The 70,651-nt window shown below is 40.1% G+C and overlaps 7 protein-coding genes across 7 annotated transcripts; 6 read left to right on the forward strand and 1 right to left on the reverse strand.

The window, feature by feature from the left end:
* The first annotated feature begins 3,205 nt into the window (after positions 1-3,205).
* LOC104423260 (UDP-glycosyltransferase 90A2) lies at positions 3,206-4,651 on the forward strand. The gene has a single exon (XM_010035769.3). The coding sequence runs from the start codon at positions 3,206-3,208 to the stop codon at positions 4,649-4,651; it is 1,446 nt and encodes a 481-aa protein (XP_010034071.2).
* A 2,600-nt stretch (positions 4,652-7,251) lies between these two features.
* On the forward strand, positions 7,252-9,846 carry LOC104424207 (UDP-glycosyltransferase 90A1). The gene is made up of 3 exons (XM_039314493.1): positions 7,252-8,606; positions 8,970-9,152; positions 9,696-9,846. Exons 1-3 carry the CDS (start codon positions 7,252-7,254, stop codon positions 9,844-9,846), a joined length of 1,689 nt encoding a protein of 562 aa, XP_039170427.1.
* A 4,501-nt stretch (positions 9,847-14,347) lies between these two features.
* Positions 14,348-15,793, forward strand: LOC104424208 (UDP-glycosyltransferase 90A2). The gene has a single exon (XM_010036575.2). The coding sequence runs from the start codon at positions 14,348-14,350 to the stop codon at positions 15,791-15,793; it is 1,446 nt and encodes a 481-aa protein (XP_010034877.2).
* A 2,564-nt stretch (positions 15,794-18,357) lies between these two features.
* Positions 18,358-20,340, forward strand: LOC104424209 (UDP-glycosyltransferase 90A2). Its single transcript, XM_039314494.1, has 3 exons — positions 18,358-19,340; positions 19,489-19,713; positions 20,019-20,340. The coding sequence occupies exons 1-3, from the start codon at positions 18,358-18,360 to the stop codon at positions 20,338-20,340; spliced, it is 1,530 nt and encodes a 509-aa protein (XP_039170428.1).
* A 3,752-nt stretch (positions 20,341-24,092) lies between these two features.
* Positions 24,093-27,633, forward strand: LOC104423261 (protein MANNAN SYNTHESIS-RELATED 2). Its single transcript, XM_010035770.3, has 6 exons — positions 24,093-24,403; positions 24,958-25,105; positions 25,218-25,288; positions 25,924-26,009; positions 26,319-26,883; positions 27,159-27,633. The coding sequence occupies exons 1-6, from the start codon at positions 24,302-24,304 to the stop codon at positions 27,435-27,437; spliced, it is 1,251 nt and encodes a 416-aa protein (XP_010034072.2). The 5' UTR covers positions 24,093-24,301; the 3' UTR covers positions 27,438-27,633.
* Positions 27,634-27,793: 160 nt separating this feature from the next.
* Positions 27,794-29,658, forward strand: LOC108955796 (LOB domain-containing protein 23). The gene is made up of 2 exons (XM_018864291.2): positions 27,794-28,770; positions 29,317-29,658. The coding sequence occupies exons 1-2, from the start codon at positions 28,615-28,617 to the stop codon at positions 29,611-29,613; spliced, it is 453 nt and encodes a 150-aa protein (XP_018719836.1). The 5' UTR covers positions 27,794-28,614; the 3' UTR covers positions 29,614-29,658.
* Positions 29,659-33,432: 3,774 nt separating this feature from the next.
* LOC104424210 (calcium-transporting ATPase 9, plasma membrane-type) lies at positions 33,433-56,698 on the reverse strand. Its single transcript, XM_039314329.1, has 33 exons — positions 56,225-56,698; positions 51,749-51,865; positions 51,628-51,667; positions 49,105-49,220; positions 48,894-49,025; positions 48,702-48,791; positions 47,860-47,929; positions 47,621-47,691; positions 47,461-47,544; positions 47,303-47,380; positions 47,158-47,229; positions 45,771-45,854; positions 45,590-45,672; positions 45,391-45,499; positions 45,208-45,263; positions 45,032-45,074; positions 44,843-44,926; positions 44,054-44,191; positions 43,039-43,104; positions 42,858-42,956; positions 40,609-40,719; positions 39,894-40,061; positions 38,515-38,574; positions 38,037-38,201; positions 37,853-37,969; positions 37,305-37,403; positions 36,586-36,720; positions 35,597-35,697; positions 34,810-34,855; positions 34,604-34,738; positions 34,330-34,437; positions 34,153-34,244; positions 33,433-33,714 (listed from the first exon to the last, which is right to left on the reverse strand). The coding sequence occupies exons 1-33, from the start codon at positions 56,378-56,380 to the stop codon at positions 33,579-33,581; spliced, it is 3,261 nt and encodes a 1,086-aa protein (XP_039170263.1). The 5' UTR covers positions 56,381-56,698; the 3' UTR covers positions 33,433-33,578.
* Between the last annotated feature and the right edge of the window lie 13,953 nt (positions 56,699-70,651).

Here is a 70,651-nt window from a genome sequence, read left to right on the forward strand (position 1 = left end):
GATAAGCGTGAAAATTACCAAAAAAATCTTAAATTTATTATAATTGTGTCAACTTAATGTTAAATTTATTTATTTTTTTGGGCCAATTGAGTCATAAACCTTTACAATTACGTCGCTTCAATTCATCCGGCCAAAATTAGCAAGCCGCTTTTGACATGGCCACTGGCCAACGCCAGCAAATTTTTTTAATAATATTTTATTTTTTCAATTTATTTGATTAATTTTTATCTTTTTTTCCTCCTCCTCCTCCTCCTTCCTTTGACTCTGGCGACCAGCTAGAGGAGAGGGCTAGCTGGTCACCAGATTGAGGGGACTGGGCGAGTTCTCCCAACTATTGGCGAGGGTCACCTCGCCGGATCTAGCAAGGAGCTCATCTCGCTAGACCCAGTGACGGCGAGGCAAGCTCACCCAACCACCTTAGTCTAGCGACCAGCCAACTCTCCCCTCTAGTTGATCACTAGAGCCAAAGGAAGAAGGAGGGAGGGAGGAGGGAGGAAAAAAAAAAAGAGAAAAAGAAGGAAAAAATATAAAACAATTCGAAAAATATATATTATTAAAAATATTGTCTCCAACGCTAGCTTGCGGCCACGTCAGTGCCATCCGGCCAATTTTGACCAAATGAACTAGACTGACACAATTACAAAAAGTTCAAAACTGAATTAGCTAAAAAAATAAGTTTATGACTGAATTGATATAATTACAATAAGCTTAAAAAAAATTTGGTAATTTTACTGAGGATTAGTAGAATGCTTGCTAATTTTTCCTACAATTCACCTCTCCTTGAAACCTTGATTCAAACCGATGGTTTTGAGGAAAAGTCAAGATCTAATTTTGTAATTGAGAGGAGAGTAAGCAAAAGCGGCTTAAGTTTGTGTTAACAAAGTCAAGACAAAGGTTAGAATAAGCGGCATGCTTGCCGATTTGGCACCAAGCCCTAATTTCGTCCCACCAAGCACCAAGTCGAGGAGGATGACACCAATTATGTGAGAGTGAGAGTGAATAAAGAGACAGGATGCGAGCAATGGAGAAAGAACAACAAACAAGAAAGATAGTCCAGTCAATAAGAAAGAGAATTTGTCTATTTGAGAGAGATTTCAAGTAGAACATTGTTTTAGGTATGAGATGGCCAACTCATCATCCACGTTAGACTTTCTTTTTTTAATTAAAAAAAAGCCATATTTGATTTAAAATTTTATTTATAAAAAGCACGTAGGATTTTTTCAAAGTTTAGCTCACCCATCTTTGATAAAGTGGCGCGTCGGGTTTGCATGCATGGCCAATTTCGTCCGGCCCCAGCCCGGCCCAATACGACCAGATTCGACCCGTTGACCTGAACGAGCGCGGCGTGGCTTCCTCTCATACGCGAAATCCATCTGCTCAACTGGGTTTGCTGTCGGTTAAACAAGACAAGGGAGTACAAATGTAGTGCAATATCAACGGAAGGTGACAGAGCGAGCTAGGTGAGTTTTATAGCATAATTGACAGTAATTTAGTGTTCTCCAGTGACATGGCTCGATAGCAATGGATAGAGTCGGCGTCCATTCTATATATCAAGATAGACTTTTCGATATGAACCTAGAGTCGGGGAGTCGTTTTTCAAAGTTTTTTTTTTCACATGGGCGGCTAACGACAAAAACACTAGCAATTTAAGAGCAATTAATTACCTCCATTATTCGACAGGGCGGCATAACTTACCGTCGAGAGAATCAATTGGTGGGCTTAGCTATCTGCTTGGGCATGCTGAGCGACAAAGATACGTCCCCCCGCATTCAAGTCAATTGAAAAAACAAAAAACTATAAAATAAAATATAAAAAAATGCCACATTTGTGATTGGACTGAGGGGACGGGTCATGACCTGCGTTTCCGATGTCTGATGATGCCTAAGAAGTCCTTGCGCTTCTACTTTATAAAAGTTTGAAGCAGAGCTTGGCAGAAATGTTTCTGTCGTCTGCCCACCTGAAGCAGCTTAGGAAATTTAGGCCTGTTTGTTTAACTGTGTTTTTTTTTTTTTTTTTGTAAAGATAAGAATATATAAATAGCTATTAACTAATGTACACAAGATTGGCATCAAAACTTTCACTCAAAGAGATAATAAGTCTCTCTTTCCTGGAACAAAAATTTCTGTTCTAAACACAAAAAGAACAGAAACACGTTTGTTTACACTTTTATTCCCAGAAACAGATTTAAAACAGAAATAAGAAATATAAAAACTTATTTCTTATTCCGGAAACAATTTCGAGAAACGTTTTTTTCTCCTTTTTCTTCTTGTTTTTTTGGCCAATCGTCGACTCGGCAACCTCGCTGGAGCACGCGCCCCGGCGAGGCCGACCTAGCACCGGCCGGTGACTTGGCCTTGCCTTGGCCGGGCGAGCTCGGCCTCCGGATCCGGGTGAGGCCGCCAGCCTTCGTCAACCGATCGCCGATCATGATCGAAGCTGGCAACCGGCCAAAAAGAAGAAAAAATAAATAAATTAAAAAATTAAAAGAAAAAAAAATTATACAAGTTTACCGAACATGTTTTCTATTCTTTTTCTATTCCATGAACATAAATTATGTGCAGTTACCAAACGTATTATTCTGTTAAAAAATTGTCCCTTGAAACAAAAATAGTATCGGGAATAATTTTTTAACCGAAATGTTACCAAATGCAGCCTTAGATTGTATCCAATTATGACTCGACCATTTTTGAGGTGATTTAGCAAGATCGAAACTCAACCATGAGTTCAATCAGGCACGTAATGGCATTATGGCACCATTCCTTCCACTTGTCTATGGTCACCTCCAAGGGTGATGCGACGTGTAGAGAAGAAGAGTTAGAGACCTGCTTCTCGGGTTGATGGTACTGCTATTGACCACCCATACAGCAGACCACTTCGTTTCATTTGAGTCTCATGTTAAGCACCAGAAGAGTCAATGCTCAAAAAACTATAAAATCCTGTATGATATTAGTAAAATCCTTCTTTTATTGCGTACTTCACGTTAATCTCGAAACAAGAGATTAAATCCTCGACTTCGATGAAGTTGACTAATTCATCGCATCATATGGATCCATATTGAATTATATAGCGCAGCATCCATGTGCTGCCATTTCTGTTACTATCTCTATTTAACGCGAGCTTCTGTTGAAATGCCTACTCACAATTCTCTCCCATCTCTCCCAACTCTAGTATTGTTCATCTTCATCTTGACCGATTTTTGGAAGCCATGACAGGGTTGGTCTCACCATCACCTTGTGCTCATGTGGTGGTGTTCCCTCACATGGCTCATGGACATACGCTTCCATCAATAGACATATGCAATGCCCTCGCAAGCCTTGGTGTCAAAGTCACCATCATCACCACGCCAAAGAATGCCCCACTCATCCTATCAAAGGTATCCAAATTCTTTGCAATCTCCTTACGCACCATACAATTTCCTAGAGTCCCAGAGCTTCCTGAAGGATGCGAGAACACAGCTGATCTACCTTCCTTGGCTTTGTTGGTGCCTTTCTTGAAAGCAACCAAGTCCATGAGACCCGCCTTTGAGTCTATTCTCAAGGAGATGTCTGAAGCGGGTTCTTGCCCGCTCTGCGTGATTTCTGACTTTTTCCTAGGATGGACGCTCGATGTGTGTCAGTCTTTTGGTATTCCTAGGATTGTCTTCCATGGGATGGGGGTTTTGTCTATGGTCATCTCAAAAATTGCCTTTGGGAATGTCCCATCCCTCTTGGCAATGCCCGATTCTGATCCTATTGAATTGCCGAAGTTGAGCATTCCTTTCACAGTCTATAAACGTGACATCTCAGATTTGGAGCGGTGCAAAGACCCCGACGACCCTCTCTTGCCTATAATAGCGGAGATTGGAGAGGCGGATATGAATAGTGCGGGCCTTATCGTCAACAGCTTTGAAGAGCTCGAAGGTGATTATGTTGCTGCCCTGGAAAGATTTTATTGCCAGGGGGCGAAAGCTTGGTGCATGGGGCCAGCTTTGCTTTACGATCATAATCAAATAGAGAGGCCTGCGGGATCAAAACAAGTAGACCCATCTCAGTCCTACATCAAGTGGCTGGACGAGCGTGTTGGAAGCGACGGAGTGATATATGTATCATTCGGAACACAAGCACACTTGAGTGATGTGCAAATGGACAATATAACTTATGGACTAGAGATGGCAAGGCATCCGTTCATATGGGCGGTAAAATCGGCAACATGGGTGTTGCCAAATAATGGATGGGAAGATCGATTGAAAGGGTGGGGCTTGGTGGTGCACGATTGGGTGGACCAGCGGCGCATCTTGTCGCATCCAGCAATAGGCGGTTTCTTAAGTCATTGTGGTTGGAACTCGGTGCTAGAAAGCCTGTCGGAGGAGGTGCCGATGCTGGCGTGGCCAACGGGTGCTGAGCAGCCACTAAACGCTAAGCTTGTGGTGATGGGGCTCGGGGCTGGGGTTATGTTGAGAGAAGGTGGCGTTGGAGAGACAATTGCTAGTGAGGTGATAAGGGATGGAGTTAAGGAATTGATGGGAGGGGAGAGAGGAAGGCAGGCTAGGGACAGGGCAAGAGAGATTGGTAGATTGGCAAGGCAAGCTGTGGAAAAGAAGGGTGGATCATCCTACAAGAATTTGGAAGGCTTGATTAAATTCCTCAAAGAAAAATTTAAAGAGAGAGTTTAGATTGGTTCCTCACTTTTGTTTGTTTCCAAGGCACAAGGAGGCTTAGAATTAGATACTCATAGGTGGTATCTAAGTAAAAATAAAACGTGTAACAGAGCCTCATCAAAATATTGTGTCTTATTTCTCTTTCAATATGTGATTAGGTCACGTCTTAGCTTCTTAATTGTGTCTCCATCGACCTTTAACTTAAGGTTCAAGAACCACTCATCATATCTCTACTGCGTGGATAAAACACATGCCAATAAGCTAGTTTGATGTCTTGCCCTGTGCACATTCACTATGTTGCATAGTATTACTAATCTTGAAAAGATGTAGACGCACAATTAAGGTGGCAAGGGGCCTTGCTGAAAATACGCCATTCCATCCATAAACTCATCTTATAGATTCTTAGGCTTCTTCAGGCCTCTCAGACTTCCTTGTAATCTTTCATCTTAAGAACAAAAAAAAGGGGCAAAATGTAACTCCAGCCTTTGCACTATAATGCTCTATTAAAAACTTGGAACGTGAAATACAGAGTTCACGAGATACCAGAAATGGGACCAAAGGATAGAACAAAATACCCTTCCTTGCTTATGTGAACTTCATTCATTCTACTGCATTCCATGTAAAATAGAAAGCATCTTCCCGCTAGATAAGAGTTTGCATTTAAACTGGCAAGTAGTCAAAAAGGATTTATGATCCAATGTGAAAAGGACACAATCCTCGAAAATTTGAATATTTAATCACACAAGTTTTAGAGAAAGAGGAAACTTCTAGAGATGACGTTCCCATCCATAACCTTGAACAATTATTTTTTCACATATATGATAATGAATTTATCACTAAGTATTTGTCGTTTGGTAGATGGAATATAGTTTCTAATTATTCGTTTCATACTACATCAAATAAACACGAGTTTGCTATTTATCAATTCATAACTAGTGGATAAATATAACTGGCGAATAACGTTGACTGCAATGTTACGGGTGTTGGTAATATTAGAATTAAAAAATTTAAGATATTCATGTGCCGTGCAAATGCCAATTTCGGGTAGTAAAGACACTTAGGAGTTTGGCCGAATTTCATGAGGCGTGCAAGATTAGTCTAGATAATTAAATTAGGCTTAGATCACCCTTGCTTAAGTCAATCCAATTATAATGTAGTTTATGTGGGCTAACAATGCTTCTAATATGCAAATGCAAATTAATAATATTTTTGTTAGAGGTTAGTATCGATCTATAATTTTTTAATGCAACGAATGACTTAATGAGTTGTTAAGATTTAGATATCAATAATAAATTAGTAAAACGATGAAACATGTGTGAAGTGACAATAACATGCGCATGTCTATGTTGTTTTGGAAAGCTTTACGGCACCTAAAATATGTCTGTTTCTTATATCTTAATCACCGATACGATCTGAATAATAATATAATTCAATAAAATCAAATATGCAAATGAGGGGAGGTTTTTCCAAGGGAGAATAGATGGAACGTAGAGTATGATGTTTGAAATACTTCAACAAATCGTTGCCAAGATAGATTAATTAATGTGAACATAGGGTGGACGGTACGCTATCACTTTTTTTTTTGTCTTGGTCTCAATTTAAAATTAAACAGGTCCAAATTAATTGAATACTTACATATAAAATTCCCCAAATTAGTTTCCTATTTATGTAAATAATATAATTGACAAGTCGAAGTCAACGTTTGCCTGCTAAAAAAATGACATACGCACGTGCACGTTCAAGTTAACCAAAGAAAGTCAAATCAATCGCATCTGGATCGGTACGCTATATTTGACCGGATACCTCCCAATGTAGACCTGCCATATTTGTCATTTAACTGAGGGAACTGGTCATGACTGATGTGTTTGATGTGGCGCAAAAAAATGCCCCAAGTCTTCAAGCGTAAACGAAGCTCGGTTTATTCCACAAAAGCCACAACTAACGAAAATCCGTGATGAGCTAGATGCAAAGTGATTATTTAAATGATGGATCCAACAATGTCAGACATGATTCGTCAGGGCATACCGACGTAGCTGTGTAGGAGAAAGCCACTTGTAATGGAAGGCGAGAAACGTGGGTTGTTGCGACCGTAGAATAGTGGAACGAGGGACTTCGAAAGTAGCCAGTAATGCTGCGCAGAGAATAACCGTCGAGTGGTGGGCATGTACGAGTGTTGATCAACCGTCAAGTTGCTGACATCTGTTCACACAATTTGTTATCATTAAAAATGCTGATTTTTGGTTAAGAGAATATGTCTCATCGTCAAAAGAAGATTTAACTATAAGTTATAAAAAAAGAGGTAACTCTTGGTTATAAAAGGAGGTAAGGCAAAGGTTTAAATTTTGAATTTTTCAGAAAATTAGGCCTTATTTTTATTGCGTGATCCACATTTATTTAGAAAAAAGTAACAAATCTCGGATTTGATGAACATGACTAATTCATCAAATTATGTGTACTTATATGGAATTATGCAGCAGAGCATTTATATGCTGCCTTTTCTGTCAATGTCTCTCTATTTAATGCCAGCTTCTGTTGAAATGGCAAATTGCAATTCTCTTCTAACTCTCCTTCTCCAATACATTGTCCATCTTGATCTCAAGTGAATTTTAGAAGCCATGACAGGGTTGGTCTTGCCATCCCCTAGTGCTCATGTGGTGGTGTTCCCTCACATGGCTCAGGGACATGCACTCCCTCTACTAGACATATGCAAGGCCCTCACAAGTCTCGGTGTCAAAGTCACCATCATCGCCACCCCAAAGAATGCCCCACTCATTCTATCAAAGGTTTTGAACTACTCCGAAATCTCCTTGCGCACCATTCAGTTTCCTAGAGTCCCAGAGCTTCCTGAAGGATGCGAGAACACTGCCGATCTTCCTTCCATGGCTCTGTTGGTGCCTTTCTTGAAAGCCACCGAGTCCATGAGACCCGCCTTTGAATGTGTTCTCAAGGAGATGTTGGAAGCCCGGTCTCGCCCACTCTGCGTAATTTCTGATTTCTTCCTGGGATGGACGCTCGATGTGTGTCGGTCTTTCGGAATTCCTAGGATTGTCTTCCATGGGATGGGGATTTTGTCTATGGTCATAACGAAAGGTGTCAATGAGAATGTCCCATCCATCTTGGCAATGCCTGATTCCGATCCTATCGAATTGCCGAAGTTGAGTATTCCTTTCACTGTTAATAAGTGCGACATCACCATTTTAGAGAGGTGCGAAGACCCAAATGACTCTTTCTTGTCTATACTAGCAGCAATTGGAGAGGCGGATGCGAATAGTGAGGGGGTTATCGTCAACAGCTTCGAAGAGCTTGAAGGTGATTATATTGTTGCCCTGGAAAAATTTTACTGCCAGGGGGCAAGAGCTTGGTGCATTGGGCCGGCTTTGCTCTATGACCAGAATCAAATAGAGAGGCCTGTGGGATCCAAACAAGCAGACCCATCTCAGTCCTACATCGAGTGGTTGGACGAGCGTGTTGCAAGCGGCAGAGTGATGTATGTATCATTCGGAACACAAGCACACTTGAGTGACATGCAGATGGACAATATAGCTCACGGACTGCAGATGGCAGGGCATCTGTTCATATGGGCAGTGAAATCGGCAACGTGGGTGTCGTCGGACAATGGATGGGAGGATCGATTGAAAGGGAGGGGCTTGATCTTGCATAACTGGGTGGACCAGCGGCGCATCTTGTCACACCCGGCAGTAGGCGGGTTCTTAAGTCATTGCGGTTGGAACTCCGTGTTGGAAAGCTTGGCCATGGGGGTGCCAATACTGGCATGGCCGATGGGTGCTGAGCAGCCATTTAATGCTAAGCTTGTGGTGACGGGGCTCAAGGCCGGGGTGATGGTGAGAGAAAGTGGTGTCGGAGGGACAGTTGCTAGTGAGGTGATAAGGGATGGAGTTAAGGAGTTGATGGGAGGGGAGAGAGGAAGGCAGGCTAGGGACAGGGCAAGAGAGATTGGTAGATTGGCAAGGCAAGCTGTGGAAAAGAAGGGTGGATCATCCTACAAGAATTTGGGAGGATTGATTAAATTCCTAAAAGAAAGAGTAAAAGAGAGAGAGTAGATAGGTTCTTTCTTTTTATTTGTCTCCGGAAATACTTGTAGGCGGTATCTAAGTAGAAATAAAACATGTAATGAAGTCCCATCATACCTTATTTCTCATTCATGTGTGAATAGTTTTGGCAAAGTAAATCTTGCTGCCCGGTTGTAGACCTAAAAGCATAAGTTACATGCTTCCTCAAATTCATGCTAATTCATGACACTTGAAACAGGAGGATAGCACACACTGATAGATCTTGCCATTGTTGTGATCATTGTAGTCATACTGGTCTCTAGGCATAAGGCGCTTCCATCCCAGCATCGTTTCGGCGAGGGCAAAAGTGTGATCATCATCATGAAGTATCCTAGCAGCGCATTCAGGGGTGGAGTAATTAGCTGCACAGTGAGGGTGCAGTTAGAGATCACTCTCCTTAAGGTAGTAGCAGAAACCACTTACTACCAAGCGGGCGGGTCGGCAGAGTTTGTGTAAATTTCTGAGGATGAGTGACCGATGTGAGTGATGAGGATTTGGGAGCTCTCGGGGCAATTAGGCACACTTCTTGGGCAAAAAAAAGCTGCAGTCCCAGCGTAAAAAATAGATCTAGCATCCCATGTTCTTCTGGCATATGATTTTTATCATGTTAGTTAGCATATGCCAAATGATTGATAGATAGTTATTTATTCACACAAACTCCGAACGTGGCACAATTGATGAGCTCCTGCTATCCCTGTCGCCACAAACACTGCATTAAAGTGGGAGACAAAATGGAAAGCCAACGATTCCCTGGTGGCGAAATATGTGGCTAATCCCTAGTAAGCTGATGTGGAGCAACTGATTATTATTTATCAAATCTTACATTTGCCTGTGACTATTCTTGCCAATAGCTATGCTTAACTTGTCAAAATATTACTATCCCGTGACATGTTCTCTCTCCCAACGCTATCAGGTGCCGCCTTCCCTAGGTGCTCAATAGCGGGCTGATGTGAAATCCAAGGGACAAATATCCAATCTGTACCTTGCAGAATAGATGAGAAGCTTGCAATTCTATGCAAACAAGAGGAGACATTGAAAGCAAGACTAGAGGAATTTGTGCCCGAAATAAAGCCACTCAAAGATGAGCGTGCTCAATATCTTGCATCTCGTCTAGAAGCTCTTGCTCATTCAGAAGGTTGAGGCAGGAGAGATTTAAATTTTGGTCGTGAGTATAGGAGCAGTAATTGCTTGCTTTGCTTCAATGTTCATTATGCGACTTTTCTAGCAGAAGGATATATTTGCGACCGAATAAGGCCCCACTCTGAAGAAATGCATGCATGTAGCGTGTCTTGTCTCTCATGGACGAGCACAGAGGGCTAGAATATTGGTGGTGATTGCTGCTTCATGCATTCATGCTTCTTTCATGTAGCTCATGCACCTCTCCTAGTGGGATGTCAAAAGGTCGAGCCTTAATTCAAAATGGCAGAAACAAGGAACAAGAGCCACTTTGAACGGCATTTCATATTGTTTGAGAAGCTAGTGCTGCGTAACTTCCTATATAAGGGTATCATAGAAAATTGGTTGCTCAAGTTTTCAGTGAACACAGCAACATCACCTTCGCTTGAGCATGTGGCCATAGTTCTATGGCATATTGGGAAGGCTCGCGACAATTTCGCCCGGAACCAAGAAGCTTGTTAGAGGAAGTACAAGTTAGGCGAAGCAATATTAGCAAATGGAACTCGAATTCAAAATCTGCTGAGTGGAGAAATTGAAACTCACCTCAGATCTAGATTCCACCAGAGAGGGTTTTTGGAAAATCAACGTAGGTTCATTCGAGGAAGGCTCTTTGGACGGAGCGATCTCATGCATCTGCCAAGACCATACAGGAAGTATCATGGACTGATTCGCTAGATCAATCGAGGTTGCCTTCGCAAATCTCGCTAAAACCTAGCTCTAACTTAAGTTTGGGAAAAATAATTCTAGAAGTATCTTAACTTTTATACGGTGCTCACTTTAATGTCAAAACTATTCATAAGATCATTCAAGTGTCACTTAAAAAAAAAAAAGATTACTTAAGTGCCAATTTTAATTTGAAACGTCGTAAATCCAACATAGCAATTATTAACATTTTTTTTCTAATCTACGTGGCTTACCGGAAAGCTCATGTGGAAAAATTCAACAAAAAAGCTCTTAAAACAAGGTATTATGCATGAAAAGCTTCAAATTCCCTCTTTTTTTTAAACCCTAACAAAATGCTTGTCAATTTGGACCAAAATTAAGATCTGAATCTTGCATTAAAGAGTAAAATAAGCAAAAAGCGCTCAAGTTCATGTTAGCAAAGCCAAGACAAAGTTGAGGATAAGTGGAAAAATTACTAAAAAAATCATAAACCTATTGTAATTGTGTCAACTCAATACAATTGATTTTTTTGGCCAATTGAATCATAAACATTTTGCAATTATGGTACATCCAACCAAAATTAGCCGGCCAATGCTGACGTGGCCACCAATTGACACCGGCAACAATTTTTTAATAATATTTTAGTTTTTCAAATTATTTTATAAATTTTTATCTTTTTTTTTTGTACTCCTCCCTCCTCCTCCCTCCTTCTTCCTTTGGCTTTGGCAACCATCCAGAGGGGAGGGCTAGCTGGTCACTGGATTGAGGCAACCGGACGAGCTCGCCTACCCACTGGCGAGGCTCACCTTGCCGGATATGGCGAGGGGCTCATCTCGCCAAACCTGGCGACGGCGAGGCAAGCTCACCCAACTACCTTAGTTCAGTGACCAACCAGCCCTCCCCTTTGGCTAATCACTAGAGCTAAAGGATGAAGGAGGGAGGAGGAGAGAATAGAAGGGAGGATAAGGGAAGAGAAAAAAATATAAAATATAAAGCAATTAAAAAAATAAAATATTATTAAAAATATTGTCGCTAACGCCGGCCTGCAACCACGTCAATGTCGGCTGGCCAATTTTGATTGGATGATCTGAACTAGTACAATTACAAAAAGTTCAAAATTGAATTGGTTAGAAAAATAAGTTTATGACTGAATTGATATAGTTGTAATAAGTTTATGACTTTTTTGGTATTTTTACTGAGGATAAGTAGAATACTTGCTAATTTGTTCTACAACTCACCTCTCCTTTAAACCCTAATTCAAACCGATGATTTTGAGGAAAAGTCAAGATCTAAATCTTTTAATGGAGAGGAGAGTAAGTAGAAGCGGCTTAAGTTTGTGTTGACAAAGTCAAGACGAAGGTTAGAATAAGCGGCATGCTTGCCGATTTGGCACCAAGTTGAGGAGGATGACACCAATTAAGTGAGTAACTGAGTGAGAGAGTGAGAAAGAGACAGGATGCGAGCAAGGGAGCAATGGAGAAAGAACAACAAATAAGAAAGATAGTCCAGTCAACAGGAAAGAGAAATTTGTCTATTTGAGAGAGATTTCAAGTAGAACATTATTTGGGTATGAGATGGTCAACTCGTCGTCCACGTTAGACTTTCTTTTTTAATAATAATAATAATAAAAAATCCAACTTTGATTTAAAATTTTATTAAAAAAAGCACTTAGGATTTTTTTCAAAGTTTAGTTCGCCCATCTTTGATAAAGTGGCGCGTCGGGTTTGCATACATCGCCAATTTCGTCCGGCCCAGCCCGACCCAATACGACCAGATTCGACCCGTGAACCTGAACGAGCGCGGCGTGGCTTCCTTTCATACGCGAAATCCATCTGCTCAACTGGGTTTGCTGTCGGTTCAACAAGACAAGGGAGTGCAAATGTAGTGCAATATCAATGGAAGGTGACAGAGCGAGCAAGGGGAGTTTTATAGCATAATTGACGGTAATTTAGTGTTCTCCAGTGGCACGGCTCGATATCAATGGATAGAGTCGGCGTCCATTCTATATATCAAGATAAGACTTTTCGATATGAACCTAGAGTCGGGGAGTCGTTTTTCAAAGATTTTTTGCACATGGGCTGCTGACGACAAAAACACTAGCAATTTAAGAGCAATTAATTACCTCCATTATTCAACAGGGCGGCATAACTTACCGTCGAGAAAATCAATTGGTGGGCTTAGCTATCTGCTTCGGCATGCTGAGCGACAAAGATACATGCCGGCACATTCAAGTCATTTGAAAAAACAAAACACTGCAAAATAAATTAATAATAAAAAACTGCCACATTTGTGATTGGACTGAGGGGGCCGGTCATGACCGGCGTTTCCGATGTTTGATGATGCGGGAAAATTACCAAAAAAGTCTTAGACATATTGTAATTATATCAATTCAATTCTAAATTTAATTTTCATAAACCTTTTATAATTATTCCCGATCGGTCCATCCAAATAAAATTGGCCGGCCAAATCTTGAAGCTTTCTTTTAATATTTTTATTTTTTGAAATTTTTTATTAATTTTTTTATCTTTTTTTTTTTTAAAAAGTTCTTCTTTTTTTTCCCTCCTCCCTCCTCCCTCCTCCTCCCTTTGGCTCCGGTAAATCGCCAGCCTAGCCGGTTGTCAAATTGAGGCAATCCAAAGGTGAGCCCCACCGAATCGGGCAAGGGCTCGCCTCGCGGTCGCTAGGCGGAGCGAGCCCTCGCCAAACGCGACAGCAAGCCCCCTTGCCGAATGTGGCAAGGGCTTGCCTCGTAGTCATCGGGCTAGGTGAGCCCTTGCTAGATCCAAAGTGAGGAGGGTCTCGCCAAACGCGACAAAGAAGCCCTCCTCGCTAGATCTGACGAGGGCTTGCCCCGCTGTCATTGGGTGAGGCAAGCCCGCCGAGCCAAAGGAAGGAGGAGGGAGGAGGGAGGAATAAAAAAAAAAATATTAAAAAATTGATAAAATATTTCAGAAAATAAAATATTATTAAAAAATGTTCGCCAAGCTAGCAATGCAATTTTAGCCGAATGGACTGATCGGGAATAATTATAAAAGATTTAGAACTCAATTGGTCAAAAAAATAAGTTTATGATTGAATTTGTACAATTATAATTGGTTTAAGACTTTTTTGATAATTTTCCCCCGATAATGCCTAAGAAGTCCTTGGACTTCTATTGTATAAATGACGATGCCTAAGAAGTCCTTGCGCTTCTACTGTATAAAAGTTTGACGCAGAGCTTGGCAGAAATTTTTCTGTCGTCTGCCCACCTGAAGGAGCTTAGGAAATTTAGATTGTGTCAATTCTGACTCGACCATTTTAGAGGTGATTCAATAAGATCGAAACTCAACCATGGGTTCAATCAGACACGTAAGGGCACTAGTCCTTCCACTTGTTTGGTCACCTCCAAGGGTGATGCCACGTGTAGAGAAGAAGAGTTAGAGACCTGCTTCTCGGTTTGATGGTACTGCTATTGACCACCCATACAGCAGACCACTTCGTTTCATTTGAGTTTCATTTTAAGCACCAGAAGAGTCGATGCTCAGAAAACTATAAAATCCTGTATGATATTAGCAAACTCCTTTTATTGCGTACTTCACGTCAATCTCGACACGAGATAAAATCCTCGACTTCGATGAAGTTGACCAATTCATCGCATCATATGGGTCCATATTGAACTATATAGCGCAGCATCCATGTGCTGTCATTTCTGTTAATGTCTCTATTTAATGCGAGCTTATGTTGAAATGCCTACTCGCAATTCTCTCCCATCTCTCCCAACTCAAGTATTGTTCATCTTCATCTTGACCGATTTTTGGAAGCCATGACAGGGTTGGTCTCGCCATCACCTTGTGCTCATGTGGTGGTGTTCCCTCACATGGCTCATGGACATACGCTTCCATCAATAGACATATGCAATGCCCTCACAAGCCTTGGTGTCAAAGTCACCATCATCACCACCCCAAAAAATGCTCCACTCATCCTATCAAAGGTATCCAAATTCTCTGCAATCTCCTTGCGCACCATACAGTTTCCTAGAGTCCCAGAGCTTCCTGAAGGATGCGAGAACACAGCTGATCTACCTTCCTTGGTTTTGTTGGTGCCTTTCTTGAAAGCAACCAAGTCCATGAGACCTGCCTTTGAGTCTATTCTCAAGGAGATGTCTGAAGCGGGTTCTTGCCTGCTCCGCGTGATTTCTGACTTTTTCCTAGGATGGACGCTCGATGTGTGTCAGTCTTTTGGTATTCCTAGGATTGTCTTCCATGGGATGGGGGTTTTGTCTATGGTCATCTCAAAAATTGCCTTCGAGAATGTCTCATCCCTCTTGGCAATGCCCGATTCCGATCCTATTGAATTGTCGAAGTTGAGCATTCCTTTCACAGTCTATAAATGTGACATCTCCGATTTGGAGCGGTGCAAAGACCTGAATGACCCTCTCTTGCCTATAATAGCGGAGATTGGAGAGGCAAATATGAATAGCGCGGGCCTTATTGTCAGCAGCTTGGAAGAGCTCGAAGGTGATTATGTTGCTGCCCTGGAAAGATTTTACTGCCAGGGGGCGAAAGCTTGGTGCATGGGGCCAGCTTTGCTTTACGAACATAATCAAATAGAGAGGCCTGCGGGATCAAAACAAGTAGACCCATCTCAGTCCTACATCAAGTGGCTGGATGAGCATGTTGGAAGCGGCGGAGTGATATATGTATCATTCGGAACACAAGCACACTTGAGTGATGTGCAAATGGACAATATAGCTTATGGACTAGAGATGGCAAGGCATCCGTTCATATGGGCGGTAAAACTAGCAACATGGGTGTTGCCAAATAATGGATGGGAAGATCGATTGAAAGGGTGGGGCTTGGTGGTGCATGATTGGGTGGACCAACGGCGCATCTTGTCGCATCCAGCGATAGGCGGTTTCTCAAGTCATTGTGGTTGGAACTCGGTGCTAGAAAGCCTATCGGAGGAGGTGCCGATGCTGGCGTGGCCGATGGGTGCTGAGCAGCCACTGAATGCTAAGCTTGTGGTGATGGGGCTCGGGGCTGGGGTTATGGTGAGAGAAGGTCGTGTTGGAGAGACAATTGCTAGCGAGGTGATAAGGGATGGAGTTAAGGAATTGATGGGAGGGGAGAAAGGAAGGCAGGCTAGGGAGAGGGCAAGAGAGATTGGTAGATTGGCGAGGCAAGCTGTGGAAAAGAAGGGTGGATCTTCCTACAAGAATTTGGAAGTCTTGATTAAATTCCTCAAAGAAAAAGTTAAAGAGAGAGTTTAGATTGGTTCCTCACTTTTGTTTGTTTCCAGGCACAATGAGGCTTAGAATTAGATATTCATAGGTGGTATCTAAGTAAAAATAAAACATGTAATAGAGCCTCATTGAAATATTGTGTCTTTTTTTTTCTTTCAATATGTGACTAGGTTACATCTTAGCTCCTCAACTGTGTCTCCCTCGACCTTTAGCTTAAGGTTCAAGAAACCACCCACCATATCTCTATTGCGTGGATAAAACGCATGCCAATAAGCCAGTTTGATGTCTTGCATTGTGCACATTCACTATGTTGCATAGTATTACTAATCTTGAAAAGATGCGGACTCACAATTAAGGTGGCAAGGGGCCTTGGTGAAAAAACGCCATTCCATCCATAAACTCATCTTATAGATTCTTAGGCTTTTTCAGGTCTCTCAGACTTCCCTGTAATCTTTCATATTAAGAACAAATTTAGAGGGGCAAAATGTAACTCCAGCCTTCGCATAATAATGCTCTATTAAAAACTTGGAACGTGAGATATAGAGTTCACGATCAAAGGACAGAACAAAATACCCTTCCTTGCTTCTGTGAACTTCATCCATTCTACTCCATTCCATATAAAACATAAAGCATCTTCCCGCTAGATAAGAGTTTGCATTTAAACCATCAAGTAGTCAAAAAGGATTTATGATCCAATGCGAAAAGGACACGTTCCTCGAAAATTTAAATTTTTAATCACACAAGTTTTAGAGAAAGAGGAAACTTCTAGGGATGACTATCTCATCCATAACCTTGAACAATTATTTTTTTCACATATAATTTTGATAATGTATTGTCTATCATTGAGTATTTGTCGTTTGTCAAATGGATTATATGTTCTAATTATTTGTTTCATACTACATCAAATAAACACGGGTTTGCTATCTATCAATTCATAACTAATGGTTAAATATAATTGGCGAATAACGTTGAGTGCAATGTTATGGGTGTTGGTAATGTTAGAATTAGAAAATTTAAAATATTCACATGCCGTGCAAATGCCAATTTGGGTGGTAAAGAGACTTAGGACTTTGGCTGAATTTCATGAGGCGTGCAAGATTAGTCTAGATAATTAAATTAGGCTCAAATCACCCTTGCTTGAGTCAATCCAATTATAATACACTTTATGTACAATGCTTCTAATATGCAAATGCAAATTAATAATATTTTTGTTAGAGGTTGGTATCGATCCATAATTTTGTAATACAACGAATGACTTAATGAATTGTTAAGATTTAGATGTCAATAATAAATTGGTAAAATGATGAAACATGTGCGAACTGACAGTAACATGTGCAAGTCTATGTTGTTTTGGAAAGCTTTACGGCACCTGAAATATGTTTATTTCTTATATCTTAATCACCAATATGATCTGAATGATGATATAATTCAATAAAATCAAAGATGTAAATGAGGGGAGGTTTTTCCAGGGGAGAATAGATGGAACGTAGAGTGGATGTTTGAAATACTTCAACAAATCGTTGCTAAGATAGATTAATTAATGTGAACATAGGGTGGACAGTACGCTATCACTTTTTTGTCTTAGTCCCAATTTAAAATTAGAAGAGTCCAAATTAATTGAATACTTACATATAAAATTCCCCAAATTAGTTTTCTATTTATGTAAATAATATGATTGACAATTTGAAGTTAACGTTTGCCTGCTAAAAATGACATACGCACGCGCACATTCAAGTTAACTGAAGAAAGTCAAATCAATCGCATCTGGAATCGGTACGCCATATCTGACCGGATACCTCCCAATATAGACCTGCCATATTTGTCATTTAACTGAGGGAACTGGTCATGACTGATGTGTTTGATGTGGCGCCAAAAAATGCCCCAAGTCTTCAAGCGTGAACGAAGCTCGGTTCAGTCCACAAAAGCCCAAAACTAACGAAATCTGTGATGAGCTAGATGAAAAGTGATTATTTAAATGATGGATCCAACAATGTCAGACATGATTCGTCAGGGCATATCGACGTAGCTGTGTAGGGGAAAGCCGTCGAATAGTGGACCGAGGGACTTCGAAAGTAGCCAGTGATGCTGCGCAGAGAATAACCGTCGAGTAGGGAGCATGTCTGAGCGTCGATCAACCGTCAAGTTACTGACATCTGTTCACATAATTTGTTGTCATACAAATAAAAGAAAAGTTGATTTTTGGTTAAGAGAATATGTCTCGTGGTTAAAAGAAGATTTAATTATAAGTTATAAAAAAAATTTAAAAAAAAAAGAGGTAACTCTTGGTTATAAAAGGAGGTAAGGCAAAGTTTTAAATTTTGAATTTTTTAGAAAATTAGGCATTATTTTTATTGTGTGATCCACATTTATTTAGAAAAAAGTAACAAATCTTGGATTTGATGAACGTGACTAATTCATCAAATTACATGTACTTATATGGAATTATGTAGCAGAGCATTTATATGTTGCCTTTTCTGTCAATGTCTCTCTATTTAATGCCAACTTCTGTTGAAATGGCAAATCGCAATTCTCTCCTAACTCTCCTTCTCCAATACATTGTCCATCTTGATCTCGAGTGAATTCTAGAAGCCATGACAGGGTTGGTCTTGCCATCCCCTAGTGCTCATGTGGTGGTGTTCCCTCACATGGCTCAAGGACATGCACTCCCTTTACTAGACATATGCAAGGCCCTCACAAGTCTCGGTGTCAAAGTCACCATCATCACCACCCCAAAGAATGCCCCACTCATTCTATCAAAGGTTTTGAACTACTCTGAAATCTCCTTGCGCACCATTCAGTTTCCTAGAGTCCCAGAGCTTCTTGAAGGATGTGAGAACACTGCCGATCTTCCTTCCATGGCTCTATTGGTGCCTTTCTTGAAAGCCACCGAGTCCATGAGACCCGCCTTTGAATGTGTTCTCAGGGAGATGTTGGAAGCCAAGTCTCGCCCGCTCTGCGTAATTTCTGATTTCTTCCTGGGATGGACGCTCAATGTGTGTCGGTCTTTCGGAATTCCTAGGATTGTCTTCCATGGGATGGGGGTTTTGTCTATGGTCATCATGAAAGTTGTCAATGAGAATGTCCCATCCATCTTGGCAATGCCCGATTCCGATCCTATTAAATTGCCGAAGTTGAGTATTCCTTTCACAGTTAATAAATGCGACATCACCATTTTAGAGAGGTGCAAAGACCCAAATGACCCTTTCTTGTCTATACTAGCAGCAATTCGAGAGGCAGATGCAAATAGTGAGGGGGTTATCGTCAATAGCTTCGAAGAGCTCGAAGGTGATTATATTGCTGCCCTGGAAAAATTTTACTACCAAGGGGCAAGAGCTTGGTGCATTGGGCCGGCTTTGCTCTATGACCAGAATCAAATAGAGAGGCCTGTGAGATCCAAACAAGCAGACCCATCTCAGTCCTACATCGAGTGGTTGGACGAGCGTGTTGGAAGCGGCGGGGTGATGTATGTATCATTCGGAACACAAGCACACTTGAGTGACATGCAGATGGACAATATAGCTCACGGACTGCAGATGGCAGGGCATCTGTTCATATGGGCAGTGAAATCGACAACGTGGGTGTCGTCGCACAATGGATGGGAGGATCGATTGAAAGGGAGGGGCTTGATCTTGCATAACCGGGTGGACCAAATGGCGCATCTTGTCACACCCGGCAGTAGGCGGGTTCTTAAGTCATTGCGGTTGGAACTCCGTGTTGGAAAGCTTGTCCATGGGGGTGCCAATACTGGCGTGGGCGATGGGTGCTGAACAGCCATTTAATGCTAAGCTTGTGGTGACGAGGTTCAAGGCTGGGGTGATGGTGAGAGAAAGTGGTGTCGGAGGGACAATTGCTAGTGAGGTGATAAGGGATGGAGTTAAGGAGTTGATGGGAGGGGAGAGAGGAAGGCAGGCTAGGGACAGGGCAAGAGAGATTGGTAGATTGGCAAGGCAAGCTGTGGAGAAGAAGGGTGGATCATCCTACAAGAATTTGGGAGGCTTGATTAAATTCCTAAAAGAAAGAGTAAAATAGAGAGCTTAGATAGATAGGTTCTTTCTTTTTATTTGTTTCCAGAAATATTTGGAGGTGGTATCTAAGTAGAAATAAAACATGTAATGAAGTCCCATTGCGCCTTATTTCTCATTCATATGTGAATAGTTTTGGCAAAGTAAATCTTGCCACCCGATGTAGACCTAAAAGCATAACTTACATGTTTCCTCAAATTCATGCTAATTCATGACGCTTGAAACACTAGGATGGCACACACTAATAGATCTCGCATCGCCATCATCACTGTAGTCATGCTAGTCTCGAGGCATAAGGCGCTTTCGTCCCAGCATCGTTTCGGCGAGGGCAAAAGTGTGATCATCATCATGAAGTATCCTAGCAGCACATTCAGGGGTGGAGTAATTAGCTGCACAGTGAGGGTGCAGTTAAAGATCACACTCCTTACAGTAGTAGCAGAAACCGCATACTACCAAGTGGCCGGGTCGGCAGAGTTTGTGTTGATTTCTGAGGACGAGCGGGCGACGTGGGTGATGCGGGTTTGGGAGTTCTCGGGGCAAATTAAGATCTAAAACTTGTGTTGGAAAGGAGAATAAGCGGAGGCGGCTCAAGTTTGTGCCGCAAAGCCAAGACGAAAAATGGAATAAGCAGAATGCTTGCTGATTTGGCACCGAGCCTTAATCTTTTTCCCACCAACTGCCAAGCACTAATTTTTCCCTCAAACCATCGAGCTGAGCCCAAATTTTTCTTTGAGCCCATTGAGTGAATAAATGAGAGAGTGAGCGAGAGTGAGAGAGAAAGGCCGTGAGAAGTGAGTAATAGAGCACGAAACAACTAATGAGAGAGATTGTCCCATCAACAGGTTGAGAGATTTGTCTATTTAAGAGAGATTTTCGGGTAAAAAGTCATTTAGGTATGGAATGGCCGGCCCATCGTCCATGTTGGACTCGCTTTTCGAATAAGAAAGCCATTTTGACTTAAAATTTTATTAAAAAGGGCATTAGGAATTTTTGTCGGAACTTATTGCCAAATATACTAAGTGATTGTTTTTTCTCCGATTTAACAATTAAGTGATAAATTTTTGTACTAAAATGAATATCGCATGAAAATTATGACACTTCTAGCCTTTTCCCCTTAAGTTCGGATTTGAGAGAAGACACGAAGTATTTCTTTTAGAGATTAACTATGTGGATCTAATACAAACTTTGGAGAGCACACATCAAATTCAATGGGAGATGTGCTCACTTACCAGAGAATGCTATGATTTGATTACCCATGGCTCCAGTATTCAGATGGGTTTGTGTTTCAGAGAGACTAACAAAGTTGCTAATTCGATCGCTACGACTCAAAGATAATTTGTCTCCCACGAAATTGGCTCTCTAGCCCACCAGAAGCTTTATGGGTGTTGCACTGTTCTGTAATGAAGCTTCTTCAATGGGTGTTGCTTAGCATTCGAATAAAGTTTTACTCCGACCAAAAGAAACAAACAGATGCGAATATCAATCCTTAAACATGGGATGGAACTCCATTTCTGATGGATTTCATATGGCCAGAGAGGGTAAGGCCAATTTGAAACGGATTGACGAATTCCAGACTCTTCACGTCCTCAGACATCATCAGTATTAACTGATATGATCAGGTGGGTCACATTTCCTGGCTCGGCTCCTGTTCAGAACATCCCCGGTTCGGCCCAAGACCCAGGACTCGCTGCAACAGTAAATCGGACTCAATCGATCCCCCACCACGACAGACTTGGCTTGAAAAAGAAGCGACAAGAGCTAGGCCCAGAAAAGAGGGAGAGAGGACCAACTTGGAGCTGCAAAATCCACAGATGCGCTCCTCAAATCATGCCGGGCCTCTTCCCATCTTCCTCTCGCCAAAAAATAAATGGGAAATTGAGAAACTCTACTTTATGGGGGTATCGTCAGATCTTTCTCATGAGCGCATGTGATTGTTCATCCGAGTCCACTTATTATAAATTCTGTCTCTGTCCCCGTTTCTCTTGTCTACACCTGCCCCAATATCTAAATAAACAAGAGAGCACATGTGTTGAAAATATATAAAATTCGAGAAACCCTCTCGTCTGCCACAATAATAACGGGGCCTCAAAAATATAAAAAGTATGAAAAGAAGGATCGAAAACAGGAGATCACGTGATGGACCCGGAATTCATATGACCATCTGGTCCAGGCCTTTGATGGATGTATTGATTGATTAGTAATCTCTGCTGAGGTCTTCTTGATCCATCATGGGTTTCCTTCTTCCCCCTTCATCAATTAAATTGACGAAGAAGGTTGAGCAGTCTCGGTCCTCTAACTCCCACTGACAGCAGCAATGATGAAGCCGCTTGCTTTGCACAAAATTGAGAGGCTTTTTCTCAGTCGGTCTCGACACTCCATGGAAACTGCTAGATATCGAGAGTACATCTAGATTCGAGCGTGCATTGAAAATTATTGCATATTCTATTCTACCGTCATTTAAGTTGGGGCGTTTCAATCACTCATTATTATTATTATTATTATCATGGTTTCGTTTGGTTTTGATTAGTCTGATGGGCCTGACAAACATGAAATTGATTAGTACAAGTTTGCACATTCTTTACCGTGCCGGACGTATAGTGTGCTAATTGGTCAGATCCAGTCGCCGGAAGAATAAATTATTGACTATTATATCGTATGGTCCTCCCAAATTGATAAAGTTTTAATGTATCTTGACTTGGGATCCATTGTCTGAGGCGGATTGGCAGGTGAGCTTGCCCGCTGATTTTTGACAGTTTCGACATTTCTTTCTTCGCTTTCCTTGATTTACGCTCCCTTCCTTTGGTATTTTCTTCCTGATTAGAGGAGGTTGGTTTTTCCTTCTTTTGGCTGTTTTCTTGTTTACTCCGTGGGAGACGCTCCTTTGGCTCAATATGCGGAAATTTGAATTTCCAAATTATGTTCTTCGCTGAGTTGATACTAGTTGAAAGATAAGCAATAAATTCACAAAATTCACTTGCTTATAACGTTGTCCAGTTAAAATGATCGGAAATACTAGTTCTTTAGACTTTAATACAAATGAGATTAACGTGACTATTAGACAAAACGGTAGTTATAAATTCTAGAAAAGTATGAACTATATAGATTCAAATTTAGTTAAATAGGAAATAGTACATAATTAAACAAGAGGATGGATCTTTGGTCACGAGTGCATAAAGCAATTATGAAAATTGAGATGTGCACACTTGTCAAAAGATCTATCTAAGTAGTGTCTATGATTTTATGTATAAATTTCATATATGTGTGTGTGTGTGTGTGTGTGTGTGTGTGTGTGTGTATTGGTGGGGACATTATTGTCACGGGATATTCCCTGGTATATAAGCGTTGCTCCCATCCCCCCATCGTTTGGACTTGCATCGACCTGCAAGGATCTTGGATTTACGTGGCTTACCAATGCAATTAGTAGGTAATGTCTTTGTGGTCAAATGGAATCAATCTCTAACAGACACAACCCCTTTTGTTTCTCCGGGGAGGACCCTCTTTCCCAAGGCCAATGAAGATGGAAATTCACCATCTGGCTCTCTTGTCCAACATCGATTACGCGCCCTTGACACGACAAGTATCACATGACAATCATTACCTTTTACGTGTTGCTCCTCACTCATGATGGAGTAATTATCACCCAATTGTCTGCAACACTCAAACTTCTTTTTCCTTGTGACTTACCAGGTTCTTCTGCTAATCCTTATTCTGTCTCTAGCTCCTAGCACTAATCAATTCAGCAATTCGACCAAAAAGCAAAAAAAAAAATAATAATAATAAAGTCAGCAAGAATCCTTGGTCATCTGGTCTGTCTGAACATGTGATAATTGGGAAGTATAGGTCCACCATTAATGCTTGCTTAGTAGGCTGGGGGCTAAAAAGGGGAGATGGTTTTTTACTGTTTTGGAAATGACCTCAATTTTGGAAATTACCTCTAATCACTATCTCTCCCCAGTAGGAGCAGGTACACCATACAACTACATATGTTTATCCATCTTCCAATCTGTACCCTTGTCTTTTTGGCAAGGAATTTACCCAGTTTCTTACAAGGAAAGAAGAGAGGAGATATTACCTTGATATTGCATTGTATTATCTGTTTTATAGGTGTCCCCACACTAAATCAAACTTTGGAAAAAGAGGAAAGAGAAAGTAATTTGGTGGGGTTGGTTTTTCTTCTTCTTTTTTCCTTTTTTTTTTTTTTTATCAAGAGATTAGCAAGAAACAAAATTGGAGCAGGAAATTTAGGCAGCCCATCATTTTCCGGGAAACTGTCGGTGGTGTTATAAGCTCCTAAGCAAGAAATAAAGAAGAGAGAGAGAGAGAGAGAGAGAGAGAGAGAGAAACAGAGCAGACTCTGGTTGCTCTTCCATTGTCGTTGAACTTTGCACTCAGAGCCTCTCATTCTCTCTCAAGCTGAAGCTCTCACCACGTTTGCCTCTCCCTTCATCTCCCTAGACTGAGAGAGCCCCGAGAGAAGTGGAGAGAGACAGGATCTAGAGAGAGAGAGAGCGCAATGGGTGTGGATTTGAGGCAAGTGGTGGCTGGAATTCTGACGATAACCATGTTCGTAATGCTGGGTCAGATGATCAAAAGAGACCATTTTGATTCTGTCGAAGTAAGTAGGAATTCTACATTTGATTCTCTGGCTTTCGCTTCTGTATCTGTTCCAATTATCCTCGAATGGCTCCTTTTTGCGCTAGATATGCACGGGCGTTTTGTCCCGAGATTTACGTTTTTCCTCTCTTTAGGCTCTCTTCTCGGATACCCACCAAGTAATTATCAGTACTACGCCCATATATCACTTTTTCTTTTCAATTGGCATTGCTTGGGTGATCAGCTTATGGGCGAATTAGTTGGTAAAAGTTCAGTCTTTGAGCTACGTTGCACGCATCGTACTGTTTACATCTGGGTACTGGAGAGATGGTGAGAATTGCCGAAGAGATTTCGAAAGTATTCTTTTTTTTTCTTTTTTTCTTTTTTTCCCGAGAATGATTGTGTCGATGCAACAAAGGAAGACAAACGATACATCTTGAACTGTGGGTTCCCAGCGATAACACGAGATGTGCATATACCTATATGCAAACTCTGGATCTTGGTTGCAAACATGGACATATTGGCTGCTTCTATGTTTGCAGATGAATTGATGTTGTTTGTTATGTTCTGTTAAAGGAAAAACTTCCGGGACTGTCGGATGATGCCCGTTTTGACGATAGCAAGTTAGAAGGGAAGTCGCTGGTTTCACTGTCTAAAAGGAATAAGGGTCCTTGGAAAGAAGAAAGCCAAGAGCTGAAACAATGCTGGAGCAGACCTACTTCCGGTACTTTTAGTTGCATTTGGTCCTAGTGATTCACTGTATTCCTGCCATTGCGGGGATGCTGACTGAAAGTGCTTGTGTCTCTGCCTGTTTTTGCCTCAATTTTGGTTTACAGACTTAGTAGAGGACTCAAAGGGCTTTGTCACTTTCTCATTGACCAATGGTCCCGAATACCATGTTTCCCAGGTAAATCATGCATCTAGTGGATTTAATTATCATGCCGGTTTACATTTCCATAACTATTAGTTTCTCAGTCAACTGTATTCTTCATGATGTGGAACTATCTTCACATGCAGTGCTTCCTTTGCTGGACATCTGCAATTCCTAATTTCACCACCCAAATAGTTTCGGCTAGATATTTCTCAAAGCATTTTCAATGATGCCTTTTCTTACATTTTCATCTCTTAGTGATGTTCAATCTTTGTGGTCTTTAGCTCAACTCATACATATAAACTGTCCATGTGCTGATGCACTCCAATGTTTACTGGAAAGGACTTTTTTAGCATAAGTTCTTGCCAGTTCTTAAAAGTTAAACATTGCTTTTGCATTTTCAAAGTATCCTCATCTTGTGTCCATTTCTTAGCAGAGTTTCTGCTGCATTTTCAAACTGAAGTTCATGCAATGTTAGCAACAAAGATAGTATGATAGCTGTTTTGATATTGAGGAAGCATTTTCCAAGATTAATGAGATAAATGAGATTGAGGCAATTCCTCTTAGACGATGCTGATTTTGGACTACATAGAATAATGTACTGGTTAATAGGAAATAACACCATGCTCTCTCTCTCTCTCAAAAGGCCTTATTTTGTATAAATTCTTCAGATTGCAGCTGCAGTGGTAGTAGCAAAATATTTAGGAGCAACTCTAGTACTCCCTGACATCAGAGGAAGCAAACCAGGGGATCGGAGGTTTGTAGCACTGTGCATTTGTGTTCTCTGATTTTTCCGTGGATACCCAATTTCCAAAAATTATTGTCGAGGAAAATACCAGTCTCTAGAAAAGCAAAATCCTCTGACTAAAATAAAGTTAATCATTCTATAGTACACTTACCACATCTCATAGATATGTCCAACAAAACTAAGGTCTCAATTGGATTCTAGGATCCATGACAAGGCCTATCTTAAGTATCATAAATAAAAATAGAACATATGAGCTTGCCAGATAATAGTAGAGAGCCTGTTCTCTGTGTTTGTGCCTGATATGCATGCATTCTTCAGGAGCTTTGGAGAGATATATGATGTTGATAAGTTTGTAAGAAGCCTGGATGGAATTGTCAGAGTAGCAAAAGAAACACCTTCTGGTATATCAGCACGGAATCTTGCGGTTGTCAAGGTCCCAAATACAGTGACAGAAGAGTACATTGTGGATCATGTTGAACCTAAATTTAAGTCCAAGGGTAACATTAGACTGGCAACTTACTTCTCCTCAGTAAACATGAAAAAGCCTAGTCAAAAGAGTGAACTTGATTCTACATCATGTTTGGCTATGTTTGGAACTTTGGAGTTGCAGCCAGAGGTAAATGAAGTCGTTGACTCCATGGTTGAGCGTCTGAGAACATTGAGTCGGAAATCTGATGGTCATTTCTTAGCAGTGGACCTAAGGGTAGACATGTTGGAAAACAAGAATTGCCAAGGGACAAAAAGTTGTTTTGGCACGCAAGAGGTTTTGGAGTTTCTGCAGAAGATTGGTATTGACAAGGATACCACAATCTATTTAACTCAATCAAGGTGGGATAGCAGCCTTAATGCTCTGAAGAAGTTTTTTCCCAAAACTTACACCAAGGTGAGATACTTCTTTGTTGTTTTCCTTTCAGTGAGCATTCAAATCTGTTCACCATGGCAGCATTCTACAAACTACTGGTCTAAGAATTTATGTTAACCTGCTTTCTTGAAAGAGTTTTGTCTTGGTCAATGAAATAGTACCTTAATCTTTTGGTTGACACTCAATTTACTAATAATGTTTTTTCTAAGCATCCTTCTCAGGTAATATATCTTAGGTTCTAGAAAGACTGACATTGTTCTGATGGATCCTTTTTGGCCTGTAAAATCTTTGAGCAGGAAGGGATAATGCCAGTAGACAAGAAGTCCAAGTTCCTTGATTCAGAAGGTTCAGAATATGAGAAAGTCATTGACTACTACATATGTTCTCAAAGTGACATTTTTGTACCAGCGATCTCAGGCTTGTTTTACGCCAATGTAGCCGGTAACAGGATTGCATCTGGAAAGACTCAGATACTTGTTCCAGCCAACATTGAGGGTTCATCTGCATCAGCCGCCAATTATATCTCCACCTACGTTTCGAAGAAGAACCATTTGGCTTATTCATGTTTTTGCTAGGTCTCTGTAAAAAAGAAGCCACAAGACAGAAGGAAGCCCTACAGACATGGTCTTTTTGTGCGTGTGCCTCATCATTTTTTCTATAAGCAGACAGAATGATTGGTTATACTGTATGGTCCCCTGCAATTGTACCAAGAAACCCTTCTGAAGTCTTTGTTAAGGTGATTTATCAATATGATCTTCAAATATTTAGTGATTCCCAATGACAGTGTGCTCCAACTCTATACGATGTGCCAGGGCCTCTTCCGTGGTTATCTCTGGCACCAACCATTATGTAATTTGAAATAGAAAGGGGACTTACAAGATGCCATTTCCTTGATTACTTGGGAGTTGAGACATTACCAAGGATTGTGCCATTTCAGAAGAAATAGCTGGAGCGTAGGGCCTTGCAATCTGACCGGATTAAACCATCCTCGAGCTTTTTGAATACTTCATCTCTCAAAAGTCAAGCTTAGCCCTACTCTTACTACAAATCTTCTTACCTTAAGATTGTGAGGGCATCTTTGCTCATCCGGAAAGGCCGGTGATATTTTGATTCCCTCACGCATCGATATGTACGTTGTAGCTTATGTTCATCCACTGGTTTGAGTCATGTATATGCTTTACTTTTCGAAGCAAGTCGAGGTCCGTATAGCTAGAATGAAATAACTATTTCACGTGACTAGCAAGTAGCGACTCGAAGTAGCTTTTATTTTGTACATATTAGTAAAGAAATAGCACTCCCGTTGTAGGTTAAGGCAATCTCTTGATTCAACCTTTTTTCTGGCCATGGCTAAAAACTCACATCATGAACTGACATGCCCCCAAATCAATGTCCTTTTCTTGCTCGAGGGAATGCACTCGTCTTGGTTTTACCGTTATATCTCTCTAAGTATACAATGCACCTGCCTTGGTATGATTGGCTTATCAACTTTCATCATTTGGAGGAATTTGTGTCAAATTGCTTCCATTTCCTCACCACTTTCCATACATCTACTGAGGATCTTTCGAAAAAGTAGCCGTTTTCACCTTCCATATTTGCATCAGAATTCTAAAATGACCAAATCATGAGATGGATCCGACAATGTCCAGTCTTAGCATTATATACATTTGAAGGTCTACGTGGTCCCATCAGAATCAGAATTCGGGTGTGATTTTCTGGAGACTTTTGGTGTGCAAAATCTTTTGAGAATCTCAAATGTCGAGCTTTAGTAGATGTGCCGCGTGCAAATATCTGAGAAGAAAATGCCCTCAAGATTGCATATTGGCTCCTTATTTCCCTTCCTCGAATCCACAAAGATTTGCTTGTGTCCATAAGATCTTTGGTGCCAGCAACGTCACTAAAATGCTTCAGGTCAGTTCATATGCTTTTTGAGTATTAATCCCCAAAAAACAAAATGTTCGAATCTCTCTTTCATACAAGGCAATGTCTCAATGGTTTGTTGACAACTTCTTCAATGCAGCTTTTCCATATTATGTTTCACTTGTGCATATATTTCATAGATAGTTTAGAAATGTCGGCATCCGTGTCTCTAGTGATAATTATGCCGTGCAACCAAGTTTTCTGGCTAAAGAAAAATGAAATCAAGTCGCACGTATTGAACATGCAAAAGAGTGGTAGTATATTTGCTGCTTTTAGTGTACTAAATGAATATGGTACTTAAACAGAAGCTCGCGGAAGTTAATGATTGTCCGTTGTTTCTCTAATGATATCGTTCATGCTCGAAATTCCGGTCATGTACTTCAAATTAACTAGCCCTGTTTGCCGTGGGAGAGGATAAAGGAATCTATAATAGCACGAAGGTGGGGGATCCTTTCTGCATCTCTTTGAATAACAATTTGTCCATTTGTTTCATGATTTTTGGTGATTAATTGTAATTCCATGGCAATGATGGAGCAGCAAGTCCCGGGGCATTTACGGGCGGAAGCAGCAGAGTGCATTTCATATGAAGCAACAGCCAGGGTTCAAGACCCCGTCTATGGATGCGTTGGAATCATCACTCAACTGCAACAACAAATCACGCAGATTCACAGTGAGATAATGAAGATTAAGGGTGAAATGGTTGCCCATCGATCTGCACACCCACAACACCTCCCATCACCACAGCCACAAGGTGAACCTTCCTGGTTCAGTTCCACTCATCGGCAGGAGCAGGACAACTTTCAATCGGACAAGCATCTATCTGGAAACTTCTAAGCTAGTCAAATCGATGCGTTCTGTAGTTTCTCTCTATGCATCTTCAAACCGTAATCAATTTTGCATATCTGGTAGCAGAGACCCGGTTTCCTAACTGCATCATCGTATGGAAGAATAATTCCTGCATATGTCAACTTCATCTCGAAATCCCATCTACCCTCGGATTCTGAGAAAACTGATCCCCCAACTTTCGCTGTCTACAATACATCATCAGCTTGCACACAAGTATTCAGGTATCATCTCATACAAATTTGACTAGAAATTGTACAGAGAACCCTCAGCACAGACTAAACATGCATCTCGCTCCCACTTGTTAAGATGCCAACACACATCTTTTTCAGGTTGTATTTGTATAGCTTCATAAAAGATACTCCATTAAAGAAACATTCCGCAGTCACGGAGCACCTCCATCCCTTGCAACTGCAAAAAAATCAAGTCGGGTAAGCAATGTGGTAGATTCACCTAGGCAAGCTCCACACTTTGCACTTATAAGCTTCTTATTTACACGTAGTGGATGGTACTACTGTGACACCCTCGATTTTTGACCCGATAATTATAAATGGACCGGTATGGGCTTAGAATGTTGAAAGTGGACCATATGACAAGCCCGCTGGGCCGTAAGGAAGACATGAACTTAAAAATTTAATGGTCCGTGCGAAGACAACGAGCGTGGGCTTGACGGGGCAAATGATGGGCTATAAGTTGGGCTAGGCATGGGAATGGCCGAGATTGAACTCGATAGAGATGGTTTAGGGCTGGTGGACCATGAAATGAGCCCAGTGAAATCAATAGTGCGTATGTGAGGCTCGAATCGAGCGGAAAGAACTCTACTTTTATGACTAGGATTTTAAATTAATCATGTACGAATTTGATTTAGGATCCTATTAAAAATTTACGCGTGACTATAATCCTTTGAACACTAATCTCAATATTTTCTTGTGATTCTTTCTTTGTTTTTTATTATAGGTTAATGTTGAGATATTAGCGTGTTAATTAGGCTCATATGGGCTAATAGACCCTCGTAATTTTGAGGGGACCAAAATTTGTGGGGTTCGGGACAAACCAAATGGAAAACATTAAAAACAAATGATTTGATCATGACAAAGATTAGTACTTAACCCCAACCCTTCCCATGAAAACCAAGTATAGTGCATGAAGGAAATTTTATGCAAAAAGTAGTCTACCCCATATTCTTAAGGTCTCTTTAGTACTGAAAATCTTCATGGGAATCACCACACCATCATTGCCTTCTATCATCATTGTTGTTCATCAGCATTCATAACTAAATCTACAAACATTCTTATAAAAATTTCCCCTCTGCCCACACACCCCCTCCCACCCACATTCTCTCTCTCTCTCCATTCTCCTTCTTCTTCCTTTTCTCCCCCTCGGCTCAAGCTGAACAGCCGCTCCTCGTCCCCAACGTCTTCCTCCTCGGTTTTGAGTTGTGAGGGCTGTTCCTTGGAGAGCAAACAGTGAGCAAGCAAACCCGAACCACCACATAAGCAAACGGTGAGGTGCGGATCGAGCAGGTCAAGAGCGATTCTTGTTCTGATGATTTTGTTTTTGGCTCGTTTGGGCTGGTCGCGGGGCTGAATGGGTACTCAGTGACTTGCATGTGAGGATCATGGACGGTTTGGTATAGATCAGGGCCAGAGGGAAGCTGTGGTTCGTCGTTGCTAGGTAGGACAGTCAGATGAGTTGCGAAATAGGTTTGCATGTTGGCTTGGGGAGGCCGTGGGTTCAGTCGTGGCTTTGGATGAGATTTTCGAGTTGTTCATGAGGAATAACTAGCATTTTGGTGTTGTGCATGTGTGGTCAAGGCTCAAAATGTGGTTTGTAAGAGAGCTAAATAAGTAGGAGTGGCCAAATGTAGACTTTGGAGTCCACGGGTGGTCTATTCGGGAAGGAAAGCTCGTAGACGTTGCTGGTTTGTGGATTTTCTGTCATCAAATGTGCTAGTATTTGGACGAACTTGTCTCCTTAAAGTTGTTCTAAGAATCCTAAGCTACAACATGCCATTTTTGTGGAATTTTCTTGTAAGAGTTGACTAGTGTAGGAGCGAAAACTGGTAGAACGAGTTTGCTGTCATAGGTTTCGCGTCCAAGGCTTAGTGTGTTCTGTGATCTATTTAGAAATTTCAGGACACTTCAGGTCTTACTCATTTCATGAAAGTTGTAAGGCACGTTATTGGGGATAACATATTCTGACCTAGTCCGAATTCTTGTATACGTATAGTCCTCTTGTTTAAACTTTTGGCGACCCTTTGGAAGTCTTGTAACCTCTCATACATTGCTAGTTGGTGTGTGTATATGTCTCTCTTCCTTACTTGAAATGAGATGACCATGAGTTGTTGTTAGTCGAATCTCATGTGTGAGGCGAGTGAATTATACAATGAGATTGCATGTACAAGTATTGGGTTTTGGTTTAGAGTGGTTTTGTGCATTGAGATGAGGCGAGTGAATTATACAATGAGATTGCATGTACAAGTATTGGGTTTTGGTTTAGAGTGGTTTTGTGCATTGAGTGGATAAGTACGCTGCTATGATGTTATAATTTTAATGTGTGATGCATGAAATGTGTAAAATAAACTCAATGTAAGATATTTCCATCAATTTTGTAATACCAGTGATGCCCCAAGGAGTGGGATGCCCATGCCGTGTGATCTTGAATGTCTCAGTTGAGTGAAAAATCGAGATGTCTCAAAGTGAGGTGCCACTACTATGTGATCATAGATGCCTCAGTTGCGTGATACTAAGATGTCTCAGATGCCCATGGTAGGGAGTCCATGGAAGTCCGGATAAGAGATTCTAAACGTGATTTGATCGGATTGACTTGTGATCTCATGGGAAACCAATTCAAGGGTGGATATTGAAATACATGATGAATTAACTTCACTCGGCATGTGCTTTTATGTGTGGCTTGCATCATATCCTAGTTTTGGTTAGTTGCATGAAACTTTTGTGCTGATATTGATGTGCTTTGTATGTGGTGAATAGGAATATGAATCAGGGTGACAATGAAGTGGTCTATGTGATAATTTTGCTCTAGTCTATCTATAATGTTATGGGTCACATCTTGCATTTCCTTAGCGACTAATAAATTATTTAGTTTAGGACCTATTGCTTTTTTAGTGGGCATTACTCATTCCTTTATCTTTTTCATATCGTTAGAATAGATGTTTCCCCAGTGGCTCGTTATTTAGTTTAGGACCTATTGCTTTTTTAGTGGGCATTACTCATTCCTTTATCTTTTTCATATCGTTAGAATAGATGTTTCCCCAGTGGCTCGTTATTTAGTTTAGGACCTATTGCTTTTTTAGTGGGCATTACTCATTCCTTTATCTTTTTCATATCGTTAGAATAGATGTTTCCCCAGTGGCACGGTACGAGGCCATGACTTACATAGACGTATTTTTCCATGACATGTATGACCCTACCATCAAGATGACCTACACCTAATACGAAGCCACACTTTGGGTGAACGATGGATGCGTCGATTGGATATCGATAGGTTTGAAGCCCGGTTCATAAACCACGAAGGGGAATAGTTTGGTCCTCTTCGGTTTGGCAATAGCAGACCTGGAGTAGGGACGGTGGTGCTCAGAGCACTGAGTTCGTGTGGCAGCTGAAGACTTTTTTTTTTCGAAGACGTGGATTAGTGTAGAAAATAGCGAAGCTAGGCTACCTTTTGACTTCCTTTCCCAGGCTAGATGCATGCACCTTTCGGCGATGTCATGTAAATATTTCTTATGTATGTGCTGTACATATAAGCTTCCAGGTCGATATAAGTAAGAAGCCAGTGATGACTCACAGGAAATGAAACGATGCACTTTCATGACCTTTCGTGTATGTTATAGTCAAATGGTTGATAAGGTAAAGACAGGATAGGACAATCATGCCTTAGAAGAGTTCAGGACAATGTAATATTCATATTATACATGCCAACCAATTAGGTCAAACCAATTAGGTCATAACCTCAACCTGAATATTGATTACGACAGCCCCTAAATAGAAACCAGTAAATAGCCAAACAAAGTAGTACTTCGCTCGATGAGTATCAGGAACCGGAATGAATTTCCCGACTACAGCGAGTGGCCAGCTGTTCGTTGACAATAAGATATTCAGTGAAATGAACAGATATATAGTTAATTTTACTGAGAAAGCAAAGATGATGAACTGGAATTCAATTATCTAACACGAGAAGGACAAGTGAAATTTCCCAGGTCCCTAATGTTCAAACTCAGGACAAAAATTTTAAGTTACTCAAAATTGGCCTGTCTCAAATATTTATTAACTTCTCTGAAACATGTCCGAAATAGTAAGAAGATGTTCAATCTCCATCTTAATGGTATACAATCACCGAGCTTTTGATAAAGCCTATGAAGAGAATAACATCCCAAGCTAATCCGTGCAAGATTTTGACAAATAATGCATTTAAGATTTCGACACCTATACTTCGAATACCTTCCACTCTGTGAACTTTATTGCTCAGACACATACACGGACTCTTATCGACAGATTAAGGAATGGAACTTACCTGAGAAAGCCGATCCCTACGCACAGCAGCCACTGCTTCCAATCCAATTTCACTGATGTAGTGAATTTACCAAGGAACTCGATAAAGATTATCTAGAAAACAATCAAAACCGCACTATCAGTTCACAGTATTATCTGTATAAATATAGTGAAAAAATGACACAAAAATGCCACCCACTTGAAGTATTAAGGTCATTCCTACAATTCCCATGAACAGGTGGTTTTTAGTTACTCCACTGAACACATTGATTTCATCAGGCTTCCGAGCATTAAACTCATTAAAGATCTGCAATCAATAACAACCCACCAATTTGAGCCTTATGGCTAGAGATATAATATATAACAGAAAATCAAGATAACAAATGCCATCCCAATTATTTTCCCAAGTTAAATGGTAAGTATAAACCAAAGGAGTTAAGAGCATGGAAGTATCAAACTGTCGGCATACTTACTTGACAAAGGACAAATGCATTAAATATCACAGAATTCTTCACCATAGTAGCGTGTTGCGTACTTTCATCATTTGACTTAAGTGTACTTTTCCCCAAGAAATTCAGCACGAGAAGTACGCAAACTTGATAAAATACCTGCCAAAATAAAAGTTAACTTCAATGTAGAAAATCAATATTATCAAAAGACAAGTGGAGAGAAAATATACCTGTATGATTATATTTCTCCACATTATGTTGGTTATGAGGTGTTCCCTGAAAGAAAAAAAAAGTGGACATCAATGAATAATCTGTCAAAGTAAAAGTCAACCCAAAAAATATATCCCTAAGTTTTTCCCGCTAAGCATGTTGTTCTCCCTCTTTGTGCACCCATTTGCACATTTGACACCCCCAAGCATCTCTGTGTGTAGAACATATCTTGCAAAACCAAAACGACATGAATTTCTTTTTTCTTAATAATCCAAAGACACAAGTGTAGTGACCCCGGCTACCTAGAGACTCATGAAACGTCCTGCAAGTCCCATGAAACAGTTACATCTAGGCCTTTAGCATGGTGAATCACCTCATTGCCAAATGTGTGTACGCTTATAGAAATGACTGACAGGTGCCACGACAAACATAAAGCACTCAGCACAAAAATTCAGTATCCCAGGATAATAAGAATGATAATTCAAAATCAGCAAGAATAAAAGGTTCAACCATGGCAAAGTCCAAAAGCGCTGACTAGTGCTTTGATATTGCCGCTAGGACAAAGAAAAAGGTATGTCACAACAAATTGCCAAGAGCAATTGTCTTATCAAAATTCTCAAAGGACCTCTCTTTTACCCAAGTATGGTACCGCATTGAGTAAAATAATATTTTTCAACAGTTCATATGTGGTTCAGACTAAGCAAGAGTACCAGAAGGCATATTACATGAAACACAGAAACTGCCAGATTTTGCATTTCCCTGTTTATTCGTATATAACAGCATATTGGAATTGGCCAGAGAGAAAACCTTCGATCAACTGGAGTTCTATGCATAAGATGATCTGTTGGAGGTTCTGTAGCCAAGGCAAGTGCTCCAAGAGTATCCATTATCAGGTTAACCCACAGAAGCTGCATTGAGAAGAAAGGCATAATAAGCACCATAGGTCAATAAACTGCATTTCCAGTCAAAGGAATTAGTCAATGGCCATAAAATAGAAGTTATAGGAAATAGTGACACTTTGTCAAGTTGCCTCTTATAGTTGTCCAACAAATTCCATATTTATTTGCAATAATATAATCAAATACCCAAAAGACAAGGTCTCCTGGTATGCAGAAGAAACAACGTCGATTTTCACTAATCCCACAGTTCTAAAAAGAGAATAAGCATCCTCTTCCTTCTGTCCATTCTACACACAAAAATTTCAAGGCACAAGTGTGACAGCCCAAGCGACGGTGCGCGGGGAGGAGGGATGGCGGTGCGTCTGCGCCTCGGTCCTCAGACGTGCGCAGGGAAGGGGAAGGGGTCCTCTCTAGTCCCACATCGCTTAGGGGAGGAGTCCTGGGCTAGTTTATAAAGGCTTAGGTCTGTCTAATCTGTGTAACACGTTTTAAAGCCGTGAGGACTCAGTGTCCAAAGTGGACAATATCACACAGTGGGGCGCGGGACGCTAGCTATGTCAGTCAAATAAAAATAGCAAAAACCTCAATGCAGCCTGTGATTCTGCTTTAAGGCTCATAGTGGAGCCTGTGATTCTGCTTTAAGGCTCATAGTGGTATGTCGACTAAAACAAAAGGGTTTAAGATGGATGAGTAGGCATAATGCTGAGGGCCTTGACTGCCTGTCAGCCTCAAATTTGACAGCTTCTTTCTTGTCTATCCTTCCCCTATTTCATACCCCAATTCCAACATCCAAAATTTCCGAAAGAAGCAACTTTAAGGGCAAAAAAATTACGCAGTTCTGACAAATGTTACTGGTATGGACATAGTTCATGGTAAATAAACAGCAGAGCTACAGACCTGCACTGCATTTAAAGGAACATCACCAGATGGCGATGCCACAGCATTGATAACCATTGCTGCACAATTGACTGTCAGTTGAAACTGGATAAATTTCTGAATATTTGCATATACAGAACGGCCCCATCGCACAACCTGCCCAGAGAAAATGGACGTGATATTATAAATTTGGTGTCCGCCTAGGTTGAAAAGACTTGAAATTAACTCAACCATAAAAGTCAATCTAGGGCCAAGAACAACTATAGAAGTTAATCTTTTGAAATTCTAGACACAGTCCTCCTCCATCATATTCCTCAGCCTATTTACACAAAAGATGTCAAAATTACAATATTAAAAAGTTATCTGTTGATGTAATAATTAAATCAGTACAATATTAAAAAGTTATCTGTTGATGTAATAATTAAATCAGCAAAAGTTCAAAAATCCCAATAAGCATTACTAGATGTAAATATACAGCGATCAGCACTCATTCATATATAGTTGAAAGTACAGGTGCTGAAAACCAATAGGTATAGCAGTCAAAAGAAACCAGTAGTACAGGGACCCCATTTCTGTAGCTGAAGATTGTCTCAAAAGCACATGTAGAGGAAGTTGCTCTTACCTTGCCATTTCAGATCTATGATGACTCAAAGGCCACATTTAGAGATGAGAAGACTGTTATATTTACTGCGGATAACCTATGCTAGTATCCTCAGGCCAAGAGTGAACATTTTGCTAACCTTAACGACAGAAGCGAAATCATCATCCAAAATTATGATGTCTGCATTCTCTTTCGCAACTTCTGTCCCTTGAATGCCCATGGCAAGACCAATATCTGCCTAAACAACAATATAGTAAAAATGCAATCACTAAGATAATAAATTACTGAATAAACTAAAACAGAACATTTCAAACTCAATAAGAAAGTCCCACACAATAATGCACCGAGATAGCAAGAGAGGCAAGATTAGGATTAGATCAGATGACCATATTCATATGTATATATTCTTCCACAGAGAAAAAAGACCATTTCACACCAATCAGTTGTCCATTTATCCTAATTACTGATATGGAACATACTTTTGTTTTATAGAACAGGTATTCACCCACGTGACTTAAAATTTAACATGTTTTAGACCTCGTCCAACTGTTATCATCTCCCAAACTAAGAGCTAATAAGAAGCAACACACTGGCCCATAAATGACATGTTTTATCTGAATATTAGTACATGATTATGTATGCAAGCATGCACGCAAGCTGTTTACATCAAGTTGCCGTGTGTCAGACCTCATGGAGAGCAGGAGCATCATTGGTTCCATCTCCTGTTACAGCAACAACATCACCTCCTTTGCGTAATGCTTGCACGAGTAACAGCTTGTCACTAGGAGAAGACCGCCCCATCACCTAAACACGAATATGGAGTTAAAATGCCCTTACAACCTTACTAGTGAATCTATGAAGTTATCCATACCGTTATTTTTTTCGCACATTGTTGTTGGTCCTTCTCAGACAATGCACGAAATACACATCCTTCAATAACATTAGGTTCAGAGAAATCATCGCTAGGACCAAGTATTCCACACTCCAAAGCTATCGCTTTCGCTGTTTGGATATTGTCTCCTGTGACCATGCGCACCTATTAAACCACATGCATATGGTTACATTAGGTCTCACCACAATTAGGTAGCTGGCACTTATCTTCATTAATTAAGGATCTCATTCTTCATGCATACAGAGTATATAGATATCCTATGCCATGATATATCACTATCCTTGTGGATCAGGAAGGTGGACCACCGCTAGGCCAAATCTTGTTTCTTGAGTGATTAGTCACAGAAATACGCAGGGTTAAAGAGTTCTCTTCTGATCAATTAGATAGGGATTCCAAGAATCCAGATAATATATGACACTCCTAATTTTAATAAAGCGGCCATATATGTAAGACTTGCCTTGATTCCAGCCTCTACGCAAACTTTCACAGCATCTTTGACCCCTGGACGAAAAGGATCCTGCAAGTGACATCATAGTAAAAAAAAGTATTGAAATTAGGGGTGAGCGGTTCCAGGTTCCATGGTTCCAGGTTCCATATAGGTTCCACCTGGAACTTGAAACCTTCCCAAGGGAACAGATTCCTCATTTTTTAAAACCCGAAACCTACCCTGCATACACTGGAACCTGGAATTTACCCTATCATAGGTTTCAGGGTCGGTTCTAAGGTCTACCTAGGTTCTACGTATATTATTAATTGAACGATGCAATGAATTATCACATTTAATAACTATCACTTACTGCTACAATTCACTTATGAAACATTATCAAAATAAAAGTCTTGGTCATAAAATGAAAGCTCGAACTAGTGGTTCCAAATTATACACTCATTATCGGACATAAAAAAATACCATAGGATCGCGTAATGATATAGACCAAGAAAAACATAGAAACTTATTCCAAGTTCTAAGTTCCAAGTTCCACTAATTTGGAACCTGGAATCTACCCGTCGAAACAAATTCTCCAATTTTTGGAACCTAGAACCTACCCTACATATCTTTAAACCTAGCCTACAAATTATGTACTCATCATCGGACATCACAAAATATCACAAGATCGCGTGAAAATATAGATCAAGAAAAACATAAAAACTTGTTATAGGTTATAAATTCTAGGTTCCAGGTTCCACCAATTTAGAACCTATAATCTACCCGTTAAAATAGGTTCTCAAATTTTTAGAACCTGGAACCCACCCTACATACCTTTGAACTTGGAACCGAACAGGTTTCCACAAGTCTGGTTCTCAAGTTCCTGGTTCTATCTTGGAACCGTGCTCACCCTAATTGAAATGCAATTATATGCATCAAAGTTGAAAGCTATATAAAAGTTCAATCTATTAAATGGCATGCAGATGTGCATAAATATATAACTACCTAATCCACACAGGATGGAAAATCTAGAATGGAAAAGGCAAACTGATAAGCCAATGATATGATTATATATGCTATGATATGCCTGCTTGGTCCGGTTCCCACCAAAATAAAAATAAAAATGATGTAACAATACAAAAACAAAGCAATGGATCGCCAAAAGCTAAGCACGTATTATTGGAACTTTCTCTATATCTCTGTGTCACAGACTAAGAAGTATGTAGCAGCTTCTTATGTGAGCACCAGAAGTTGGTTCAAGTAACTCACTTATTACAGTATTTCTACCTCAAGGTACTCATCCCAAACTGCCAATGTCCGCTCACATGGTGGTACATACTCCAACACATATATTCAGAAAACAATGCAAAGGGAAGATCCCTGTATGTAGAAAGATAACTGTTTGTGCATACCTTTATACCAACAATTGCCAGCAAGACAAGGTCATCTTCAGGGAGCACCCATTTGTCAAGACTCTCCTTATCTGCTGGGACGCTGTCAAGATCATGTTGCCTACAAGCAATGGCAACACAACGCAAGCTTCTTGCCGCCATGTCATCAATAGCTTGCTTGAAGAAATCCTGCAACAATGGAATTAAAAAGCAAAAGTAACCAATGAAAACTCCGTGTACATTTCATTGCTTTAAACATCAAAGAATAATATATGGATAAAGCATCACTATTAATCCTCCATTCTTAAGCAATAGAATGATGGAACGGCTATTTGTCCATCCAACCTTGTGAAATGCCTTCATAGATCACAAAGGCGAAAGCCTCAACATTGTTACTAAAGCATCACATTAGACATCGAACAAACTACTAGTCTGAAGCTAACCAAATAAATTTTCTCGTCACTCCATGACATGCACAGACAGGCTCAAAAGTAGCTCAATTTATGCTGAAACAAGCTAGAAAATATTGTTACATGCACTAATCCACTGCTAGTCATTTACACAATTAGACAGTATATACAAAGAAGTGACTTAGTAACTGATGTAAAAGAAAATGATGAGGTAGAACAGCAAATGTAGGTAGATCACAACCAGAAGATTAACCAAAACTTGTCTTCCCCATACTGTAGTAACTTAATGTATCAACTTGACTGAGGCAAAAGGACACTGTTTCAACCTTTTCTTTATCAATGGGTTGGAATTGACCATTCGAGTCAACATATCTCGTACATGAATCTAAGACCAGTTCTGCTGCTCCCTTCCAATGTATAAAAACTTCAGAGTTATTCTGCAAAAAGACAGGATGATGGAAATAGAATCTCAATAGGTGAGTCACAAAAGAAAAACCTACACTTCCATAGATTTCAAAACAGCATCTGGTTTCTAACAGACAACATCTTGAACAACAAATTTCACAAGCAAGTTTTTATTTAAAAAAGCAGGAGAACAGACTCATGGTTTCTTTTAATCTCTAGATCTAGATACAGTGAGTTCCCGATTGATGCAATCTCAAACATGCCTAAACTCAAATGCACAAGTCAAAAGCACAAAACAACATGATTTACACCCCACTAGCTCCAAAAAGCCACTATAACCATTTTGCAGGAAAACAAGTCTCTTTGGTCAAAGAATTGTTCTACCATTTTGGCTCAGCAAAATGTCATGTCTTTTGTTTCACAAAGGATCATGTTCATGTTGTTAGATTTATTGATCAAAATGTGACAACATTTTAACAAAACTTGCAAAAAGTTACAGTATCTAAACTCAAATTCACCTGGTTGATTAATCAACATTAGATAATTACTAAATCAAGTGTTTGTACTAACATCAACATCACCAAGGATCATGTTTATGTTGTTAGACTTATTAATCAAAATGTGACAACATTCTAACAAAACTTGCAAGAAGTCACATTATCTAAACTCGAATTCAGCTGGTTGATTGATCAACTTTAGCTATTTACTAAATCAAGCGTTTATAGTAACATCAACACAATCCAAAAAAATATAACTTAATCGATGAGTTTCGGTTACATCAAGTGTTAACCACACGATCAAATGCAATAGACTTGAAATCCTAATTCTCCCAAATTACAGAATATAGCAATTTTATGAATATAAACTCGTGAACTTGAAACAATAATTCTGATTTAGAAGAGTCTAAAAACACCATTGTACACTTCATCAATAAGTTTTAGAATTGCTAATGACATTAGGATGGAAATAGTAATGTTATTGTTGGAATAATTAAATATTAAACCACGCCTTCATCTAATGGCTTAAGCCTTTAGAACAGTAGGCAGTAATCCCAAAAATCTCACATGGTATCATAGTCAGAAGTCCTGAGTTCAAATCTTTCTAGACCCCATTTACCTCTCCAATTAAATATGTTCATGTTTAATACTAAGCAAAAAGACTAGACTAAGCATGGGAGGGAGTGTTGGAATAATTAAATATTAAACCACGCCTTCATCTAACAACTTAAGCTTTTAGAACAATTGTAATGGTCTCACAGAATCTCATAGCACATAAGCCAAGAATCTAATTCATTCCACCAAAAAGAAAGAGAGACCAGACCAAATGCCCTTCCACAAACGAATAAGAAACATGGAGAACTCTACTATGCTGGCTAGTATAACATGTTTCAAAGTTTAGTATCCATAACAAATGTAATCATACAGCAGCTGATGGAAAAAAAAAAACCAAACATTCACATGCGTTAGATGAATGAGATAACTACAAAAAGAAAAATCAATTTTTACACTCTTTCTCTCTCTCGCAATTTTCCCCTCCTCTTTCTTTTTGGCCAAAGATATATGCATTCTACTTTTAACAATGAGTATCCAACATTATCTCCGTTCTCACAAAGCATGAAGCTAGAGTGAAAAGATCCTACTGGCCGTGTACTATTCACCAACAACAGCCAAAATCTCTACCGTTGGGGAGGATTTGCTTCGTGAATTATTCTTCCCATGCCTGTCAAATACCATGTTATTTGGGAAATTACAATCTATGTGTAAACTCTATCTAACATAAGGTCTAAATTGTGATCATTTCACTGCTTTTCATTTGGCTTGTTGAAAGGCATTTTTGGGAACTAACCATGTCCATTATTTCTTAGAGAGCTCTACTTTATATACAATGGGTTGAGGCTTCAAAGTCATGCTAATGAGTGCAATAGTTGCAGAAATGCCTCCTCAAATGACAATAACTCCACAACTAAAAGAATTTCTACATAACCCCCCTCTGCTCAATAGTCATATCTGAAAAGCACCTCATGCCACAAGACCTGACATAATTCCAAGGAAAGATATTTCGATGCTTTAGCCATCTAACATTCCTGGATCTATAATATTTGAGAAAAAATAAGGAGCAGGAACCACACACAGATTACCAAGAACAAAGGGTAACATTGATTAAGGAATACCCTTAAGATGGCAACACCTCCGCGTTTCTTGTGTGAGTTGAATGGGACAACATGGAGAACTGTAGACTCTGATCTGCTTACATCAAACTTCATCCCCAACTGCACCATAAATACAGACACCCTCAACAAACTCCCAAGTCAAGCATAGCAGAGACAAAAACTAAAATGCTAAACATCATACCTTAACTGCCCACAAAAGAATGGCTTTTTCTGTGGGTGATCCAGAAATCTCAACATCCTCTCCACCCTACAAGCAATGAGCTTGAATATATCAAGTTTGCTGATGCAAAGTTACACACGGGATGCTATTTCCTTTCTAGACTGTTCCTCTCTCTGGTTATTTTTTAATTTCAACTCAAAGTAACTTTGGCAAAAGGTCCCTCTCATTTACAATACAGCATGAGGAAAGCTTCATTTTTCTAGCACTATAATACTGGGCCCTCTCCGTCAATCTACATCCAGACAACACAAAAGCTGTAGCATTTTCAAGAAATCCAGACCCAGAACGAAACATTAATCAGCTGTCAATGCTTCAGTTCAAAAAAAAAAAAAAAACCGTTAATTTTGGCTAAAGAAAATGGAAGCAGAAGGATGTTACTGCAAAGTAAAATGGAAAGCCATTGTCTCATAAGCACTTCGAGAAGCAAGCATAAGTCTTTTTCCTTCACAAGTAATGAAAATCTAGCTCATGCCCATATCACGGTTGTAGGACTTTCTTCACTTACATGAACAATATTGCTTCTCCAAGTCTCATGCATAAAAACAGGTTTTTCATCAGTTATTTCAATTCCAGCTTCTTTAAGATTTAACAAATGTAAGCATGTGTTTGTCCGTCGACACTTCCTATCATGTCATTAGAGTAAAACCAGACATGATAAGCTAAAGGAAAGCTCCACAAAAGACATTAATGGAACAAGGAAATGGGACAAATTAAAAGACGATATTGCGAGGTTCTCACAATTCCCTCTGAACCAGAAAATATAGCTAACACCAGAAAAACAAGAACAAAGAAGAATAGTCATAAATGATTGGCCCTATGTGAATAATTATTAAGTGAAAATGACAAATAGAACATGTCAAAAAAGTTAAACAGCCTGATAAAATATACAAGCAATGATTTTGTGGAATTAAACTATCTTCAATAAGGGGGAACATCTCATTGTATATTACAACTGGTTCCAGATAAATAGCCATACCTTTGGTACAAATACATTGCCTTGAGTATTTTGTGCAACACCCTCGTGTAATAGAGATGTAACCACTTCATGCAATTTTGAGGAGTCATTTGGCGGATCCAATTTCTTTCGACCAGCATAAGCTTCAACCGCCGTCATCTACAATAACCAAACTGCATATTAATACTCACATCATACATGATAAGGAAGCCGAAGGTTACTTGAAAATGTTCTGATCATCAGAGAACAAAAGTGTGAGTTTTTGTGGCAATAACCGAACTGCATATTAATACTCATATTATACATGATAATGAAACTGAAGATTACTCAAAAATGTTTTGATCATCAGAGAATATAAGTGTGAGATTCTATGGGATCACAACCGACCACTCTTAACGCTTAAGTTGTTTGATTTAATATTTGATTATTCTAACACTCCCCTTACGCTTAATCTGGTCTATTTTGCCTAGTACTAAGCATGAAAATTTTAATTATGGAGGCAAATGAGACCTGAAAAGATTCAAACTTATGACCTCCGGCTCTAATACCATGTGAGATTTTGTAGGAACATAGCCGACCGTTCTAAAATGTTAAGCTATTAGATGAAAGCGTAATTTAATACTTAATTATTCTAACAAAATGAAAGGAAGAGGAAGGCAAAGAACCCCCGCTCCCAAAAAAATAATGAATAAATAAAGAAGCAAGTAAAAACACACACGTACACAAATAAAAAATGCACCCTAAAGGTAAAGGAGGACAAAATTTGAGGAAATAAGCAGATGGCGTCAAAAGAAGGATTCCAAAGCCAACCTGATTCAGCGTCAATGTCCCAGTCTTGTCGCTGCAAATGGTTGTAGCTGATCCCATAGTTTCACAGGCTGAGAGTCTACGAACCTATACATATAATACTGTTTATAACTGTACTATTGAAGCAACACTCCCATCTATAATCATTAAGAAAAGGAAAAATCACTAGTGTCCCAAGGAAATTGGACTTGCCAGGGCTTTGTCAGCCATCATTTTCCGCATCGAATACGCCAATCTGATATACAGTATCAATTGTGCGATAAACCATAGTGAGAATTTAAAATACTACAAATAAAAGGGGAAAAACAGGAGCGACAATCCCTTCTTGCTGATAAGTTTCTATATGTCTAATAGCAATTCATACTTACGTCAAGGTTACAGCCAAGGGAAGTCCTTCAGGCACGGCGACCACCGTAATAGTGACCTGAATACAGTTTGTCGGTGAAGTAACTAGACAGAAGTAATATATGTACATATATAGATGTAGAGACAACTTGTGTATAAATATGAGTGTATTGATGAACAAAAGAAGAACGAGGCATTGTACTTACAGCAATAGTAACAATCTTAATGATGTCATCCACAACATGACTGATGCTGGTGCGTCCCTTAATAAATTGGACATTTCCATTAGCATCTTTTGTATGTCCGGTAAAGTACCTGAAAACTCATATCATATTGAAACCAGAAAGTTTACAAAAACTTGACGTTTCCCAACTAAATTAAGAAACTTGACAAACTATAACTGACCTCACCACAAGGGTTACAAGCACAGAAAGAGCTAGTGTAAGACCAACAATGCCTATAAATGTTGCAACGCCATTCAAGCGCACCTAGTGAAGGACATTTAAAAAACACATTAGGATGGGATGCAAGTATATTAAAATAGAGGGATTTCTAATTTGCTAAGTTAGGATAAATGCTAGAAAACCTGTAATGGAGTCTCTTCACCAGTATCCTCTGAGATACTTGCCATTAACAATCCCCATTCAGTATTGATTCCAACAGCAGTTACCTGAAGACAAGTTAAAGGTCAGAAATGAAAAAAAGTAAGACCTGAAAGAATATCTAGTGAACTTATCCTAGAAACATGAATGAGATGATAGTGCAAACAGAACCTACAAAAACCACATGCCAGTAGCACAATAGGAAGGCAGTTATATTACCCAATTCTAAGATAAAATAATTGTCATTGCAAGATCAAAACGGTTCAACAACAATAAAACCAGCAAAATTGTTTCTGCCCAAGCTGGCCCATATATTTCAGTTAAATCAGCAAATAGATCTGTTTCAATTCATTATTTTGACTGAAAAACAATCTTTATGGAATCTTGTGTAATAATATGACTCCATCTATCATTCTATGGCACAGGAATTGCTCACGCACACAAATCTCACTCGCATGCACACGCGCACTAATGCACGGCACACATACAGAGTAATGATCAAAGTGAATGCTAATGATGAAAGGGTGAGAAAAAAGGCACTTGGTCTGGCTTATAAACACTACCAGAACCAGTAGATGGAAATGCAAGTAACAATAAGCAACAGCAAACTCGTAGTTATAAGTAGTGGTATGTGCTATTTTGAGCATATTGTTAAGAAGGGGATGATATCTGACCATTAAACAGACTAAAAAGAATTTATAGGGCAAAGGACCCATAGTTAAATCAATAGTCACCAGACAAAGGAGACTGAAATTCATTGCAGACCACCTTGGCTAGTAGAATGACTAAGATTGGCAAAACAGATGGTACTTGCAACAACTTCCCCCAAATGAAATCATTAATTAAAAAAAAAAAATTGTACATATGTCATTAGGTTGAATAGATCTCCAGTTAATTCAATAGCTAGTAACTTTAAAGCCAAGACAACATTGAGAATCTGGTGTCAATCCTATTCTTGACTAAAATTTTCGAACTTCTACTTGTAACAGATCAAGAGGAAGCCCAAGAGTTCGGAGCTCCAGAATATAGTAAAGAAAAATCTGCAAAACTAGTGCAACGCCCAGTTCATACTGATAATGTGAGATTCAAAAAAGCTTTACCCACTCTGAAGAAACTCTCGTACAATTTCACCAATGAAGCTAAATGAGAAAGAGCCAGACAAACATGAATGTAATCAGCAATTTCTATGCAGCAACATAATCATTCAATAGAAAATCTTCATTCTCGTATTTGACAAGCGTGTCAACCAGTCCGCTTTGGATTTCCAGATAAACATTCTAGAGATAAATTTCTCATTGTATTCCCAATATTCCTATCCATCAACCACTTCACGACCGCAAAAAAGCATCACTGCAAAGAGGAAATTGTTACCAGCATAGTGCCAACACCATCAGCTACTTTGCAACCGGACATCATGAAAGGTGCTTTCTGATCCTTGTGAACCTGCCAAAACAACACATTTAGAAAAATACACTACAAAAGTTCCTAAGAAAATGCCAAGATATGCATAGCTCACATTTTTGCTTTCACCAGTCATGCTAGATTCGTCAATTGCAAGAGAGTGACCACTGACTAAGATTCCATCAGCAGGAACCTGGAAAGTCCAGAGACAAATTGAGTGGAAATTAAAGACTCATAGCTGAAGGATGTCATAGATACACCTAAGGCGCTCACCTGATCACCTATGTTCAGAGGGACGATGTCACCAACAACAAGGTCATGTATAGAAACCTTGATCATCCTACCACCTCTCATTATCTGTGAAATTCTCAAAGTGTATATCAACCATCATCGAGAATAGGAAAAAAAAGCATAAAATGAAAGATGTATGTACCTCTAGTTGGATATTTCGTTTCTCCTCATTTACATTTTGAAACTGTAGAGATTGTCGATAGTCATTGACAGCTTATTTAGAAAACATGGAAATGACCATTAGACTATAAGTGTACTGCTTTCATGGTAAAATATGCTGTGAAAGCCAAAAACACTCATCTTGGGTAATTAACAAACTGCAATACCATAATCAAGCATACTGACGCCCTGAAACTCTAGTCCAAAGAAGAGTTTCCACACCTTTTACAACAATTACAAGAAAAAGGGCAAAGGCAATGCTTCCTCCATCATACCAGACTTCCTTTATACCCTGTCAAGAGATCATAAGAAGGAGCGCATATATGAGCGTAACTGCAAGTGCAGGAAAAATGAAAAAGAACACATATTCCATACATACGGGGGAAAAAACTCTTACTAGGACCCCAATGGATAGGAGCAAAAGAGATCAATTTTTTAAACGGTTTAGACACTTACTTAACTTCTGTAGTAGGATAAACTGATAACACCACGAAGTCATGGTGGAAACATCTAGCATAAAGCAATACATAAGAACCAAGAGAAATCAAAACTCCCTATGCAGTGTCATTCCATATTAGCAATAGACTGCTTTTTCTTGACATGCATCAATTGTTGCCCCTATATTATGCCACAAGATAGAAAGTTCCCAAAAGCAACGCAAAACCTTGAAAGACAGTTCTCTCTAATAAAATATGACAATCCATTTAATGATAAACAATGAAAGGATCATATTAAGTTCACCTCTCATCTTCCAATACTAGACTACAGACCATATTGATGTAAAATATCTCCAAGAGAAAAATAATTCATCTTTTGCAGAGTCCCATTTAGTGTACTCTCATATCAATTACCCAAAGCTATGAGCATTGTCAAGTGTATGTATTGGCATGCGAAAAATCAACAAGAACACAAGAAACCTGCAAATAAATAACATGTAATAGAATATGGTTCATATGGTCACCATAATAAGAAAAAGGTTTATTGTATAAAGATTACCAAGCTCCTAAAAATAGAAAATATTGCCGTAACATCTATTCTAGGAAAAGCAAAAAGACCAAGTTTACCTCTGTCTTTATTCCAAGCGCCAACGATGCTGCAGCCGCTACTGTCAGAATGATGAGAGCCAAGTCTTGCCAGGCTTCCCAAAGGAATCTCTAGAGAAGAAAACAAATGTTATGACACTCTAAGAGGCGAAATCCACTCCTCGTAGAAGTCCTCAGGAAAATGTAAAGGATAAGAACTATAAGCAAAAGTACCAGGAAACTCGGTCCCTTCTTTTGAGGATATGTATTGGAACCAAATGCATTCCTCCGCTTCGATATATCAGTCTGATCCCCAGAAATTCCTCTCTCTAAATTTGTCTTCAACATATTGGATAAACCCTCAACCTGATGAAGTGGCAATTGACACATCAGCAAACTGAAAATATTGGCTTCAGAAAGTAAGAATTATGCAAGATGAACTTGCCCCCCCATATTGCTGCAGAGCTAAAAATTTGTGGTCACGAGTCATGGATGCAAGCTCCTCAAGTCCAATTCCATAATCACCAATTGCAATAGGAGATGTCCCATTTGGACCTACCCCTGTATTGCAGTAGATGAATGAGAGGATTTCAGCTATCACAAGGTGTAAGGAAGAAAAGCCATGTATAACTGTCTAGATTTTAGGATCACAAAAGAGAGGGAGCGAGAAATCACAAATGACTATGTCTTTGCTTAATTGACTTAATGCAAGACTAGATAGAAGCTCTTGTTATAGAGCACAGAGGGACAGATTTGATACACCAAATCCTAACTACGTTAATTAACATTGAGGTACAAATTGATGGCTCACAGAACTAAATAAATTTTTGATAAAGAAAGTTTTCAGTCTTGGTCCTCTGACCACTTTTGGGCAGGAGAGGAGGAGAGAAGCAGAAAGCCTTTCAGGGGCATACAGCTTGATGCATCTTGTCCTAGAACAGCTGGCCGTCCACAGAACAGCTGACTGTCCACACCATTTGCAGCTCTGACACACTAAAGATGCGTTTGGTAACGTTTATATTCAAAAATTGTTTTAGAGAACAGAAATAGAAAAATTATTTTTGTTCCGGAGAACAATTTTTAAATAGAATAATGGGTTTGGTAAATCTGTTCTGGAATAGAAAAAAACAAAAACATGTTTGGTAAACTTGTATAATTTTTTTTATTTCTTTTAATTTTTTAATTTTTTCTTTTTCTTTTTTCTTCCTTTTGGCCGGTTGCCGGCCTTGGCCATGGCCGGCAACGGCGGCCAACGAGGGCCGGCGGCCTCGCCTAGCCATGGCGAGGCTTGCTGGCCCCTAGCAAGGCCAAGCCTCACCGTGGCTGGGCGAGCTCGAGCTTGCCGGCCGGCGATGCTTCGGTGAGGTCGTCGGCCAAAGAAAAAATAAGAAAAAAAGAAAAAAAAATAGAAGAGAGAAAAATTGTTTCTCGGAAGTGTTCCAGGAACAAGAAGCAAGTTTTTTTTTGTTTATTGTTTTTGTTCCAAATTTGTTCCCGAGAACAAAAAATAGATTTGGAACAAAAACGCAAAGAAATGCGTTTATGTTATTTTTTGTTCCCCAGAACAAAAAACAGGAATTATGTTCATGAACAAAACAAATGAACACAAACAAACGCACCCTAAGTAGCTTTTTTTTTTTTTTTTTGGCGACCCGCCTAAGTAGCTTTTTATAACTGAAGGAACTATTTTCTCACTAAAAGATCGTCCTGAGGTAGATGATTATCGCAAAATGCTAGGTGCCTCATACAACAGCAGTAATATATGTGGAAAGCCCATACTAAAGTTGACACACTACTTCATATACATAGCCATTATCTTTCACTGAGAATGGCTCAAAAGACATAATTCTTATTTAAAACAAGTTTGACCAGTGACTGCCAAAATGTCGTCTTCTCAATTACCAGCAAATTGGGAGAATTACCAAAAAGTCCTAAACCTATTGCAAATGTGACAATTCAGTCCTTCCGGCCAAAATTGGCCAGCCGGAGCCGACGTGGATGCCGAGCGGAGACAGGCGGCCGGCGAACAATTTTTTAATAAATTTTTAAAAAAAAATTCAATTTTTTAATTTTTTTATTTTTTACCTCCTTCTTCCTCGGCGGCGAGGCTCGGCCCCGCCGGCCAGCGGCGAAGGCGAGCCTCGCCCGGCCATGGCGGGCGAGCCTCGCCCGGATCTGTTACGGCCTCGCTAGTGGCCGGCGAGGCCGCCGTCGCCGGATGGCGAGGCTCGCCTCGCCATGGGCTGGGCGAGGCTCGCCTCGCCATGGCTGGCGAGGCTCGCCTCGCCATGGCTGGGCGAGGCCGAGCCTTGCCTTGGCCGGGCGACGGCGGCCTCGCCGTCGGCCGGCGAGGTTCGCCCTCGCTTGCCACCGGCGAAGGCGAGCCTTGCCCGGTGACGGCGAGGCCGTCGCCAGATCCGGCGAGGCTCGACCTCGCCATGGCTGGGCGACGGCGGCCTCACCATCGGCGGGCGAGGCTTGCCCCGCCCGCCACCAGCGAAGCGAGCCTCGCCCGACAACGAGGCCGCCGTCGCCGAGATCGGCGAGGCTCGCCTTCGCCAATGGCCGGCGGGGGCGAGCCTCGCCCGGTGGCGGCGAGGTCAGCCTTGCCGGCCAGAGGAAGAAGAAGGAGGTAAAAAATAAAAAATAAAAAATCGAAAAAAAAAATTCGAAAAAAATTAAAAAATTTAAAAAATTATTAAAAAATTGTTCGCCGGCCGGCGTCCACGTCAGCTCCGGCCGGCCAATTTTGGCCGGAAGGACTGAATTGGCACAATTATAAAAGGTTTAGGACTAAATTGGCCAAAAAAAAAAGTTTAGGACTGAATTGGCACAATTGCAATAGGTTTAGGACTTTTTTGGTAATTCTCCCCAAGCAAATTCCAGTTGAACCACATGCAAAGTCAAACTCGTTAACATAAAACCTTCAGAAATAGATGTGGGAATAAGCAAAGAGAGACTTATTTACCAATCTGTCGCTCCCCTGCCAATCTGAAAAGCACAGCTGCCTAATGCAATTTGTAGTGGATGGTTAGAACCAAAATCCATCACACACACCAAAGGAAACGTTTGTACCAAATTAATCTTACTCTTGTTACTTGTGCATTGACTCTAATCATCCTTCGTCGTTGCTCTTTGTCTTCTTCCTTTCTCAAGTCTAATGTATATCGAAACCGCCGGGATGCATTCAACACTAGAGATGATCGCTGCAAAGTTGAAGGACCTTCAGTTCAAATCCGTTCATCTCAAATCATCTCATGTAACTTGTTTATGGATCATATAATGACGCATGTTGTCTCCCTTCAGCTAACGGCCTACGCTTTTTTATTGGATTTTCTAACAAAGCCATTAGATGGAGGCGTTAAATGCGCGTTGTTACTGCTATCAACTACTTTTGGTTTAATCACTCTTAGGAAAATTGATATTTTTCAAAATAGAAGAGCTATTTGAATTGAATAAAAGAACAAACTTTGCTCTCATTTATTTGGAGATGCCAAAACATGCGACCAGAAGGGTTGGTCATTATGGGTGTGCAATACGAACCCCCTAAACCAGGAATTGCCCAGACCAAACCGAACCAACCAATTTGGTGCGATTTTTCTAGGAGTGTCAGTTCGATTCCCGGTTACTAAAAGTAGAACTAGTGTCTAGGCGGTCTAGTCCCTAGTTCCAATGGGAACCAGACCAGACCAACTAAATATACTTTTTTATTTTATTATTTCTTCAAAAAAATAAGTAAAATATGAACCAAATACTATTTTGGTCCAGCTCCAAGTAGTGGAAAAAAATAAGTGATCGGTTCTATTGGACTGGTCTGGTCCCCGGTTCCCAATTCCACCTTGGAACTAGATTGGACTAGAAACCGATCACCCTATCGGTCATGGCCTAGAAGTGAACAAGTAAATTAAGGTCATGGGGTCAAGATGATGAGGCCACAAAAATCAAGAGAAATATTTTGACTAATATTTGAGATTGAAAATATAGCAAATTTTTGCATCGAAGATTCGTTGATTTACTAGTCGGTGGCCCCCACCAACACTACCTTGGGTGTGCCTCTAGCGGCCATACTAACTTATAGAAGGCAATCGTTCGATGTTGCTACGCCTCTTAGATTTTTCAAACAAAATATCATGTAACTTCAAGAAATTATGCCAAAAAAAAAAAAAATATAAATGACTCTACTTATCACTATTTGTATTTTAAGGATTTTGGTTTTTTGAAGTTAATACAAGTCAAACTTTAGACAATACAAGAAAAGGAAAAAAAGAAAAGAAAAGAGCAAGAGATAGAACGCAAAAGTGTCGCCACACACAACCTTAATCCCCGACGTGAAGACAACTAACAATGCTTGTAGTCTAGCTACTATTTTTTTTTTTTTTTTTGGTAAGGAGTCTAGCTACTATTGTGTGGTACTATGCATGTTAAAACTAAAATCAACTTCTTGCATTCTATTATCCTTCTCCCCAGTGGCAAAATTCTACTTACAAACAATATGGTCTAACTCTCAACTGTGGAGGATGTATGCAAGTTGGTAGTAACACCCTTTGATTATGGTTTTAGCTAACCAAGGACAAAGAACCTAATGTGCACATCAATCCACAGCTATGGCAAAAGAGCTATTTTCTCACTTAGTTAGGTCAAGTACTTGGATCTAATTATGCCATTGCAGTTGGTCCTCCATCCAAGTGCTCGACCATCTTTCCTTAGAGTATCCATCCACGTATTTTTCCACTTTCTTCAAACATCTCCATCATGACATCACATCATCCTACCAGGCCCTCCATTGTTTCACATGTCCCAATCTATCTTATTCGGATGAGTTTTTATCCTCAATTGAAGCCATGCCAACTTTTCCTTAGATGCAATCATTCCAAATTGTATGCCTTTTTGGTGTATGCAAATCCAATGGAGCATTTCTATTTCTACTAACTCATTTCGTGCACAAATTGATACTTGACAACTCAAAGCTCCAGAATGTACAGCATTGTCAACCTTATTACTTTGGGATAAGTGTATTTGAAGTTTTAAAATTTGTCATGAAAATGCAATTTAGTCATAAAATTTTCAAAAAGTACAATTAAGTTCTAAAACTTGTCACAGTGCAATTTAAGTCCTAAAACTTTCAAAATGTGCAATCAAATCCTAAAACATGTCAAATTGATCCAATCTAGGTACTTTCATTGATTGCACATTCTAAAAATTTTAAAACTCGATTATACTTTCGAGACAAGTTTTAGGACTTGACTGAACCTTTTGAAAGTTGTAGGACTTGATTGAACTTTCATGACAACTTTTAGGACTTAATTGCAATTTTTTAAAGTTTTAAGACTCCACTACATTTTCATGACAAGTTTTAGGACTTCTAATGCACTTATCCCTATTATTATTGAATTGATAAATTTTTCTTCGTGTGTAATTGAATTGATTGAATTCAATTCACTACTTAATGAATCGAATCTCTTGAGATAACTAAATATTAAACCGCACATTTATTTAATAGTCTAAACTTTTAAAACAGTTGGCTATGGTCCCACCAAATTCTCACATAATAACAAAGTTAGAAATCCTGAGTTCAAATCTTTCCAAGCCTGATTTACCACCCCAATTAAATATGTCCACACTTAATAGTAGGTAAAAAGACCAGACTAAGTGTGAGGGAGAGTATTGAAATAATTAAATATTAAACCATGCGTTCATCTAATAGCTTAAGTTTTTACAACAGTTGATAGTGATCCCATCAAATTCTTACAAGATTGAACAACATCTTGAGTTGGTGGAAAACCAATATGTTTCATTCAATCACTTTGAAGTTCTTGCATAATCTCCGGTACCTCTAACAAGTCCATTTGGACAATGGCAACTGCAACAATCAAATGAATTCGTTCCTAATATTTTTCTATGTTGTTATGCTCCAGAGCTCTTGTTTGGAGTTTGCATGGACACTTCAAGGATCTCTGGCAACCCAACTCTTTTTCCACTTGAGTCAATCTCATAATGTTGCAATTTCTTGTTGTGCAGCAAAAAATCTGTCATCTTACATGTCCAAACCCCCTAGAAGATGTCCTATATCTTAAACACATAAAGTGACACGCCAACTTTCAGATAGAGTCACTTACTGATCAAATCTTGCATATTTCCCAAAACATACTCATTTTGGCTATGAGTATGGTAACATGCATGGGGAAAGAGAAATAAAGGAGGCACAAAGATGGTCCCGTATATTAACACAAAATCAACTAGAAGTCTAGTCAACTGTGTAACATTGATCATACACTCCTTTAGATTAATACCTAAGCATTAAGTTTCATAGAGTCTATGAGACTTATAAGTAAGATTCATAGTTCCTAGATTTGTTTTGCCCAATGCTTATGTGCAAATACTTAAGGATTTACGAGCTAATCCAACTCAGCCCTCATCAGTTCCCTTAGCAACCAAAATGTGTCTTCATCTAATTCTTGCACATGGAAACGTTTGCATTTCTTATACAAACATGGAGAACTCGAAGCTAAGGAAAAAAATTCTATATAGACGCTCTTCAGAATAATCACATGTCAAATTGCGAAATAACCCTATACAGTCATGTTTTCCTATTTCTCCACCGAATGGATCGGGTCCCCTGAAATAGCAACTACAGCAACATGTCAACAGGTTCTTCAATACTCAGGCCGATGACCCCACAAGTACCTAAACATTTATCCATTTCGCAATCAACTACTTGAACTCAGTTTTTGTTCAATCATGAAATTTGACTCAATCTGAGGCCTTTTTAAAGTAAGCCATGTCATGTGATTTTGCTGAGGTGGCTCGCTTTACAAAGGTTAAGCCCCACTGCTAACATGGCTCACCTACCGAGCGAATATTATTTTATCTACATATACATGTTGGGTGATGAGGAGATAGAAAGAGAGAGAGATAGTGCTGACTTGGACGATCTTCGCTGTCCAATATGTCCCTAATGACATGGCATCGTTCGAAGAGACCACGTCAGACATGGTACATACAGTCAATGGTGGCATTCCTTCCGTGGTTTTAATAGGAGTTTCCATATTGATCCACATTTGAAAAGTTGAGGTACTCGATTAAATTAAAGAAAGTTTGGGTGCGCTATTGTAAGATGGGCAAAAGTTCAAGTACCTGTGGTGTCATTAACCCCTTAGCATTCAAGCAAACAACGAGTGTTATATCATAATTCGCACTTACTACACTCCCATTGCGTTGTGAGACATTGCAATTGAATGAAGATGGTATTGCATTAGCCTGAAATAGCAGTAACCTACATGCAGTGTACTGAGCATGAGGTGCACAAGTAGCGATTCATACAAAATGTAAGCAAGTGAATGAGTTATGACCACTTGCCGAGTCAGGTAGATTGGCTATATAATCGTAAGTTTCGCATTGATCGGACTGCAACCATTGGAATGGATTTCTCATGGTACTTTCCAGCACAATAGCAGACACGTTATCATCGGGACAACGGCATATAGAAAAAAACACGTACACATGATGTACATCGACAACCACCACGAATAAAAGAGGAGCAGCAAAATAAGAAATAGAGGGGTTACCCTCCATCTTTTGAGAGTCTCTATGGAGGCATTCTTGGTATGCGTGATGTCGAAAGGACCATCTTCCTTGGTGGAGCACCGGCCCGCCTCCACATCATGCTTCAGGCCGGAGACTGGCAAGCCGGGCAAGGGCCCGTTCGACGACGGGGTACTCATAATGATAACGAATCCGAAAGCTAAACACTGTCGCAAGGAGAGATTGCACGCCCCAGTAAGAAACACTAGGGGCTCATCCAGGGCCACCACCTCGTGACGAAAGAAGCACGAATTAGGATCAAACGCAGACAAAAGATAGAGAAAAGAGACTAGTACAACTACAGACAGCAGGAGCAGAAGAAGCAACGAGGCCCACGGAACGAGCACGGCAAATGCGCAACGGCGCAGATGTCTGATGATAGCAAACGAAGGTGATAGCGGTGCAATCGGGCCAACATTTGGTGGCAGCGACCAGCACGAGGAGGCCCCCGCCAGTTTTTTTTTAGGGTTCGAAGCGAAAATAGGAGCAAACAGACTCTCGAACAAACGCACGCACGCACGCACAGGAACAGCAGATAAAAACGTAGCTGAGCTGCCGCGAGGGGGTGACAAAACCACCGCCGACCAGTATAACGGAGGACGAGGAGGTGGAGATTACCGGAAACGGAGGAGAATTCCAGGTCTCCGGATCGAAGGAATGGCTGGCCAAAAGAGGAGACGATCCACCTGTTCTGGGATTTATCTCCGAACGCGCTTGAACCAAGAAAAAAGAGACAGCATTTTCCTTAGCTTTTGCAGGTAGGCAGAGAAGAGGGAAGTTCGGGGAAGCTTCGCGCCAAATTATCGTGCGTCTGTTGCATTGTCTTACTTTTTCTATTTTTAAATCATCTGTATCTCGGATTGGAATTGCAACGTTTTAATCAATAAAATATGTGTAGTATAAAATATGTTTAAAACGTCGACATTCTTGGTCCTTTTCTTTTAAATGTGTTTTAGAACTTAATTAATATGGGGTTCGTTGTCAAGGGTGGGTCAAATGAGAGACCTTAATGTAAAATCCATGCAAGAAGAATTACGTCGACCTCCCCCAGTGGGAAACAGTAAGTACTAAATTGTCCCCGCAACCTGCGGTGTTGAAGAGCCCGGGCCCCCTTTTGTCCCTAAACCCGGCCGTGTTTATAGAGGCCGACCTCAGATTTTCCGCGCGATAATAAAATACTTCTTAAGACACGATTGACAATAAGACCTGTTGAACGGATGGATCAAGTCAAGCTCGGGTTTGGTCGAAAATGACCTCATTGAAATGGACCTATTTTAATCCGTTTTGACAAGTAACTCTTACTCAATACATACCACATCCGACCCATATAGTTAAAATATATATAACTTAATCAAGACACTTAGACCTGAAATATTGGAAGCATCGGTTACTCTCACCTCATCCCCATCTTCCTCAACTCTTTCAGATTTTCGTGTGTCAAATACTTCTAAGATTGACTATTTTTATGAAATCTTTTTTAGTGATGAAACCAAAATCTTTGAAACTCAACTTCCCCTTATGAACCCTTATTCTGCTTTTGCTAAACCTACTTCATCATTTTCTCCTATCTCCATTCGACAACTTATCTGCCAAACTCCAAAGGAAGTAAAAGAGTACGTCCAATCCTCCAAGTTCGATCAACATCCCATTCCAACCACTGAAAAGGAATATTTCTTCACTCTTCAAATTCCGCCAAAATTTCTCAAGCAATGGACCCAATAGGAATACTCTCATGTCCATTATGGAGTTGTTCGTCTTGCTCTTACCTTTCATAATCGAAAAGGCTTGCCAGTCATGGCCAGAATAGCTTTATTAGATACTCGATTATTAGAATACCAGTATGCCTGTATTGATACTATCTAAACCACTTTAAATACTGGAACAGTCTTTGTAACCTTATATCCAAACTTTAATATCGCTCTTTCAAACCCCCAGCTACTCTCCTTTCTTAAAGTCCAGATCTAGCTCACTGGAGCTCCTCAAACCGCTAACTCTATTGCAGCAACACCGCACTACCAAATGGTTTATCGAGTGCAAAACTATACTCTTGACTTGAATTTTCATAATGGAAATGAAGATGCTCTATTCATCTTTATGCAAAATGATCAAGCATTATGTATTCTATGTTCCCAGACAAATCCCAAAAGAGAAGCTGGCCAAGCTCCTTCCAGAAACCTGGATACCAACTATGAAAAACTACATCGGAATAACAAGCATTTCTAGTCCTTAGACTCCGAATTCTTCATAAAGAAAGATGGCACTGTTTCCATCAAATTTAGTAAGGAAAATGAAGAAAATCCTTCTATCTTCCAGACCTTCTTCATAATTGAATCTTGTGTTCCTAAGTCAATTTTCGAGCCAGATCCCAAAAGGCTTGTCTAATATTTTCAGAGTAATGGAAACCCTGTCCATTACTATAAAGACTAATATGGTCACATTTAGGGACCCTTTTTGTCAATGCTTTTATTGTACAAATTCTCTCGACGAAGTAGACCCAAATGCAAAACCCAATCGAAAACACAAAAAGTCAAAGGATACTGTGTACCAAAGGTACTTGAACAGAGACTCCTCCGTTGATACTATTGGTGAGTGTGATAAATTCCAATTTATGGTTTTTTATGCTCCAAGTCCACCACTAGAGTTCACTACTCCACCCTCCATTTCACCAACTCCACCACCATCACCTCCTCCATATAAAAAACCAGTTATTTCCTCGTTTTATTCGCCAATCCTGAAGTGGGCAGAAAAACATTCCTACCCACTCAAGACTCCACAAGAAACATCACCCAACTCTTCCATCGCCATGTTTCAAGAGGCAGATTTTCCTCCTCTTGTTTGAGAGAGTTCGAAACTTTCATTTCCTGCCCCAAAAGAATTCATCGACCCGCAAGGCAAATATCGACATGCTTCCAAAATACCTACCCCTACTGATGTGAATGAACATGGAAGACAAAAAAGGACTCATGTTGCTGAAGCCGTCTTCAATTGGCAATCGGAGACTCTTTTGACATACAACAATGCGTTCAAAATAATTTACTCCAAAATTGTGGATGTGCAATGAGATCTTTAAAAATATGATGAAACCACCAAAAAGATGCTTTCGGACTTCCAGAAAAGGCTTTATGCCTTGGAATCTGGACAACATCTAGGATATCATCATCTTGAGAGCCTCAAGGCGAAAATAAAAAAGCTCAAAAAACAAATCCAACTCCTTGAAGAAGGAAGGTTCAATCATTTCAACCCATTTCCGACTACATTGTGGACAGAACATTTGCTTCCTCCACCATCTCGGAATACGTCTATTTTTGTTGCCCTCACGAAGGTCCCACCAAGCAAGACGAGACAGATGTGGTAGAAATGCAAAATCATCTCAAAGAACTGGATCAAATAAGGAAAGAAAAGGGAAAAGAAAAGATGCCTGAAGAATCCTTGATAGCTATAAAAGAAAAGCCAAATCTAATGATGCTATCCAATCCGTTAGAATCATTCCTGAGAGATCTGGGTAATCGGGAAGAATAGCCTGATCTTGTTATCTTGAAAGACCAGATCCTATTTCCATCAAAACTAGTTTTCCCAAACAACTTTGATACTAAATTAGACTCGGTATTCCTTTCATCCTCTTCATCCTTCTCAATCTTTACTATTGATTCATTTCCTATTGTACCGGTAACTTCATCAATATTCATGGTCGACCCTGCGGACCAAGAAATGAATCCAATTCTTCTGAACCAGAGGTTGTCCAACCAAACAATCATTCTCAGCATGTAACTACCTCTTCCAAACAGTTTTTCATTGTTGATGATATTCCATATTCCAAATGACTAGAAAGATTTGAAGGATTCCATACTTGATTAAATGCCCAAGCTCTTACCAATCAAGATAAATATGATGTCATTTTTGGTTTTGTCACAAGGTTTACAGGTAGACTCAAACATTGGTGGCAATTAGTGACAGAACAAGACCAAGTTCAATTTCAACTTTCACTTGACTTTAGCTATGCCATTATCCTTCTATACCATTTTTTCATTGGAAAACCTTATGATCTCCATGAGCTAAAATGAGAGAATTTTTTGAAAGAAAATGATACTCTCTCCAAAAAAAAGCATCTCGATAAACATTATCAAGAAATGTTCAAGCTTTTCTATGGTATTGGAGCCGATCCAAACCTAAAGGAAATTTTTCCGACTTCCATCCCCAAAGAGTTATCCTAGCAAGTTGAGAAATCTTTTCTCAACAGATAGAAAAGAATTGCAGACATTCCTTTGGAAAAAATACAACAAGAAATCCATTTGTGCCTTGATGATTTGTGTTTAAAGCGCCAAATGGTTCAGACTTATCTCACGGAAAATAGAGAACTTGATGGAGCATGTTCTCCCCAAAAGCGAAGATCAAATGCTCCAAGTAAGACTGTGACGATTCTTGCGAAAAGTCTTCTAGAAAAAAAAAAAAAGTATTTTAAAAAAATCTGGATAAAGAAATTTAGACATGGATCCAAGCACTTTAGGAAAAAGAAGAAATGGCGATTCCTACGCAAAAAGAAAGATTGCTTAGGCCACAAGAAATCAACTCGATGCTTCATTTGCAACCAAAATGGTCATTTCGCCAAAAATTGCCCCCAAGCAAGAAAATGTCAAAATCATCTGATACATCACATAGAGATTGAAACTGGTATTTCATTCGAAAATGATGATATCGAATCTCTATTCTTTGCGGAAGAAGAACCATATGAACAAACTCTTTGTGTCATTCATTGTTACCAAATTCCCAGTGGCCCGATTCAAATTCAGATTACAAGACCTTTTTCACATATCCCTCACTTTTTCAAAATAAAACCCTAACATATTTTCAAGCCAAATCCATTGTCCACATTTTCTTGTGAAAATCTTCACTTCAAAGTTTGCCAAACCCATCACTGTCATTGCTCTCGTAGATACTAGGGGTGTGCAAAAGAATCGGGACCCACTTGGAACTAGATCGGAACCGCCCGGAACTGGTGGTTCTTAAGGGAACTGGTGGGCACTAGTCCAATTCCTGGTTCCATGGGCGGATCCGCCCACTAGGACCGGACCATTATATTATAATAATATATTAATTTTTAATATTAAAAAAATGAAATTAGCAAATCTAAAATTTAGGGCTCCATCTCCTACTCTATCTCATCTCTCTTTTAATTCAAAATCTCCCCCAGCTCCTTCTTCCTCTCCGATTCACCTCCGAATCTATTCATCTCCCTTTGAGTCCCTTCAAGTCCTAGTTCGAATTAGGCGAAATAGTGAGTCGATTCTCTTCTCCCCCTCGAACTTAACTCTCTATCCACGTCGCCGCCATCCTCGTTGCCACCTCTGCATTCACTTGTCACTATCATCCTTTTCGTTGTTGGGCTTGTCCCGCTTCTACCTCCCCTCTTCCTCCTCCGCCTCCTCGGGCTTCTCTCCATTGTCCTCAGCTTCGAGGACAAGGGTAAACTCTAGGTCTAAGAACGGCTCGTCGTCACTGTTGTCCTCCTCATTATCGGTCTTGAGCGAGGCATGGGAGACGGTGGAGGTGACGATGAAGATGGTGATGGTGGCCGGGACAGAAGTAGCGTGAGGGTTGCAACCGCCGCCGCTGCCGCGCTAATACTTGAGGAAAATAAAGCTACCATGGTCAAGAGAGCTAGAATAAGAAAATGTGGGGAGGGCGTAAAGAGGAAGGCGCGAAGGTTGGACCGATTTTATGGATCCACTTGAGAACCGGACCGAACCGGCGATTCGGTTCTCGGGTGGATCCATGCAACGAGCGGGCGGTTTCCAATTCCAATTTTTCGGAATCAGTTCTTAGCAAGCAATTCCCAATTCTAGGTCAAGAACCGCCGACCCGGACCATGCACACCCCTAATAGATACTGGTGCGAGTTCTTCAATCTTAAACACTAAAGTTCTTCTTGAAGAATATTAGACTTCTGCGTTCGATATTTCAATTCTGCCTCAAGAGATAATTTTTCTACGAATGTAAGAACCACCCCGATGCTTGTCCATTTTTTCCTCAATGTTCTATAACCACAAAAATCTTTTGATCTACTCTTCCTAACAAAGATCTAATCATCGGTTGGGACATCATGACTCAGATTTCTCAACTTCGTATCATTCTTGGAAAATGTTTTAAGTATAGGGATCAATTTTCTGAATTCGTCAATATCCAAAGACTTTTTTCCATCCAAATGAATCTATTAGATCGATCATGCGAAGTTATTAGAATTATGTTAAAATCCCATTTGGAATTCTCTCGAAATGTTCTCATCATTTATGGAAAAATCCAAAAAAAAATTGTTCGCCTTCCCTTAAAAAAAAAATGAAGACATAAATCCAACCAAGGCAAATCATATGGGAATAAAGCTAGAGCACATGGTCTCGGCTCAGAAGGAATGCTAAGAACTATTGCAACAATGCCTTATTGAAATTTCAAATTCTCAATGGGCTTGTGAAGCATTTTATGTCAATAAACGTGCCAAGCAAAACTGAGGAAAGATGCGGCTGGTAATAAACTATTAGCCTCTTAACATTTTCCTTCAAAATGACAAATTCCCATCACATTCCAGAAATTTCCTCTTTACTTGGATTATCAAAAGCCCATATTTACTCTAAATTCGATCTTAAAGCCGGATTTTGGCAATTGGGTATTCATCTTGAAGACAGACCCAAAATAGGATTCTATATTCCGAACTGATATTTTCAATGGAAAGTTTTTCCTTTTGGATTAATGGTAGTTCTATCCTTATTTCAAAAAGCCATGTGTAAAATTTTCCAATCAATCCTATCAAGTGCAGCAGTATACATTGATGACATCATCCTCTGTAACGACCCAGACCCCCCACTTTGGACACTGAGTCTTCACAGCTTTAAAACGCGTTATGCAGGGGCAAAGGCTCACCTCTCCCAAGCCATAATATTGTCCGCTTTGGAGGCACGGCCCACCGGCCCATCCTCCCTCATGGCTTTGTTTACAGTGCAGCAGAAGCATGTGTGAAACGCGTTACACAGGTTAGAGGGACCCAAGTTTTATAAACTAGCCCCAAGACTCCCCCTTAAGCGATGTGGGATGGGAGAAATGCCTTTAGCCTTGCCTGCGTACTGCCGAGGTGATCTTAGTCTGTCCCTCCGTACTGCCTCGGGTCTAGGTTGTCACATTCTCCCTCCCTTAAGGCACATCATCCTCGTTGTGGCCCCACACGCTGCGGGAGTTGACTCTAATACCATTTGTAACGACCCAGGTTCCACTGTGTAATATTGTCCGCTTTAGATACTAAATCCTCACGGCTTTAAAACGCGTTATGCAGGGGCAGAGGCTCACCTCTCCCAAGCCATAATATTGTCCGCTTTGGAGGCACGGCCCACCGGCCCGTCCTTCCTCACAGCTTTGTTTTCGGCGCAGCGGAAGCATGTGTGAAACACATTACACAGGTTAAAAGGACTCAAGCCTTATAAACTAGCCCCAGGACTCCCCCTAAGCAATATGGGACAAGAGAAATGCCCTTAGCCTCGCTCGCGTACTGCCGAGGCGATCTTAGTCCATCCCTCCATATTGCCCCGGGTCTGGGTCGTTACATCTTCTACAGCCCTGATGAGGAATCCCACTGCCAACTTCTTGGGCAATTTGCAGATATTGTAAAAGAGCATGGGATTATGCTTTCTTAAAGGAAGAATAATAATGCCCAGACAGAAATTGAATTTTTTGGTATGCACCTTAACAAAGCAACATACTATCCTAGGGGACACATTGCTCAGAAATTGCTAAAATTTCCTAAAGAAGACTTCACGACAAAGCAAGTTCAGCAATTTTAGGAGATAATTAATTATCTCAGAGATTTTTTCCCAAACATTGCAAAATTGCTAATACCACTACAATCAATACTGAAGAAGAATCCCTCACATTGGAGAAAATCTCAGACTAAAGCAGTCGCTGAACTTAAAGAGGTCATGCAGACTCTTCCTCCATTGCAAATTCCATCAACAGGAAAGAGAATTCTCTAGACTTATGTTAATGATTAATATTGGGCCGCCATCCTATTCGAAGAAATTGATGATAAGAGACACATGTATGCTTACAAAAGTAAAAAAATTTCCCAAGCTAAAATGCATTATCATTCCACTTTCAAAGAAATCTTGGTAGTGAAAAATGCAATAAAAAAGTTCAAATTACATCTCATCGACCATCACTTCCTAGTAGAATTGGATATGGTATCTTTTCCCCAAATGACCAAGTTCAAACAAAAGCAAATTCCACATTCCCAACTACTTCGATGAGCTAAATGATTTTCAAAGTACTCTTTTGAAACCAAACACATTGCTGGAAAGAATAACGTACTTGCTAACTTTTTGTCAAGACCAAAAGCACCAGCAGAAATTAACATGTATATCATGAGGCATGCTTTCCATACTTTTCACCACAATGAAAAGTATAAGATCGAAAGAATACGAGATTGGCCAAGCTAGCAATACCCCTAGGAGATTGTTGAACAAATCCAAAATTACAGCCTCACTGAAAATTTGGAAAGTTTTATGTGGCAATGCCACACAGATCTATTCAAACTCTATGGAGGCTCAATTTTTTTTATCATTTTGGATTAAATTCCAGCTATCTATTCATACACCTTCTAATCTGGAAGAAAGATGACTTCCCTGATCAACTCCGATGGTTATTATGATACTTAACCAATAAGTACTTAATAGCTATCAAAATTCTCACCGGAAAGTTTATTGCCAATTTAATCAGGATATTCGGGCTCGAACGAAACACCGAAAAGGAAAGTAATAGAAACCTCTTGGCTTTCCTCAATTGGTTTTATCCTCCCACTCACTGGAAGCATCTTCTACAGCAAGAACTGAGAATTGTCCGACCAGACCTAGAGATCCACATTGTTTTATTCTTTCGACGACCATGGGCTTTTGTTATATAAAAAAAAATGGCATCATTACCAATGCCCCACAAAATATAGGAACCATATCCTATAAACCTCAACCGCACCTTAAGGAAGCTCGAATTTACAAATATTTTTCAAGACCTGTTGGTTACTGTGAACACCAGTACCAAGAACTCCAAAGAATTTTGTGCCAAGAAAACAAAACCATTCCTAAAGATGTATGGAATTATAATGTACCCATTATAATGTACCCACGGCATGGGATCATTATAGCCTTACACCAAAAGCCGAGGAAACACTCGAAGAATTCAGACATGCTACAAGAACAACTCCATCATCACATGAGCAAGAAATGACAAATACAAATGACCCTACACAATCATCCCAAGACCCCTATGCATAATGGGAGGGTCCTCTCTCTCAAGACCCCTATGATCAAGGACCCATGTCCTTATCTCTAAGGATGGACACATCTTACTATGCTCAACCATCCAATTGGCCTCAGCCAAGCATGTCTGCCAACACTATGGGATCCTTTAGGAATCATGAAGAAGCATCTTCATCAAATGAGGCAAATACTCGAACTCTCTCTAAAGATCCACTTGTAGGACTTGAACAAAAATACGAAGAACATCTTCTGGTGGAAATACAAAGTTTTGATAACTCAGATTACGACTACAACGCCCATGACGGAAGAGATCACTAACTGTAGGTTGGATCTAAGTTATAAACACATTTAACACTTGTGTTATTTTGGGTTTCATTATTCTAAATCCATTTAAGACCCATCTACAAAATATAAATAACTCATACAACAACTCTGCCTATAAATTTATGACCCATATTGACAGGATTAGTTAACAATAATGTGATTGATAGTAATGTGGTGGTGAGAACATTTGACAAATGCCGCTTGATTTTAGGCATTTCATGGGGAGTGATCTAGTCCTAATAGTTCGGAACTAATAATCAAACCAACCTATCAAAGAACAAGTCAATGTCTAAGGACCAAAGTTTTATCTTTTTCCCACAAAAAACTGTAACTTCAAAATTTCTTCAAACCTTGTATTCTAAATAATGATGCGTGAAATAAATAATTCAATATCAGATTTCCATTAATATTGTCAAATTGTACTTAAGTCAAATCAATTATGTTGCTTAATAATTAGGATTTGCCCTAATGGTCACCATTTTCATAGAGAAAGAGAGAGGTAGGAGGTTTGAATCCCTACTTTTTTAGAGAGTTGGGATGGAGACAATTTAGCATTTAGTGTGGGTTTCGACTGCCACACCCTATAATAAGATAGGACAATTAGACTATGAATAGAGTAGGATCGATAAAAACTATGAATAAAATGGGATTGACAAAAAAGAAATTCAATTTTACAGCAGAACTAGTCTAAGGGGTTCAATCGACAATTCCGGCTGTAGAAAAGGAATAGGGTTACGCTCAAGCAACGCCCAATTCCCATCATCAGAAATATCATAATAAACCTCGGATCGAATCTGACATTGTAAAAAAACTGAACGGTCACACTTCGCTTACCTCGTGCATGGAGGACAAAAATCGTAGTACTAAAATGAATTAACGACAAAAATCACATGCCGCTGTCGTTATAGAGAAAAAAATGAAAAAGTAAGAAAGCAAAAGCGCGTGAATCATCATATGGAATTGGATGGCGGTAGATGAAAGTAAGTGCACGCGCATGTGCTGCTCTTTGACTTCACTCGCCGGCCGTGGGGCCAGCCCAAAGAAAAAACTTGCGTTTCCCGCGTGAAGAAAACCGATGCTTCCCGGGGGGGCGCGACGCCGAAAGTTTTCACGCGCTTTCTTCCATTTGAATCCCCCGCGTTCGATGAGTTAGGACAGCCAAGTTGATGGGGAAAAGAAATGTCCATCTCTAAAAGCTGCCGGAGGCTAATGATAGGTGTAGCTTGGGAGACTTTGAAGATGACAATTTTGAATTGAATACCTCTCAAACTCCGTTTCAAAGGCATTTGGAAACCCCAAAGACCTTTGTGTATGCTGAACTGAATGCAGCCGAAACGGGGGAGGAGAGTGACAATGGAGTAATTAGAACTTCGTAACAGCATGTGATGTCGACACCCTTCATTCGGTTAATTGTAGCGAACAAGCATCCCAATGTAAAAAAATTACTCTTCATAACCTTTTACCAGAGAAAATAATAATACATACGTAATGCCAAACATCACAATAAAAAAAAGAAAAACCGAGTGAGTCATAATATTTTGACCAAAAGCAAGCGAGTTAAATTATAGATTGTCCCGGAAGGATTTGTGAAGCAATCGAAATAAGGCAAAGTTACGAATTTCACATCAATCATTCTCACGACAGGCAATCAATATCTCAAAAATCGAATAGTTATTGATCAACTGTGTTTATAAGTGCTCATTAGTCATGAACGACACCCAGAGAAAATTATAAGGCTTGGGCCACAAAGGGGAATTGATAAATTGGCAACATAGCAACACTAGCAAGCATTGGTTCCCGGTTCTAAAGGGACTGGTTCCGGTTCCCAGTTCCCTTTTTCTAGGAACCGGTGCCAAATGTTGGTCACCCTCGACGCCACCGCCAAATGCCACCGGACGCCAATCGCCCGACGCCAGCTCACCCTTGCCTCCCTTGACGCCGTCACCCCTCGCTCGCCTCGTCGCTCGGCCGTTGGCCCTCGATATCGGCTAGAATGCCATCACCCCTCGCTCGCCTCACCGCTCAACCGCTCGTCGTCAATGCCGCCGCTGGACACCGCTCATCCCCCCGGTGGAGGCCGCTCGCTTGCTCTGATGGCTTTTGATGGCTTCTGATGGCTTCTGTTCACTCAAATGGATGTGCTTTTTTCACAAATGCTTATTTCAGCACTTTGCCTATTGATATTTGGGAAAATTCCAAATAAGAACACTGGTTGATCTATTTTCTCAAATAAGAGCCCAAAGTGAACTTTGTATCAAATAAGGATCCGAAGTTGACCCATTGTTTCAAATAATGACCCGAAGTGAATTTTGTGTCAAATAAAAACTTGAAGTGATCAAGTTAATCTCTATTAAGGACCTTAGCTTCATTTTTGGACATTTTCCGGCGATTAAAATAGGGGCAATTTTTTCAAAAAATTATTATTGGAAAAAAAAGGGAAAATTCTAAATTAATTAAGTTTAGGTTATTCATTTAGATGTTTATGTTTTCTTCTTTCTTCTCCCCTGCTACTCCTCAACCAAATCGCTGCCTGGTCATCGTCACGACTCGATTCTCATCGCTCCTCTCCTTGCTTGACCGGTGGAGAATTTGGGTCTCCACAAACAAAGAAAGAAGTATCTGGTTTTCTTCTTGTTTTTGAATTTGTGCTTCAACCAGCGGAGAATTTGGGTCTTCAACTTTGTGGAGGATGGGTACAAGGAATGGGGAGAACTTCGGTCTTTGACTTCGTAGAGGATGGGTACAATGAACGGGAGATCGTAGAAAAGAGTTTCTTTGTTTCTATTTAGGATTTGTTAATTTTCCCAAGATTTTTTTTGGACAAAATTGTCCAAACTCCGGTCGTCGGAAATATCACATGCTTGATAGCCGGCAAACATTTGGCTGACCAATAAGCTCAGGTCCTTATTTGGAATTAATTCAACCACTTCGGATCTTTATTTGAGATAATGGGTCCATTTTAGGTCTTTATTTGACACAAAATTCATTTCGGGTCCCTTATTTGAGAAAATTAATCCACTTCGGGTCCTTATTTAGAATTTTCCCTTGATATTTCTCTGGGACTTCCTCGCTGTTTTATTTCTGATGTGCCTTTTTTATGTTGATACGAAGTTACTCTCCAAGCCCAACAAGAATACCCGCCTGATATGCAATGCAAGGACAAATTTCTTCTTCAAAGCACCATTGCGCCCTCTAAAACTGATGGCAAAGAACTTCCGCCTGATACTGTGAGGATCAATTATCTGACAATTGACCTTGGTTATTAACTCTACAAACTGGATGATGGCATTCTTTCTCTCTGTTGACTTGATATTTATGTCATATCCAGTTCAATAAGGGTGGTGGAAGATTAGTAGAGGAATGCAAACTCGGAGTTGTCTATATTTTTCCCAGCTCACCTCAAGAAAAGTCCGGAGAGGAAGCCTTTAGGGGCTCGATACAAAGTTCTAATGCTGATACGGTGAGCTCATTTTGCTCCTTGTGTAGTTAGATTTTAAAGGTTCTAAAGGTTTAAAAAATTTTGGTCAATTTGCTAGTCATGTCCTGAAAGATTGCTACCTCCAAACCAAGAACAGCCTTGATCTAATAGAACATTGAAGTATGCACTCTCATGGTTAATTTGCATAGACATTTGTCTGAAGTGTAATTAGATGGTGAAATTTTCTCGTAGGCATCATTTTGTTTGGGTTTTGGTTACAACAGAAAAAGGAAGCCTTCATGAGATATCAACAATTTCAGAGAAACCACAAGTTACCGATATTGATTCTGATCAAAAGGATCCTCTGTTAAGCGGCCTTTATGCTCCAGACATCTACAGCAATCTATGCGTGACAGAGGTTTGTGCATTAAACAGTGTGTGCTATAGATACTCTGATCCCGTATCACTTCAAAACTACTAGTCATTTTTTGGTTTAACATGAATCCTGTAGAGGGAGAAGTTTTAAGAGACTAATACAGTAGTTGAATAGCAAATTCTCTGTCTGCAAAAAGCTTGAACCACAGGACTAATTTTTTAGCTGAAAATTAATAGATTTGATGAAAAATGTTCATACAAAATGCTGGCTCCACTTTGGGAGAAAATGCTTCATTTTTGTTTTATGCAACTTCACTATGTTAGAATGCTTAGCTCCACTTGACGCTGCTTGCAAAAACCTCAATTGGTTCTTCTGAAGCTAACAGTGCTCTAATCCTTGCTAATTGATGACGGCAACATATTCCTACACGTATGAAGATAATGGCTACATTTGGGAACTGCTTTCCTAAGGATCTTTGGGGGGCTAAAGGCCTTTGGGCCAAATATTTAGTGTTTGGCAAGTTTTTTTTCACTTGCCTTTGCCAAAGGCAAGCCTTCCCAAGGTTGAAAGCCCAAGGCAGGTTAGGGGCTGCCTTGGGCTTTTTCGGCATGCTAGCTTTGAGGTTAATAAAAATTTTCTTCCAAAATTGTCCTCGTTAATTTTTTATTTTTCCGGCTTTACCCCGACGATTGTTCATCATCTTCATCTTCTTCCCTTCTCTCTATTGAACATGACCAGCATCTACGCGCGGTTGCCAGCAAAGTGTAGGTGGTCTAGCGAAGGCGGGCAGTGCGGCGAAGGACAGGTGGTCCGGCTAGGGTCCCACGACCCTCCGACGAGGGTCGCCATGCGGAGGACGCCGGCAACCCAGATTGCGTGCAGATCTGGTCCCGCAGATCGGGGTTGTGGCGACCCGGATCGCGGTGCCGACAACCTCCATGGCACGGTGGGTCGCGCGATGGCACGGCAAGGGTCGTGTCCTCCGCACGGTGACCGTAGCTGGACGC

The sequence above is a fragment of the Eucalyptus grandis genome, chromosome 6 (assembly GCF_016545825.1).
Source record: "Eucalyptus grandis isolate ANBG69807.140 chromosome 6, ASM1654582v1, whole genome shotgun sequence".
Taxonomy (NCBI): domain Eukaryota; kingdom Viridiplantae; phylum Streptophyta; class Magnoliopsida; order Myrtales; family Myrtaceae; genus Eucalyptus; species Eucalyptus grandis.

Bases quoted from the DNA above. Each gene is read 5' to 3' on its own strand.
- LOC104424210 (XM_039314329.1), bottom strand. From the start codon at position 56,380: ATGAGTACCCCGTCGTCGAACGGGCCCTTGCCCGGCTTGCCAGTCTCC. The intron at 48,792-48,893 runs GTACTTTTGCTT...TTTCTTCTCTAG, and splicing joins AGAAGGGACCGAGTTTCCTG to AGATTCCTTTGGGAAGCCTG. The intron at 47,381-47,460 runs GTGAGCGCCTTA...TGGACTTTCCAG, and splicing joins CTCTGAACATAGGTGATCAG to GTTCCTGCTGATGGAATCTT.
- LOC108955796 (XM_018864291.2), top strand. From the start codon at position 28,615: ATGTCGAGCTTTAGTAGATGTGCCGCGTGCAAATATCTGAGAAGAAAA. The intron at 28,771-29,316 runs GTCAGTTCATAT...ATGATGGAGCAG, and splicing joins ACGTCACTAAAATGCTTCAG to CAAGTCCCGGGGCATTTACG.
- LOC104423261 (XM_010035770.3), top strand. From the start codon at position 24,302: ATGGGTGTGGATTTGAGGCAAGTGGTGGCTGGAATTCTGACGATAACC. The intron at 26,010-26,318 runs GTTTGTAGCACT...TGCATTCTTCAG, and splicing joins AGCAAACCAGGGGATCGGAG to GAGCTTTGGAGAGATATATG. The intron at 26,884-27,158 runs GTGAGATACTTC...ATCTTTGAGCAG, and splicing joins TTCCCAAAACTTACACCAAG to GAAGGGATAATGCCAGTAGA.
- LOC104424207 (XM_039314493.1), top strand. From the start codon at position 7,252: ATGACAGGGTTGGTCTTGCCATCCCCTAGTGCTCATGTGGTGGTGTTC. The intron at 8,607-8,969 runs GCAAGCTGTGGA...ACTGGTCTCTAG, and splicing joins GAGATTGGTAGATTGGCAAG to GCATAAGGCGCTTCCATCCC. The intron at 9,153-9,695 runs GTTTGTGTAAAT...TGTACCTTGCAG, and splicing joins CAAGCGGGCGGGTCGGCAGA to AATAGATGAGAAGCTTGCAA.
- LOC104423260 (XM_010035769.3), top strand. From the start codon at position 3,206: ATGACAGGGTTGGTCTCACCATCACCTTGTGCTCATGTGGTGGTGTTC.
- LOC104424209 (XM_039314494.1), top strand. From the start codon at position 18,358: ATGACAGGGTTGGTCTTGCCATCCCCTAGTGCTCATGTGGTGGTGTTC. The intron at 19,341-19,488 runs GTGGGTGTCGTC...CGTGTTGGAAAG, and splicing joins TGGGCAGTGAAATCGACAAC to CTTGTCCATGGGGGTGCCAA. The intron at 19,714-20,018 runs GCAAGCTGTGGA...TTGAAACACTAG, and splicing joins GAGATTGGTAGATTGGCAAG to GATGGCACACACTAATAGAT.
- LOC104424208 (XM_010036575.2), top strand. From the start codon at position 14,348: ATGACAGGGTTGGTCTCGCCATCACCTTGTGCTCATGTGGTGGTGTTC.